This window comes from Lissotriton vulgaris, chromosome 8, assembly GCF_964263255.1.
Source record: "Lissotriton vulgaris chromosome 8, aLisVul1.2, whole genome shotgun sequence".
In the NCBI taxonomy this organism is placed as follows: domain Eukaryota; kingdom Metazoa; phylum Chordata; class Amphibia; order Caudata; family Salamandridae; genus Lissotriton; species Lissotriton vulgaris.
This window is the reverse complement of record NC_141696.1, coordinates 786,973,694-787,045,782: the sequence shown is the minus strand read 5'-3', so window position 1 is coordinate 787,045,782 and position 72,089 is coordinate 786,973,694.

Here is a 72,089-nt window from a genome sequence, read left to right as displayed (position 1 = left end):
CAGGATATCTGCGTTTATGTCCGCGTCATGCTGTGACGTTGAGGTGGGGGGAGAGCCTATTTGAAGAGCAGTGTTGCCGAAAAAGTCACTAATCCGAGGTTGCATCAGTGGGCCACCTGAGTGAGGCGTTTTGTCCTGGGGTGGGGGCAACTGCTGCTGCTGGGTGGCCCGGGAGAGACGGCACGTAGAACAGTGCCCTTTCTCCAAGGTAATTTCCTAAGCGGCTTGGAAGTCTCCATATGGCTCACAGAAGGTCACGATACGTGGCTCACCTGAGTTCCCACTGCTTCTGCTTCCTCTGCTTCAGCTGTCCCTCCGTCGCTCCTAATAGTAGTTTGTGGTTCCCTCCGTACCAGGTATCAGTTTGCGGCTCCTGTCGCCCAAAACGGAGTTTTCGACTCTTGCCATTCTAAAGCACTACCCAGCTTGCCACACCGCTGCCTTGGCAAAAAAAGAATTGCAGCTCCTGCTGCACCAGGTAGAGCCAGGCAGCGTCAGGTACCACTCCCAGGGCACTTGGGGGCTCCAGCCTGCACCCAATGACAGCAGGAGCTCCTGCCGCACCCGGGGCACCTGGAGGCTTTTAGGGGTGCTTAGGGGCTCTCACCCCTCTCACCACTGCACTAGCAATTTGTGGCTCCTGCCACCGAGGAAGAAACGTTGGCGGTTACCGCCGCACTAAGGTTCTGCTGCCGCAATAGTGATATAATTATGCGGATCCAAACACCACACTGCCGGGTGTCTCGCGGGTCTTCAAACTATACAAATGCTCCTCCGACGTGGCCTCGTTATGGAGGGTTGCCGCGATCCTGGATGCCGCGTGGGCGGTTCGTGGGACCGGCGGTCCGGGAGAGCAAGGGAAAGCTCCTTCCCCTGTCCGCACGAGCCGCTCAGCGGTTGGGTTCTGGCGTTTCTGATTCGTCGTAGTAGAGAGCGGACTGGATTCGGTAATCCCAGAGCAGAAACAAAGGCAAGATGCCAGACCAGGTGACCTGGGAGTTGTGCATGGCCCACTGCCTCTCAACATCTTCTCCGTGAACGACCCACCTTCCTCATGGGACCCTCATGTGCAGGCCTTGACAATGTCTTGACGATGCCTGGGACGCTCTGCTAGACAATTCCTCCTCCTCCTTCCTCCCTGTGCATGGTGTTGGTCTTTGCCTTGATGTTTCTGGCCTGGTGACACAGGGATGGTGCTGCATGTTGACAGCGATCTGATGGAGGGAATGGCTTATGTCCTTATGCACCGTCAGGAGCTTAGACAGTCTTGCCTCCATCTGTCCTTGGTGTCATTGTTGACTGGCATGTAGCTTGGCCTGCTGTTTTTTAATTTCATTGAGGGCCTCCACTACCTGGCTGAACTCCCCGGTGTCCCGCCGGTATGCCTCCATGATGTTTTTGAGTTCAGACATAACGGGCCCTGCAGCTGGCTGGTCAGGTTTGCTCCTCCGCCTTGCGCCACTCCCACCACCCCTGCCCACACAAGCCTGGCCTGCTGTTGTGGGCACTCGGATCGACAGGACCCATGAGTGATGGCAGTGGTGGTGTCGTATGCCACCTCCTGGGTGCCCAAAGAACCTTGTCCCTCATTGTCAGACTGGCTCAGTTGTGGAATATGGGCAGGGCTCCGAGCTGTCTGCTGGGATGTGGCAGGAATGGGTGTGGTGTTTGGCACAGATGTATCTGATCCAGCTGCTGCATGGGTTTGGGATCCAGAGGTGCCAGAATGGTTTGGGTCATCCATGGTGTGGTGAGAGGCGTCGCTGTTAGTGGGATCAGTGTCCTGCCGAGCTTGGGTCCGTGATCCATCTCCCCCTTGGTTGGGGGTAGTTTCCACATGTTGCCTTGTGGGTGTGAGAGACAGACAATGTTAATGCCCTATAATGCAACAACCAATTTTCATATCCATTGTCATTAGCACTGTTCCACCTGCTTTGGATTGTTCTCATAGTTCACTTGTGTATGGGTATGTTGTGGGATCAGATTGACATGTGCTCAGGGGTCATTGGCAGGGACTGTTTAGGATGACTGGCACAAGCATTGCTATGGCTTGTGTTGCCGGCACAACGCAGATCCAGCTGGGCTCTGTGTGGCCCTATCTGCACAATGCAACCTCAATCCTTATGCCTGGTTCAAGCATGCACAGGGTTTTAATGCAGCATGTTTATGAAAGTGACTGAGTGGATTATTTCTGATTTCACTCAGCAACTTTTTAGAGGTGTTGCTGAGTCGTGACGTCCACCCACTGCCGACCCCCCTGGACCAGTACACCTACTTCTGGCACAGGGCTTTGGAACGTGGCACTTCTCCCAGATGCATCACCTTGTCAATACCCAAGTCCATGGCGCTACGTAAGTGCATCTACCGCGTCACAAAGCTGTAGCAAGAGCATTGTGTGAGAGGCACAAGGGACTTGTGATTCAGCACTGTGCATTTTTTGCTTGTATGCGTCATCAGATCAGTATTTGTTTTGTTGTGTTACATGACGATTGTGACAGTGGTGCACTCCATTGCCTGTCCCCAGAGACTATGTTTCTGTAAGGGGTGTGTGTGACAGGCCATGCTGGTAGTTTGAGTCTGATTTGCAAGTGGGTGTCCCTCGTGGTGTGGCTGCCCCCTATGAAGCATGCTGCCATGATAGTGGTTGTGAGTTCCTGTGCAGGATATCTGACCTTGTCCTGGTGTTAGTGTTTGCACTGGTCACAGGAGGGCCTTGTGCTGCCTACACCAGGGCCCAGTGTGAGCTATCTTGTCAGTACTTTCACACTCCCTGTGCATTGAGCATGGTGCGTTGGTGTGTACCTGGGCCATATGGGATGAGTGCACCCCCCTACCCGACAACTTGCACCCTCTCATCCTCCACCTTGCAGCCTTATGGCACACCCCTTGCACCCACCCCCATACTGTCTGGCCACGGCTGCGGGTTCTCTGCACCCATGCCCATACTGTAGGCCTATGCTGGGAGTCCTCTTCACCCACCCCAATACTGTAGGCCTATGCTGGGAGTCCTCTGCACTCACCCCCATACTGTAGGCCTATTCTGGGAGTCCTCTGCACCCACCCCCATACTATCTGGGCACTGCTGGGACTCCTCTGCAACCACCCCTCTTATGTCTGGGCATTGCTGGGAGTCATATTCACCCACCACTCTTATGTCTGGGCACGTCAGGGAGTACCCCCAAGTGGCAAGAGTTGTTTGTATACTCATCAGGCTCTGCGGCTCCTTAAATTCCATGTACTCCCACCGGTGGTAGCAGGGCCATGACCTTCTCCTCCCAGGGATGGTACTGTACTGGTCTGTGGGGACCACCACCTCCTGTCTACTGGCTCTGGGCGTAGTGCTCGTCCATCTTGCGCTTGACCATCCTCTGCAGATCGTACCACCTGGCCTGGCAATCCCTCCTGGTGTGCCTGATGGGTGCAACAGCATTGACCCTATTGACGATCCTCTCCCACAGCCGGGTTTCGTCAGCTATGCTGGTCTGTCCGACCAATGCGCCAAACAGTTGTGGCTCAACTCAGATGACTTCATCTGTGAGGATCTCCATCCCCGGGTTAGTGAACTTTGGATTCTTTGGTGTGGTCATGGTGTGGGGTGTATGTGATTGGGGGGTGATGGTGTGCATGGATGAGGGTGTGTGGGTCTGATTGTGAAGGGGTGGTGTGGGTCTGAATGTGATAGGGTGTATGTGTGAAGGTGTGTGGGTGCAGCTTTGGTGTGCTGTCAGTGTCTTTGAGCAAATAGGTATGTTGCAAACGATGATGGGTTTTATGTGTGGGTCCTTTTATTGCTCCATTTGTGGGTGTGGCTTATTTTGAAATTTTGGTGGGTATGTTATAACGGGTGGGTGTGACTTGGGCCCTCTGTTTGCCTGTTTGGATGTGGCCAGGACATTGTTTTCCAATGGTGTGTACACAGGAGACATGTGTTGTGGTGTTGTGCGACTCGTCTGCACCCTCCTTGTGCTGGTTTCGGGGTTCACATGTGCTTTATTGGGGGGGGGTGCAGTTCGTATTTGTTGTTGCGGCTGGCTCATACGGGACATTTTCCAGGGGATCAAATATGCTTTAATTGGGGTGTGCGGTTCATATTTGTTGTTGCGGCTGGCTCATACGGGATGTTTTCAGGGGATTCGCGTACGCTTTAATTGGGGTATGCGGTTCATATTTGTTGTTGCAGCTGGCTCATACAGGACATTTTCCGGGGGTTCACGTACGCTTTAATTGGGGTGCGGGTTCATATTTGTTGTTGCGGCTGGCTCATACGGGACGTTTTCCAGGGGATCGCATATGCTTTAATTGGGGTGTGCGGTTCGTATTTGTTGTTGCGGCTGGCTCATACGGGATGTTTTCAGGGGGTTCACGTACGCTTTATTTGGGGTATGCGGTTCATATTTGTTGTCACGGCTGGCTCATACGGGACGTTTTCCGGGGGTTCACATACACTTTAATTGGGGTGTGCAGTTCGTATTTTTTGTTGCGGCTGGCTCATTCAGGACGTTTTCCGGGGGTTCACGTACGCTTTAATTGGGGTGTGCGGTTCGTATTTGTTGTTGCAGCTGGCTCATACGGAATGTTTTCCGGGGGATCGCGTACTCTTTATTTGGGGTGTGCGGTTTGTATTTGTTGTTGCGGCTGGCTCATACAGGACTTTTTATGTTGGTTCGCATACGCTTTAATTGGGGTGTGCGGTTCGTATTTGTTGGTGCGGCAGGCTCATACGGGCCGTTTTCAGGGTTCGCCTACGATTTATTAAGGGGTGTGCGGTTCGTATTTGTTGGTGCGACTCGCTCATACGTGAAGTGTTCCTTACGAATCATGCTTCATGTGCGACTACGTTTACCCGTACAAATTGCGTACTTGGTCCCCGGTCTGGATTGTACTTGTTGGGTCGTACAGCATGTTTACAAATCGTACGGTTTGAGTTCTTATGCCATTTCATACGGGTCTTCGCTTATGTTTCGTACGGTTTGCTATTAATTGGACATATTTTCGGTAAACGGATCGTTCTACGTAAATCGGACGGATTTCTAGGATTCGTACGGAAACGGCTACGAATACGAATCGTCGGAAGGTTTTCTTTCCCGAATCGGAATCGACCCCCAAGTATTTCCCGTTCTCAAATGAACCAACATTTATGTACACCATGAAGAAACGTTTGTCATTCATTAACGGCATAACTAATCATGCATATTATTAATCCCCAAATGAATAATATCACGGAGTGAGGATAAAAGAAAAGCAGTATTATCGGTGTGTGATAAAGAAAATGGCTATCACTCCTTGATAAGAAGCACTTACAAAGGCAACAGGTCTGGTGCTTTCAAAACGCCTTTTAGCTTTGCCAATAATTGTTTTATTTTGCCATGGTTTTCCATAAATTCTGGGGAAGCTGCCGGACCCACATCAATCTAAAAAAAATGACTAAAAGCAATTGTTTTCTCTCAGAAAGCGCACATTGCTTTGGCACTTAAGGGAACTTCTTTGTGTGTAGATGTGCTCTTGGTGAGAGGGTAGAATGCACTCGCCACAGTGAAGTTAGCCAATGGCTTATAAGGGTTGAATTACTGCCCAATGTTGTATACTGCAGTGACTGGAAGAAAATGTCACAATTACAGACAAGTAGATGAAGAGGACTGGCTAAAAGCCCCTATAAGCACACAAGACTTATAATTTAAGTAAAATCAAAAGGTCTTGGCCAATGCCAGACCTATTAAGAGTGGCAAGGCAGGAAATGAGGGGAGTAGTTTCAGCAGAATATACACAGACAGTCAGAAGTCAGGCAGGAGAAGTGTAGATTCAGAGAAAATACATACATTGTTTCGTCAGAGCCAGCTTAAGAAAGTTAAGTCTCTCCACCCATGGATAAGGTCAGACAGCACATTCGGACGACAAAGAGGAACTGCAAAGGATGCTGCACTTGCCTACAAAATAAGGACATCATAAAGTTAGATAGGCAAACATGACGTGGCGCATTTAAATATACAGACCGGACTCAGGGGCCACAGGAATTCATCATACCTCAATAAAACATGGCCATACTCAGACACATTCATTGAAATGTTAAATAGTAATCACTCTTGCAACTACAGAACGTTGGCTGTGGCAAACATTTCAAATATGGCATCATGAAATACTCATAGCATTATGTCAGAACAACTTGATTTCCTCAACCAAAACGCAGCACTTTAGTACTGCCTTAAAGCATAGCCAAGCAATGGTGAATGACAAGGGAAACTCATTATAGTAATTAAAGAATTGGACAAGAAATTGGGAACATGGGGTTGTGGTTAAATATAGTATAAACAACTGTAGTCCCCCATGAGTCCCTTACTAGTATGTTTAAATGGTTTTAGATTATGCACAACGAGATAAATTAGTGCGTTCAAGGAAATTAATGCATTTATATCTCCTAAATAGCTTTATAAACAAAACCCAAACCTTACTAGGAGCTCAAACAATATTAGTAGTGCACAAGACGTTATGCAATGCATTTAGCTGATTGCATTTTACTTGTTTTAGCTCAATAGTTTACAGCACAAATTCAAAACTTAACTGTTGCCATTTAGTGTACGGTTTACAGAAATCAAGTTGGCCAGAGTGCTGACAGATTAGTGCAAGTGGCATGTGATAATATGAGGTAAAAGGGTAGGTGAACTTGGTGTACGTACAATATACAGACGGGATTGAGAACCATAGCTCCCAAACCTGGTGATGAAAAGTGTTGGATAACTGGAATTCTTCTGTATAACAAAGACTGTAATTGTTCCCAAAACTGACATCCCCACCTCCACATGAAATAATAAAAACCTAATATAGAGTGGCAGTAGTAGTGAGCTATGTATGCTGTACTTAACTGGAGACCTTTGGTGGCCTACTTTGCTTATGATAATACTTTTATTGTTTCCTTTCTGGATATCTGAAACTGGAAAATCTAAAACATAATTTCTCTAGATGAGCCTATGACAGAAGAAGTTTCACCTCTAAATGCCCCTTCTGGATTTAGCACTTTCTTCAGTAACTTGATGTTTTTCCATGGGGAAAAAATCCTTCTTTATGCATGATCACCCCCATGTTTTGGTGATTGGCATTCCTGGATTTTTCACACTGCACACTGGGGCACTCCAGGCAAGTCAACAGTGTATATGGTATTATCCCGAAAACATGGTAACATTTGAAAATAATGAATTGGAATATTTAACTTTCCACTAAGGTCATAGTCCATGGCAAAAGGAAAATGGATCGCTGACAGAATATCGAGAGGCAGAATATCCAGCTGCCAGAATATCGATGAGAAAATATCAGGTGACAAAACATCGAATTCCTATCTACAAACAGTTAAGTACAAAAATATTGAATCCTAAATATCCTTGTCAATAATAAAGTTTGCTAAAATATCGACTTTTTAAAATGTCTTAAAAGGTATATAAAATAATTAAATAATAAATATGATTAGGTAAACCATAATTAAAAATAATAAAAAACTTTAACATTTATAAATAATAAATGTAATGCTTTTTTATTTTTTATTATATATATATTAACTTAACAATATTAAAAAATATGTAATAAGTTTAATTATAAAATGTAAAAAACATAATTTAACATATAAGTACATATATATATATATACTCACCGGAGTGGGAATAGTAAATTTTACCCACCCGCTATCAAACAATTTCCCTACTGTTGTACTCTCTGGAGTGGGATAAGTAGTTTTTACCCACCCGCTATCAAACACTTTCCCTACTGTTGCACTCGTTGGCTATGCAACATATTTAATATTGTTATATTAATGTAGTGTAAAATATAATTTAAAAAATATATATTTATAATGTTTAATCCTATTATATTTAATTTATATTACTGTTATATGTTTATATATATATATATATATACATATATATATGTATATATATATATATATATAAACATATAACAGTAATATAAATTAAATATAATAGGATTAAACATTATAAATATATATTTTTTAAATTATATTTTACACTACAATAAATATAACAATATTAAATATGTTGCATAGCCAACGAGTGCAACAGTAGGGAAAGTGTTTGATAGCGGGTGGGTAAAAACTACTTATCCCACTCCAGAGAGTACAACAGTAGGGAAATTGTTTGATAGCGGGTGGGTAAAATTTACTATTCCCACTCCGGTGAGTGCAACAGTAGGGAAAGTGTTGGATAGAAGGAGGGTAAAAATTACTATTCCCATTCCAGCGAATGAAACAGTAGGGACATTGTTGGATAGCTGGTGGAAATAATTTAATATTCCCTCTCCACCAAGTGTAACAGTAGGGAAAGTGTTGGATAGAGTAGGGGAATAATTGAGTATATCAGCAATATAATTAGCATTAATTAACAAGTATTTAAAAAAAAAATATTTACCTCCCACAATTTTCCCCTATAAAGGTCACCTACAATATTGTAAAATATTAATACATTAACATAATTAATTAACAATTAATTAATTAACTAAAACAATTACCAATACAAATAATAACCATCACATCTAAATTAATTCACACAATTAACACGTTTAAAATAACTTTTAATAAATCTAATATAAAAAGTAATAAAAATGGCATTAAAACGAAATTACTTCCTACCCTACTACCCTATCAATCATCAACTCGCTCATTAAAAAAGTACAAATTTAACAGATTTACAAATTAATTATTAATAATTAATATCAAAGTATTTACTAATAAATACAAAAATAACACAAATAACATAATTACCAATTAATTAGTAATTGCTGTCAATCAAGTTATAAATAATTAATCATAAATTACTTAACTTAATTACCAATATGAATTATGAAATACTACATTATTATTAATGAAATAATTAATTCATTAATTACAATTACATTACTTCCCATCCTATTCCCCTATAAACCTACAACCCACTATGGAATTAAATTACACAAAAAGTAATTAACATAAATTCATTACTTTAAAAAATTTTAAACATACATAACAAAAATAATGCATACTTTTAACACATATACTAACACTAAAAAAAATCAATATTTTTAACAACTACATAATGACTGTCGATATTACTAACTTCGATATTATGACAAACGATATTTCTTACCTGAAATTCGATATTCTGCATCACTATATTTTTGAAAGTCGAGAGTATGTCCGCTAAATATTTTGCCATATCGATATTTAAAATTCGATATTTTAACTATTCACCAGGAAAAATACATCAATGGTATGGGAAGGTAAATGTCACCTGTGAACTTCAGTACATGTTGTTCCATCTGCTAGGCTGACAACTAAACCATGTCTTCAGGCCTACCTGCAGCTTCTGTACCTGCAGGTGAACATGCCAAGTACCTGTTTTTGACAGGAAAGAGCCCTACTTTTAAATATTTAAGTTTACCTTTAAGTAGGCCTTGTAACCCACTAGGAAGGGTGTCTAACATTCAAAATTAGCACATGAATAGAATTGGTGTAGGCATGTATGTACTGTGGCTAGCACCCAAAAGCTACTTCACTGTTAAGGGCTGCGGTTGCATCTATAAGGAAAAGTCAAGTTTAGGTAAAATAATAATTCTGCTATGTTTGGTTTGGGATAAGCTACAGGGTTAATTCAACCAGTATTTTTAATGTTTATTCAAAATCCAATCTCCTGGTACAATCAGATTTTTAAACAATATTTAGGAAAAGTAACTTTTTAAAAATGTAGACTGTTTCTGTCTGAACCACAAGGAGGTTATGTGCATTAGCCTGACTGCAGCTTAGCCTTGTCAACGTTTCCTCATTAAAGGTGTGATAAATGCACTTTAATAGAAACAATGATGTCAGCCTTTTTAGCAGGAAGACCTGCATATGAGGTATATGACCTCTCAGCTAAGGAAGGGCAGCAGAGGAGGGTTCAGGGACTTCGTTATTTTAAAAGGGGCCAGGGTGGGGCGTATCTATTCAAGGGTAATTATAAAGGGAGACCCGGGGAAAACAAACCTTTATTCTCTGTCCCAGCATGGTAACAGGTTAGTGGGAATCGGAGCTGATTTCAGAACCAGTTTGGTGTCTTCGAGGAGGAGGGGACTTTTTATTTGTCTAAATACACCAAAGGCTGGCACACCAGAAACCTTCAAGGGGAAAAAGGTGATGATATATTGGATTTTACTCAGAGTATTCCATTGTTTGATATCTCACCCACAGCTCATCAGAACACATCTGGACCTGTGGAAAAACTGAACAGGGCTGGACCACCCATCTCTGACCTGTGTGGAGACTTGAAGGGCTAGACCTGTTCTCAGAATTGAGTTTGTGGACCTCCCGTGTGGCTCAGTGACACAACAAGCTGCAAGAGGCCTTTTCCTAAAGTGACCAGATCTAGTAGCAACTCGACATGCCTTGGACCTGCATGTGGGCTCTGCTGGAGTGAGAACTAGCCCCTATGTACTGCCCCATAGGTTCTGGAAGCCTTAGAACAGATCAAGTGGAACTGCTCCAGAAAGTCTGAAATGTTGGAACATAGAAAATGTTTAGACTTCTAAGTCCTCTGATGAATCAGTATGACCTCACGGCAAAGGAGTCTGATTTCGAGAGGACTTCATCAGACACAGCTTTACGTTTGTCCGACTGAAGGATTTCGAGCTCTATAAAATTTCCAAAGGCAGAATCTTGACCAGGCAAAAGCATGAAAAGTATTCAGCTGGCAAGAGGACTTCGGCAGGTGCCTAATTATAATCTTCCCACTCTAAGGTGCATATTTATAAGGCATTGCTTCACCGGAGTGTCACTTTTTGTGACGCTGTGCCCTGTTTCATATTCACAAGGCAGTGCTAAACCTCTTTGCTTGGCTTATTTCCGCCTTTTAAATATGGTCCTACTCAACGCGGTTTTCTGTAGCAAAGGGCATGCAATGGGTGATGCTGTGGAAATTCCCATGCAACACCCATTGCTTTTTGGCACTGTTCAAGATTTACAAGGATAAATCTGAGGCAGCACCAAAAACTTAAGCCTTCCCAGGGGAGGCATAAGAGTGGCACAACAAACGAGAAATACTTTATTTCTCCTCATTGTTTGCTCTTTCTATGTGTGCTGCATTCTGCAACACAAATAGAAGAAGCAAAACTCCATTGATGAATATTTTAGTGCAGGGCGGTGTCCCTTCCTGCATAAAAACAATTATCCCTGAAATGCAGACACCCTTACACTATGATGCAAGGGTGCCTGAGCTGGCAATGTGCTGTTTTTTTTCGTGCTGCTGCAGGGGTGAATAAAGGAATGCACATTATTGCGTAAATATGGTGCATTAAATGATGCTGCTCAGCTATGCAAAATTGCTTGTGGCATCACGCTGCACCATTTTCTTTTAAATAGCCCTCTAAGTTTTTCACATCAAAATCAAAGGCTTCAGTGGAACTTTGAGAGGATTTCACAGAATACATCCTATGGCCATGCCCCACTGGTGGATTTTGACTTTGAATTCAGAGACAAAGTCAAAAGGTAAAATCTTTGACCTCAATGACCCGTTTGGTATAACCAACTTCTGCTCTAGCAGGATTGGCCTGATAGTGTGCCTAGGTCCTGATTAACCATGGACAGTGACTTCTGATTTCCCCGAGGTCTCCCGATAAAAATGCTACCTCACTTTTGTGGGTGTGCCTAGTGCCTGTGACAGGAAAGGGCCCAAAACATATTGTGAAGACATCATAATTATGTATTTCAAAATTACCTGTGTTTGCAAGGGGCCTACCTGCGTTTTTTGTCCCAGGCTGTTTATATGTTATCAAATGAGTGGCTGTATACCTGGTGCACAATGAAAAACCACTACACGGTGTAGCTTAGCTACTGGCTCTGGGTACTTTGTGTTCTTGGTGAACCTACAAGATGCATATATCCCTGCAACCAGAAGGATCCAGCAGACATGATAGCATATTTCTTTAAAAAATCAGCCATATTTTAGAAGAAGTTATAGATAAAACCATAGACACAAATGGCTGTTTTCTTAACTCAATTTCAATATTTTGTTTTTTCAACTGTTACTTTGTATAGGAATACCATAAAGGATCTATACAAATGACCCCTTGTTAAATTCAGAATGTTGTCTACTTTTCATAAATGTATAGCGTCCTGGAGTCCACCATGAGTTTTGCACCCATTTCCACCACTAACTGGAAGGAGGTTGAAAGAAAACAAAAATAGGAAACATGATCTATCGCCCAGTGAAATGCCAAAACTGTGTTGATAAATGTGGTTTTCTGATTCAAGTCTTCAGGTTCCTGAAAGCTGGCAAGATGGTGATTTCATTACCACAAACCTTTTGTTGATGTCATTTGCGGGAAAAAAAACAGATGTTTTCTTCTGCAGCACTTTATTTCCATTTTCCCCCAAAAACCAAAATGTAGCTGTTTTTGGCTAATTTATCAGCTCCCTCCATGAGAATCCACAAACTCTGAGTACCTTTTGAATCCCAAGGTTTTTGGAAAAGAAATACTCAAATTTAGCATGGATACCTTATGTGGGCAAAGAAGTTATGAAGGACTATGCACGAACTACCCCTAAGCCAAAAAAAAGAAAGGCTTAACACGGGGGATGGGGGAGAGGCCTAGCAGCGGAGAGGTTAAAATACATGATAATATTTTAGACTTGAACAGGTAAATATTATATGAACTAGCTGGATTCAGGTTGAAATGTAATTTAGACATATGGCAAAGCTAACAAATAAAGAACTTTACAAGGTATACATCTAAAAGGCTGTATTTTCACACAATAAATATATCACGACTATTCCCTTGATTTAATATGCACTTGTCACGAAGACAATGTTTGAGATGAAAATAATGATTATATATTTTCAGGAATTACCTGGGTTTATTGCTACTGTAATTGAAAAAGCAATTCACAACTGAAATGCAGAATAGATGCACATATAAAATGTAACACAAGGCGTTTAATCACTCCAGGCAAAGAGAAATGTATTCAGTTAGATCACCCAAGTCCTATTAAGGGAAATGATATTTGTCACCACAGAAGAAAAATAAAAGAACTCTACTGTTTTGATGGAAGAAGGTCCCAGATAATAAAGAATATGCATTGCAGGATAAAACAGCCCTGTCACGGAGATTACAGCAGAAAAGCACAGCCATAAACACATCTCCACTAAATATTTAATCACCATATTCTTCAATGTAACCCAAGCTTTTTCTTCTAATGTTCCTGTGCAGTTTTCTGACAGAGCAAATTTGATGCTACCCCACGCCCTCCCTGTTTAGTAAGGAACAGAGGAATATGGCTAAAAGAACATCTGTTTTTTGGAGCAGCAATTTAAAGTTGATCTGAAAAGAATCAACTTGCAGCTCATGGTTCAGAGAAGGATTATCTTATTGCTCTAGATACTATGTCGCATTGAATTGATTGAGGTGATAGTGTTATAGCAATTATGGCAACATTGTTTATAAGTTGAAAAGTTACAATTTACATAAAATTAAACAGCACGTCTCTGTCACATTTAAAAGAAATCTGAAGACATTTATCTGGACTTTGAAGGCTATCAGTGGCACAGAGAATAAACTAAACTTCAGTGACCCAGAAAGAAAGAAAACTTACAGAAGAAGTGTGTGCAGAGAGCTATGGGTGCAGGCCATGCATTATTTATGCATGTCATACGTTGGCAGTATTTTGAACAGAATGAAGGAGTCAGCATTACAGAAATATAAGCACCCCACCGAGAAGTAAATCACTGTGTCGTGCAAGGCAATGGTGTCAAACACACAAAACTCTGTTGAATTGGCTAAACCAGAATCTAGTAGTGCTGGATGAGATGCATGATGCTGTGCCACTGCAACATTGTGGTCCTAAGGCACAAACGGGCCTTTTGAATGTACATATCCAGTGACTTAATGTGCAGAAGTATTTTAGTATGTTTTACCCTCCCGTGTTACTCCACCACAAAGGCACTAATGCACTTTCAGCAAAAAGGTTCCTTTGGGTCTGAGCTCGCCACACCTACCCACACAGTTGCTATTTCTTATAATGCAAGAACTCCTGTCTCAAGTTTACTTGGTCAAATTCTCAATGGGAGCTCAGAGGGAAAAAGGACTAGGTCGCCCTCCACTCAAACTTAGTCCTACAACAAAAGACCCAGTCCCCGGACGTCAAAGCATATCAGTAAATGAAAAAATAGGACAGTCTATATGTACTGTTACCTATTCTTGTCCTCTATAAATTATGAGGGGACAATTCACTGTATTCCGCCCAAATTAACATTAAGAAAGAGCCTATCCTCCTTGACAGAGACACAGAACAACAAGTACTATGACCTTTCTAGGTCAATGTCAGAGGTCCTCTGTGTCTCTGTCAAGGAGGATAGGCTCCTTCTTAATGTTAATTTGGGCGGAATACAGTGAATTGTCCCCTCATAAATTATAGAGGACAAGAATAGGTAACAGTACATATAGTCTGTCCTATTTTTTCAGTTACTGATATGCTTTGACGTCCGGGGACTGGGTCTTTTGTTGTAGGATCAAGTTTACTTGGCCCTGATCTTTTTTTAGATTAAGTATGTTTTATGAAAAGAGTAACCATAAGTAATAACAAAGTAAAAGGATGGTAATTAGAATGCACCAAATAGTGCATCAATGTCAAAGGATTTCTCAGTATTAATATTAAGAAATAAGTTAAAAGAAGTGTACATGTGATAAAGTTTCAATAAAATATTACGTGAAAATATAATAAAGAAAGGGAGAGAGAAGAGAGAGTCATGATAAGTTAATGTCACAAATGAATCAAAAGTTTATAAAATGATACAGTGTGATCGCTAAAGATAAGCATTACCAATATTAAAACAAAATGTAATTATGAGTACAATTGAGATACAAATCAGTGAGAGAATTGAAAACCTCTTCAGCCACAATATCGACTGATTGTATGTTATTATTCCAATTTGAAATTATCTGTTGAAAAGCTAAATCTATTAAGGAATCTAATAAACAAGGTGGATGCGTAAGTTGAGACCACATTGGGGAGAGGTTTCCTAAAAATATATCATTTAAAGTAAATGGAATGTTAACTTTAAAAATACTAGTAATTTGATTCCAAACTTGCAATCAAAAAGCATGGCTATGAGGACATAGGAATAATTCATGGAACAAATCACAATGAGGGGCACTGCAGGACCAGCAAGCAACTTTCATTCTATGTAATAACATAGGAGTAATATGTAATCTGTTGTATGTAAAAACATTGTTTGGGAAAGATTTGCTGCTTTAGAAGGTGCATGTAATTTCAACCCGATCCTATTCCAAAATTGCGCAGACCATCCATTTTTAAATCATTCTCCCATTGCAATTCTAAATTAGACACTTTTCTGATTGTGGAGAAAATGACAAGGTGTTTGTAAATGAAAGATGGTTTAAAATTACGTGTAAGCAACGTAAGTAAAATATTTTCATACTCAGGTAATATATTATCATTATGTAACAGTAACATAGCATCTTGAATGAGCTACGTTAATTGTGTGTATTCTGAAAAGGTGATTGTGGAGAAAGAATCTGGGCTAAAGGAAAAGGAAGAGGGCTGTCATGAAGAATGTATTGGCTAATGAAGTTAATGCCTTTAGCATTCCATTGTTTTCAAAAGAAGGTTCTATTATTTATTTTAAGATTTTTATTATGCCAAGGGGTAGAGTTTATGAAATGAGTGTAACATAGGTGTTTTGGTAAGAGCAAGAGTTACAGGAGTTTATATGAGTGCAAAATAGAGGGATGGGAGAAGAAATGTGTCTTGGAAGAAAAAGATAAAAATGCATTGAATGGAAAGGGAGCAATAAAAGAAGATTTAAAAAAAACATACTGGTTTAGGTAAGTCACTATTATTTTGGAGCAAGTGAGAGGATTGTCTAGGACAAAAAGCTTCATGAGTTTACACCACCATGATGCTTGGCAAACTTTAACCATTCCACAGAAAATGTGAACGTACGTAATGTATTTTTTAAGGAATTATAACGGAATATGAACAGGGATAATGGAGCTGAGATATATCACACAAGGGGAGAGCATAATTTTAGTAGAACTAAATCTACCCCACAGGGACAGAAATATAAGTTTCCAATAAGGTTGTAATAGTACAAAGAGATTCTAACTTTTGCACTACCTCATCAAGATTTGATGTAAGATTCGTTTTGATGGAATTGGTAATCCACAAACCTAAATATTTAATCTTTGTTTGGGTCCACATGAACCCTAGGTCTTTAAAATCATGTATAACCTACCATAAGTATTTTTTTTATAAAGTGCACTTTTACCCGGAGAGATCTTGGCACTGAATAACAGATGAAAGGCTGAGTGGACCCGCCAGGATTTAAACTTGTGAACATGAGGTCAAACACAGGCCCCTGCAATGGACGCAATAGTCCACTGAGCCACCAGACATGGCATAATAAGAAACAGCAGCACATTGGTGGACCTCAGTTTGAAAAGTCAGAATAGAATTAGTTGGGTTAGAGAGATAAAGAAGAATATCATCAGGATATACTGATAATTTTAAGAAAGAGACTTTATATTGAAACCAGATATGTGGCTGTTTGGTTTGATTCTTAAAATAATGGTTCTGATAATAGTATAAACAAAAGGGGTGAAAGGGGACATCCTTTACATACTCCTAAAGGTAGGGGATAATGATCAGAGGTCATATTATTGACAAAAATAGCTGCATTAGAAGAGCAATAGAGTAAAGAAATGAGGTTTAAAATTTCTGGACCAACACCGAAACAATTTAGCGATTCAAACATAAGTTGCCAACTAACTCAGTCCAAAGCTTTTCTGCCATCTATAGCAATGAAAGCTACCTCGTGAGGGAGTTTAGAGGCTTCACCAAGCACATTAAAAGGACATCTAGTATTAGCTGAAGGAAAATGGCCCTTTATAACGCCAACTTGTTCTGGTATGATCATATGGGGGAGTAGAGGATCCAATCGAAGTGCTAAAACATTGGTGAAAATAATACAATCAACATTAATTAGGGATATAGGGCGATACGTTTTGATAAATTGTGAATCTCTGCTTTCTTTGGGGATTGGACAAATAAGAGCCTCTTGACAAGTGCTGGATGCAGTTTGGGAGTGAGCAAAATATTGATACAGTTAAAGGAGCTGGTTGAAAAAAAGTGCTGAAAAGTGGGAGTAAAATTTAGATGTGAATCCATCTGGTGCTGGATATTTATGGGGTTTCAATTTGTTTTACAGCTACCGTACAATCTTGAAGGGCAATGTCAGATTCCAAGTGGGAAAAAATCAACATCATTAAAAGAAGGTTTAGGAATGAAGTTTAGGTAAGTAGTTACATGTAAACAGAGGGGTAGATTTTGGAGTATATAATGATTTATAGACGGTGAACAATTCTATCAGGATATCTTCTTCCTTAATAAGTAGTTAATTATTTGAGTTTACAATGGAATTAATCTTTTTATGTTCTTATTTGGTCTTTAAGTAATTAGCTAAGAAATTGTCTGTCTTGTTCTGTCCCCCAAAATGTCTAGCATTTTGTCTGAGAATGATTGGGGGAGCCTGTATGTTAGATAGTTTGTCAAATTGAAATTTGGCTTGTAAAGGGCATGGAGAGAATCAGGAGATTTAGATTGGTAAAATGCTAGTTCTAGTTTTATTGGTAACCGTTATTAAGGATTTGGAAGCATTGTCAGCTTGTTTCCTTTTACATTGCATAAAGTGAAGAATGAAACCTCTCGCAGAGGCATTAGGAGAATCCCATAATATGTGCAATGGGTGTGTAGACGGATGTTAAATGTTAAGAACTCATTAATGAAGTTTGTGAATTGTGTGGTAAATGAATGGCCTAAAAGGAAGGTGTTGTTAAATCTCCATCTTTTGAGATGAGATAGAATTGGTAATAGACAAAAAATCAGCGATAGAGGGAGCGTGGTCCGAAATCATGATGGAACCAATTTCGGCATCCATGAGATGTAGAGCTAGTGATTTGGAGGTGAAGATATAGTCAATTCTGGATTGAGTGCCATACACTGAGGATAAGAAGGTATATTCTCTTGTAGTAGGGTTAGCAATTCTCCATGAATCAGTCAGTGACTTTTGAGATATAATAGACCAAAAGGATGAATTAATTTTAGAAGGAATACATTTGACTTTAGATAAGCTATCCAAAAAAGGGTCAATATTCTGATTACAGTCACCTCCCATAACAAAATATTCACTGGTAGTATTCAAGATTTTTTTGGCAACATCAGACCAAAAGGAGTTATTTACTGTTTGGGTCCATACACATTGAAGATAGGAATTTTGTCAATTAATAGATCAACTGTAATCCACCTACCCTTTGTGTCAGTGGAATTGTGATATAACTGTAACATTCATTTTTTTGTGAATGAGAATTATAGTACCATTATTCTTCTGCACAGCCAGAGAGAAAAGTACATGACCAACCCAATTTTTCTTTCATTTTAAAACTTCTATAGCACTTAAATGTATTTCCTGAAGAAGAGCAATGTTGGTGTTTAGTTTGTATAGATGTGAGAGATCCCTCTGCCTTTTGATTTACCTATTCAGACCGTTAACATTCCAGGACACTGTTTTTATAAAAAAAAAAGATGGAACAAAACAGTGCTTACAATGATATAAACAATAAGTGGAGGAGTAAAATGTAGAACTTGGATAACAAAGAGACTTCTGTAAAATAGAAAGTGCAGAGAGAATAAAGAGACACAGTGCAAAGAATAGTCCAAGAGATGAAGCAAGAAAATGATAGAATACCCAAATAATAAACATGAATAAAAAGACAGTACTGGTCATAAAACTGATGACAGGAAAATATACCTAGGGGAGGGAAATCTATGAGAGCAAAGGGTGCAGGGAACATGATGAAAGACAAGATGGACACAGAGAGACTCCAAACAGTCAGAACATCAGGGTAAAACATCAAGGTATGGAGAGAAGCTGGAAAGTAAACATATTGTCAACCTCAATAAGTAGGAATAAGATCAAAATATAAACAAATACTGTATAAATCTAGAGAAAAAAACAATCAATTGATAATAATTCCATTAAGTCCTCTCTATGTTGATGAAGAAATTATTTTAAATTTGCAGGATCCTCATAATGTTGTTTTGTTATCTTAATAGGTTACTTTGAAATGGCAAGGGTGAATGAGACCGTATCTGGCATTGTTGTCTCTGAGCTGCAGGCTAAGATCCAGAAATTGTTTACATCTATCAGCTGTAACCTTTTCAACGTATTGAGAGAAATAAAGTTTATGTGAAGACAATGTTATCTGACTCATCGATGTTGCTGCAATCAGAGCTGTGATGAGGTCAGTATGCTCTAAACATAGGATGATGACAACTCTGGGTTTAAAAGTGGGTCTGTGACCCATCCTATGAGTACATTGGATGTTAAGAGAGGTGGACGGAGAAATAAATGTTATAAAAAAGTTGGAGGGGTATTGCCTTCAAAATTTTCAGGTAAACCATACATTCGCAGCCATGGTTTCTATTTTCAAGATGTTCAGTGTGTCTTTTTAGGACAGTTATTTGTGATTACATTTTGTGAATTGTGGTTGGAGAGTCTTAGATATCATTGGCCCACTGACGGCTAAGGTATCATATAATACAGACTCCCCGCTCATAACTGAAGTCCCAAATCAGAGTGTAACTAACAACACTGTACCAATAGGACCTACTAAACGCACCCTTAGATATACAGGCAATAAAAATATGAGAGGGATGGGGGATAGATCAAAATCAAGTGATGAAACTGAGAAAAGAATAGTTTCTGGATCTGGGATACTCATTCCAGCCATTAATAATCAACCCAGAGAGGCAAAAGAACATGTATCTGACTGCTTGGATTTTCTACCGGCCGCAACCGCATACGTGGCAGTTTTGACTAATGTTCCTCCTCTACACATTAATAGCACTGAGAGTGGATTTAATTGAGAAATAAACCCCTAAACTGGATGGGTGTTACATTGGGTCTAACCGACCATCTATTTAACGACTCCAAGATGGCACAGAGAGTTAAATGGGTAGGGAGAGGGAAATAAGTCCCTGAGTGGCAATTGTGTAGTTCTGTCCGCAATTGGTGGGGACAGTCCTGAATAGGACTGAGACCTCCAACACCCCTGTGAGTGATATTACCTCTTGCACTCTGGGCTATTTTTATCAACCCACACTCTCACTGAATATTTTAAGATCACAGCCCATCCTCGAGCGGAGACCGAGGTATCCAAATTATATAACTCCAACTTATAATAGGTTTCAATGTCTGTCTTTGCTGGATGGACTGGATTGACTTAAGGGGGGAATGTTAAGAGAAATTTACTTATTAAATGTTTTAATGATAGGAACATCCCATAGACAACACATGAGGAAAGCCCACTGATTCAAGAAAGCACCCTTCAATCAGCTAGTGGTAATATGTTAGTCCCCCTGATCGACAATAATGCACAAATCCAGCACAAGTTAATTTTTAACTTCTTGGGTGCTTGTTTTCAAATATGGCTAGTTTTTCAGAGTAAAAGACAAACTACAGAATGGCTAGACTTAACCGAATAAAGTTTATTGACTTGACTTGACTAGTCATTTTTCAAATCACCTGTCTACAAGAGACAAGGTCAGACAACAAAAGGGACAGACCCAGCAAGGGAATTTACAACAAAGCAACACAGTGCCGCGAGGAGTGGTAAAAGAAACCCAAATAGGTTTTGTAAAAAGAACCCTTACCCATCAACTTAGTTGGTGGCATGCTTCATCATCGGGTTAACAGCTGGGCTCCCGAGTTCAACCTAGCTGCGCTACGATGCCTGATTTACAGCGGATCAGGTAGTTTTAGTGGAGGGGTGAGTTTTAGGTGCAGTTTTTAAAATGCCTCTAGGTTCCTCAATCGAGATAGATATTATTTATTCCTGAGGTCCTAGGACACGGTCAAAAGAGTAGAGCGGCTTTTGTAAAGAATAAATTGGTCTTTTATATCCACAAGATATGGTCGACATGTTTCAGCCTGAACAGAGGATCAGAAGGGCTTTCTTCAGGACCAAGAAAATGAAGTGTGGCCAAATTTCAGTGGCCGCGTGAGTTATCAACAGACACACTCCTTTTTGTTTTCCTTTACAAGAGACATGACTCACAGAGCCTACTCATATAAATGGTTATAGGACATAGTTTACACCTGCTATTCCATCAAGGTACGGCAGGGCAAAGGGGGGACTAAGTACCAACATCTCCAACACTTCACAATTTACTAATTTACCTTGGTCACACATCACCCGTATTATCAATTAAGTGTATGCAACTCAACAGGCTTTGCCAGATTAGTAATAATCAATTTCTACAACAATGCTACCATGAGGGTCATTACTGAGATTTTGCAGAAACTAAATCATGACCTGTAGCACATTGCTATAGACAATAGAAAACATACAATGCTCTTATGTGGGAGTGATTTCAATATTCGTAACACACAGATGGGTAAAATGTGTGGAATAGCAAACACAGAGGATAAAGAACAGTCCCATTTTATACATAGTATATATGGTGCAAAGATTATTGAGTTGACAGTTAAATTATATCTGACATTTGCAAATGAAATTTCCACAGTCTATTCTATACTTAAGAAAACCTTGGGCGAAACAATAATAATATTATAGATCACGACCTATTCTCTAAATGTTGTGCTGGCCTTACTCTTTAACTTTTGTACACATTCGATTTCACTGAGCGATCATTTTGTTTTGAACCGGCAGCTACCAACTGTACCATTTTTTTAAACAAGGGTATGATAAAAATGATCCCACAGGTGGAAGGGATTGAATTAGTAAGGAGCAATGTCTACACCCTGCGATGGACACAGATTACCACGGAAGGGTTTCTGAAATAACTGATAAGCAACAGTAGAGAAGCCTTTGATTTGTGCCTAAATGACACAACTCCCACTAGCAAAATTATCTGATTATTACACAGGGCATAAAGGGGAGTCTTTTTGTTAGCAGAGAGAAAGTAAAAAATGAAGAAAAGGGGTGGTTTGACACATTATGTACTCAAGCCCACACACGTCTAAAGGAGGCATTACATAAAACATCTAGGAGCACTATTGAAATCTGCCAACGTGGAGTAGAATACAAGCAGGCTGTGAAGAGGAGGAAATTATATTTAAGGGTGACAGCATGGGAGTCCCTACAGGAGGCAAGTGCCAGTAACGATGATCGAACCTACTGGAGTATAATTAACTCCTCACCATGGATTACAGATGAGTTTCCTAGAATGAGCTTGCAATACTGCAGGAAGAATGGATAAGGCACTTTGCTAGCATCTATTCCTCACGTGTTACTGTAATAGCACGGCAGCAGGGACACAGTGAAAATGAGAATGTAATTCCTTCTCAAACTGCCTCCATTGTTCCTTTTTCCGTGGAGGAAGTTAACAAGGCAATTCAAGCAAGTAAAAGAAGCAAAGCACCGGGACCACATGCAATCCCAGTAGACTTATCCAAATTTAACATTGCCTTATGGGGGCCCCTGTTGACCCTAGTACTGAGGGCTAGCTGTACAGCATGATTTTTGTCATGGTGGGGAGAATCAATCATGGTACCCATCTACAAAAAGGGAGACCGCCTAAACCCAGCATGTTATAGGCTGATCTCCTTGCTTGATTCTCTAGAATAGATAGCGGACATATCTTAAATAGACTACAGGGCTGGGCTGAATCACACAGTTAAAGGTCAGACCTGAAATACGGCTTCCTCTCAGATATTGGGACAATAGAGTAGAGTCTCGATTTAAATATGTTAATAGGGAAATATGTAATTATCAAAAAGGGGAAGATCTACCTAGCATTCGTCGATCTTCCATCACCCTTTGATTGCATAATACATGCCAAACTATGGTCAAAATTGAAAAATATGGGGGTGGAGATGCCAATTATTAGCTTCTTGAGAGATTTCTATTCTGGGGGTAGAGCCAAGGTTAGATTCGGCGCTTGAGGAGAATGTACTGAAGTGTTCTGTGTGGAGAGAGGGGTGAGACAGGGGTGCGTCCTAGCACCTTTCCTGTTTTCATTATATATAAACAGCGCGGGTGAGAAACTAGTTGCATCCTCAAAAGATCTCCCACAAATAGGAACGCGCCCTGTCCTGCCCCTCCTCTACTCCGACAATACAGTTCTCATGACTTGAACCCCATTGGCCCTACAGTCACTGCTCACTAATTTTGTCGAATACATGAAGGACCTTGGTCTCCAAGTTTACAATTCAAAAACTTTCATTATGAAGTGCAGGAAGAACAGCATGAAATGTAGAGATATACAAATAAATGGCACTTAATCTTACCTTGGGATCTTATTTGACAAGGATGGTTTATGGAATAAGGCAATTGATATTCGAAAGTTACAACATAGCAAGGTCTGCATGGCCCTTATACGTTTTGCAAGATGACCGGATCCAACCTCCAGAGATGATGATGAAGATATATAAAGCCACATGTCTCAGTATAGCTTTTTAAGGGAGGGGCATATGGGATATTAGAGTTGTGCAGAGATGCAAATTATTGAAAATGAATGTTTTAATATTTTCTTGCAACCCCGAAAACAACATTGGTGCATGTATGCCATGCTGAACTTGGTGCTCCATTGCTTACAGAACTAATTAACATACAACCAACTTTACTGTGGTATAACATTTGATTCTCAGAATACACAGGCCTTAATCTAGCTATAATAGGAGATTGTCTTAAATCAAGATCATATTCATGCATTGCACGGTTGGCGTATGTCCAGCAGCTCTGTTGCGACATGGCCCATCCTGAATACTTTGAAAAGCCTGAAATGTTAGCCACTATCAATAGAAAACTTTGAAAAGGGAAGGAATGCCACTCCTGGAAAATCTTAAACCAGGGGTCTCCAAACCAGTCCTGGAGGGCCGGATCTATGCCAGATTTTTAAAATAACTACATATATCTCAATGGGGATATCCAAAAAATCTGGCATGGATCCGGCCCTCCAGGACCGGTTTGGAGACCCCTGTCTTAAACTGATTACTGAAGTACCTAAACCCAGTGTTTGTAGAGGATCAATTGATTTTAAACACTTTTATTATTCAGCCTTACCTTAAAACTGTACTAAATGCTCGGCACAGGTTTGTTCGAACGCGCCTAAGATTGGACATATTGGCTATGGTATAAATGTGAATTCCTGCATTGTAAGCCCTGAAATAAAGGCACTCACCACCCAAAATGGAGTTACATGAGGACCGTCGGCACAGATCTTCCCAGCTACAAGGCCATCTTGCTTGGTGTCCATGCTACGCACACTACCTGGTCCTGTTGACTGTCCAATCCTCACTCTAGACACAAATTGTGTAACATTGTTTAGTAACATGATTTTAGAAGCCAGAATAACTGTTCCCCTTCATTTCCATAAACAATCATGTGGATTGGTGCTCTTTATGTGCCAGTGACAAAGCACTGGCTATTACGAGGTGCAGGTGTTGTAGGATTTGGTGAACTGCCTTCTACCAAAATACTTGTAAAGGTAGTCCTGGGAGGGGTCATGCATGGTCATTTAAGAAAGAGAGACTTCTGTTCAAGGCTGTATCGTGGAGTGTGGAATCTCCTTGTGGAACTACTTATATGCAGCCAGGTCTGATATTATGTGCCATGACCCAGGAAAATAATTGCAGAATACAGTGAATGGTGAATGGGCATCACACACTAAGGGGATTTGGAAATTGAGGTATTCCTTGCAGCTCTCGTATTCAAAAGGACCTATATGATGCTTCTTGAAGGTGAGCTGAGCACATTCATTTTTGAGAAGTAAACAATCTATTTTATAAAAGTTCCTCCTAGCATGTGTGATCTCCCATGATTTGAAGGAAAAGATGACAACAATGTAGGTGTTATTGAATGTGTGCTTTACCACAATGCCTTTCAGTTGGGTGGTTGCAGATAGTGTAGTAACTAGCGACATTTTGAAGGGTTCTGTGGTAATGGGTGAGTATGCATTATCTTTTAGGTGTGATTTTTGTCTTACAATCTGTAGTGGTAGCTAATTGATGATGTTCTTTGTTAGGAGGAATTTCTGTGCACAAGCACAGGCATTCTCACAGAGTGTTTTCCTTTGTTGGAACTTATTTTACTGTATGCTGTTTTCATGGTCTGATGAATGATTTTCATATGAATGCATGCCAGCAGGAGGTGAATGGTTATGAGGTGAGTCTCTTTCACTATGGTGTTAAAATCATGATAGTCTGTGCTGTGAATTATTGAGCTGTGATTTTAATATTGAAAGTGTTTTGGTAGATGGCATCAGCTCACTGACTTATTTTCACTCAATAAACAAAATGATTTAATATGAATTATTATTTACCAGCTTTGTAAACCTTTGCTGATTTTTTTCACCTGGAGGTGTAGGTCCAGTAAACATGTTTGCAATACTGTTTAGATTTTGACATTTGTTGCACTCAGTTCTGCTCTAGAAGTAAGCATGATTTTTTTCTTTTCAGATCTCCCATTATTTTGACTTTTAACTATGGGTGAGCCTCACTACTGGTGTCTCACACACAGTAATTACATGGTAAATGGACTGGATTTTTTCGCTGCCAGTATCCGTCTTTTAAGATAAGGCAGATGCAACGCAGTAAAGGTGCGGGCTGCGCATGAGACTAATGTTGTGCGCAGCCTGGTAATAGTGAACAGGTAGCCTGGTACAATGGGGACTCTGCAGGGTTAGGTATTCATCTGGGATTGGCCTTGTGAGGGTAGTATACACTATTAGGGAAAGTCAGTGTCCTTTACTGTTTTAAATATAGTGACACTTCATTATACACATAGGTAGGGAATTGCCTTAGAATGTAGTTTCAGCCCAACCCCAAACAAAAGGAGCAATTAGCAGTAAATCTCCCAGCTCCTGAGGAGGAAAGGGATGAGGTGGAATAAACTTCATAATTCACTGAACTGTCACACTGTACTGGAAGGGGCATTCCCAAGACCACTGAACACATGAGCGTGCAAAGACCACTGGAGCCAACCCTGAGGTGGTCCTCTCTGATATTCTACTGTGCCAGTCTGTGTCAGTGATGTCAGTGAGGGGTGTAGCTGAGACCCAAGGAGCTGATGTGACCAGTGACTCCTGGATGATGCCATTTTGGATTGTCCAACATGATGTGCAGGATAGTTGGGGCAGGGGTTGAGGGTTGATGTGGCACCCTTGGATTGGTAGGGGCGCCTGTTTTCTGGAACATTCCTCTCCCCTCCATAAATTCTTGCACAAGGGGAAGAACTTCTCTTGCCTGCAGATTTTCTAACTACTGCTTCTGGATTCTGGAACTTCCATGGAGAACTGGAAAGTTGAATGCCCTGGCCCCCACTGTGGACCTAGGACTCTGTCCAGTTGACCCGAGGACCAGTGGGTCTCCCCAAGGGCCACTGATTCCCCCCAAGGGCCACTGAGACTGGCTCTCTTATACCCCCTGAGGATCAGTTGGGGAAAGTCCTGGACTTTTCTGGACTCATCAACAAAGCCACAAAGGAGGACTGATGCAGGTAGCCACGAAGTGCACCCTTTTGATGACTGCACTGCTTAAGAGGCAAGAGGGCTTGCTGCAACTGCCTATGGTGGATTGAGCGTGTCACCGGGAGTATAACAAGCCCAAGATCACCCAAATTGGCTCAACAAGGCCAAAGTTACATCATTGAATGATTTCCCCAGAGGTGCACCAGGGCCCACTGGATGACACATGGAAGCCTTGTTTGTCCATTGGCATGGAGATGTTTCATGGGGCCTCCTCCCCTACGTCTCAGCTCACCCAGGGGACTCATCCCTAGAGGAGATTCATATTGCAGGGGCCAGGACCTCAAACTGACCCCCATGTACTAGTAGTTATAGGGAAGCACTGTTGCGCTTTGCTGGGAGGATGCAGGAGTGACCCTATCCCTGGGCCCTGGAATGCAGCCAGAAGTGGCCACAACCACACATGTCATTCCGCTGGGGAGGCAGACTCCACAAAGTCTTCTGCTTGCTCCTGCCACCACACAAATAAGTTCTGGATGTACGGGGAGCCAGCAAGGGCAGCCAGTGGTGGGCACCCTGTGCTGCCCTCCAATGGTTGTCATCTCTGGGGTGACTGGGTAGGACTGCCCCCCCACTAAAAAGAAAAGCATGGCATGAGTTTGCATACTTTGAAAACCACAATGAAAACATCACAGCTGCTCTCCCTAGTCCAGCGGGAGAGCCAATACTATGATATTCCTGATTCTCTGACACTCGCCCAAAAATGCTTCACTGGGCCTTTTCTTTGAGAAACATTTCTGACTATATCTTCGCCTTTGGTGGTCCTAGGACAATGGAACTACCTCCAAATTGTTCAGCACAATGTGCTCTTGCGCCTCGGATCATCGTTTACTCTCTAGGGGCCTGGTGTAGGGTATCATCTAACAATACTTGGAAATCCTAAAGATGCAATTCATTGTTCACGTGGTTATGCTCTCTGTGGGCTAAATGTATCGTTACATTGAAATGTTTTTTCACTTTGTTATTTTATTGTAATGCCCTCTAGGGGTTGTTCTAGTAATTACTGTTCAGTGCTATGTATATAAAAAAAACTGCACAAACACAAAGTTTACTCCTGATAATTGTTTTGTTTGGTTTTCATGATTGCATATGTTTTATTGATACACCATTATCACGCAGATGACAATGATTCATGAATAAGTAATATAATTATTACACAATGACTATTGAAATTCACTTGATACATTTGGGTGACCCTTCCAGGGTGTCAGCAGTCATTAAGCAATGTAATTTATTTATTTATTTATTTATTTTATCAACTTATATGGCGCAACAGCTACCCAAAAAGGGTTTCCCAGCGCCTAACACACAGCTTGGTAGAAAGTGTAGACAACGTAAGTGATCAGATTACTGGTTGAACAACCAGGTTTTTATCTCCTTTCGAAATCTGAGAGGGTTTTGCTCTTTGCGTATTTGAATTGGGAGTGAATTCCAAATGACGGGACCCAGGTAGGAAAAGGATTTGCCTCCCATCCTGGCCAGCCTAAATCTGGGGACACAGAATTTTTCTGCAGCTTTAGATCGTAAATTTCTATTTGGGATGTAGGGGGAAGCTAGCGCCTGCAGATATTTAGGAGCGGTGCCTGCTTTGATGTTAAACATATAGTTTAGGGCTTTAAACTTAATGCGGTTCTCCACCCTCAACCAGTGCAGTTCACGCAGGTAAGGGGACACACTGCTGTTTTTTGGTATGCCACAAAGAAGACGAGCAGCCGCATTTTGTACTAGCTGCAGTCTTTTGGTGACAGATTTATTTGCACCTAAATACAGTATGTTCCCGTAGTCAAGCCGAGATGTAATTAAGGCATTGATCACCGTTTTCTGCATAGGGCTAGGCAGCATCCAAAGGATCTTCTTGAGCCATCTCAGGATGGTAAAGCAGAGGCTCACTACTTTATTGACTTGCTGTTTCATGGACAATGTGTTGTCCAGGATTACACCCAGATTTCTAGCCTGCGGCACCGGTGTCGGGAGATTTCCCATCTGGGCAGGCCAATGTAATGAGTTCCAAAGCTCTGGTTGCCTGCCCAGAAGGAGAATATCTGTCTTATCTCCATTTAATTTCAACTGGTTAGTTAACATCCAGTTAAAAATGGATAGCAGGCCAGTTTTAAGGAGAGATGTAGAAGAAGTTTGGGGTTCAGATAGTGAAAACACAATCTGAGAATCGTTGGCATACGACATGAAGGTTAGACCCGCCTTTTCCACTAGATCCGCTATGGGTCTAAGATATAAGTTGAAAAAGAGCGGGCTAAGGATGGAGCCCTGCGGTACTCCATGAGGGGAATTGAAAGTTCCCGAACATGCCGCTGCCGATGATATTTGAAAGGTCTGATTGCTCAGAAAAGATCTAATCCATTTCAGTGCATTTCCACCTATTCCATTTTTTTCCAGTAGAGCGATCAGTCTTTTATGCTATACGGTGTCAAAGGCTGCGCTTAAGTCAAGAAAAATAAGCGCAACCATTTGACCATCGTCGAGGAGTTTCCTCATGACTTCAGAAACGCCCAATTGGGCAGTTTCTGTAGAAAAACCTGCTCGAAAACCTGACTGGGTGGGGTGAAGTAAGGCATTTTCTTCAGAAAAAAGCGTCAGGGCTGAATGCACATGCCTTTCCAAGCATTTGGAAAAAGCAGGAAGGAGTGAAATAGGCCTGTAATTGGCCAATTTATCCGGATCAGCTGGAGGTTTTTTAACAATGGTGTCACTATAGCATGTTTCCATATCTTTGGCACTGTAGAAAGCTCTAAAGATGAATTTAGGGTGTCCGCAATGATTTTGAGGGCAGGCGTGTCAAGTGACTTTATCATCTTGATGGGAATGGGATCCTGTGGAGAGCCAGATTTTATCGTCTTCATAATTGAGATGAGAGCATCCGTTGTAATAGGAGGCCATTTATGGAGGGTCTGATTTCTGGATGGAATATATTCCCAGTCTTCCTTTGGGGCAGTAATCAAGGTGTTTTTATCTATTTCGATAATCAACTTGTCAACTTTATCAGAGAAAAATGTAGCTAAATCCTGGCATTGCTTCATGTTTAAAGGTCGCATAGGAGCAGTAGTTTTAGCCCCTGCGAGATCTTTAACTGTATTAAACAGCGTTTTTGATTTATTTGCAGCTTCCATTATAGTCGTAGCTACATATGTAGTGCGAGCTTTTCTACATGCAGTGTGGTAGAGATTTCTTGCTGTATGATACCTGTTTTTTTTATCAGGATCGAAATCTCTACGCCATTCTCTCTCAAGTGCCTTGCATCTAGTTTTTTCTTCCCTAAGAGAGTCATTATACCAGGGAGCCGGGGGACGATGTATGTTCCCCTTGGTCTTAGTTTGAGTTAAACAAGCTTCTGCCGCGTTGGAGAGCCATAGTTGGGTGGCCTTGGCAATGCTTTCCATATTGTAATTTTTATTTGGGGGATAGGAGTTTAGGTTCGCATTGAGATTGGAGATGTCTAGAGCTTTCCAGTTTTTCCTCAGAGAAGGCAGTGACCTGTTTTGGTTTGAAGAGGCACTGGGTATAGTAAGATAGGCTTTAACAAGCAAATGGTCTGACCAGCATACAGGGATATTTTCTATCCAGGTAAGTGAGGGAAGGTTTGACAGTTTCGGGTCAAGTAGGTGTCCAGCCCTGTGGGTAGGCCCTGAGTTGATAAGATGGATATTAGTGGCTAGAAGATCATCCAATAAGTTCATGCATGTAGTATTCGATTTATCTTCTAAATGGAGATTCAAATCTCCGAAGATAGAGAAGATTTTGGATGTTAGTACAAAAGGGGTAATATGATTTGCTAGTTCCATAGCCCATTTGGTGCCATTTCCGGGGGGTCGGTATATAAGAATTTCGGACAGCGTGAAGTTTGGATTTAGACATAATTTAAAAGATGCAGCCACACTGTCTGGTATAACTATTGATTCAAATGTGCACGGGAATTGTTTATTATAAACAATCGTGATTCCACCTCCAGTTTTCAGGGTTCTGTCCAATCTGGCGATCGCATAGTTGGGAGGAAGAGCCATGGCTATATCGGGCCCCGAGCCTTCATGTATCCAGGTCTCAGTGAGAAACAGTGCGCTAGGTTTGTCGTCCATTAACAGGTCGAAGATCTCAGTTTTGTGCATAGGTAGGGAGCGACAATTTAAACTTTAGAACAGATGGTTTTCGTTAGTAGGGTGTGCTGGCTTCACCGGCTTACTACGTCTAGTTCTACGCGGGGGGTAGGGCTGATAGGATGTAATTGTATAACTACAAAATGGGCAGGAAACAGTGCCCAGGTAGGGGATTTCAAGCAGAATACAGTTGTCATGTTGGGCGGGGCGCAAAGATTTTAATAGGTCAGATGACATTACCTTAGAGAGCCTGGGTATAGGAGTATAATCCCTAGCCCCGTGTCCCGTACTGGCACAGACGGGCACAGACGGGCTCGTCTTTGGCGTGTCTTCGGCGCGGATTTGGTGCGGGTGCTGCGCGTCCTCGCTGCGCGTGTTAGGCATCCTCAGTGTTTTGTAGGGGCCGCGCTATCAGTCAGCACCGCCTCCCACCGCTACAACCAATCACTGCTTGGCAATGTCAACAGCCCGGAAGTAAGCCTGCACCCTCCACAACAAACAAGCCTAGCGCTTGCGGTGGACCGGGGTGACAGGGGCGGCAAGATTCGCCACTAGAAAGGATGTAAGGGTTCCCAATGTAATCTATGGTATGTTCCATCTGCTGATGTATGTTTGTAAATTATTGTGTAGTATTTAGTACTGTGAGTAATAAATGTACTTCTCCATTTTCTAAAGAAAAAGTACTGACTGGACAATCATTTATTGAGTGTTACCATTGTGTGCCAGTGTTTAGTTCCCACTGAAGTCTTTTACTAGTGCTGGCCACCCAACTAATAACCCAATTTCCAACAACATTCATGCAATATATTAGTTTCAGCTTTTATTGCGGGTGGGTTAATCTGCTCATTTGCCACATTTTCAGAGAAAGCTGGGCATAGTCATAGTTTTGGTGAACACAAAACCTAACCTTTCATTCAGGGTGGGAAAGACTCCAACTATATGTGCATTATGTTATATGTATTTTCTGTTGATTATTTGGTATTTTATTTGCTCTACCTCCTAGCTCGGAAAACAATAATGTAATTATTTTGCTTTTATTTCTTTGCAGTCAGATTCATTGTGAGCACTGAAACCTTTTAAGAAGAATTGGAGTTGTGGTGTGGGAGCACACAATGATGGATGCATAGCTTGGGAGCTCTGCAGCAGTTCCCATTTCATTGTGATGTTTCTGCTTGTAGGAACACTGCACGTGACCAGATGCCAGCTTAGAAGCTCTAAAGAGTTGAAAGCTGTTTACTACACTCCTGTTCTTCATCTGAGAGTCACCTTTATTTTAACTAACCTCATCTCCACTGCTAGTTGTAGCCTTGGATGGCACAGTTTACACTCCAGCTGGTAGAAGATTTTATTACTGCCTCATAAAGGGTAAACAGCTATGGACTGCATGTAGCTCTTAAGGCTTTTAAACCATTCCATGCTGAGGATGGAACAGTTCTGTCTGCAGTCATGGTGGGCATGTGCTGGGGACTGAACTGTTTCGTCCTCCCAAACGTGACAGGATATTCCTCTGGTGCAGGCACCAGGGGATTTCTTTTGCTGAAATTAGCCTTGGGAGGTGGGTAAGGGCTTCCCCACCACCCAAGGCTATTTAATTTTTTTTCAGTGAAATGACGATCGGTAGGCATTGTGTGCTGATGTCATCCCAATGAAAGTGAAAGTGAAACAAGCCAGTTGGCTAATTTAACTTTCACTGCATCGGTGTTCAAAGGGCTATACCAGCCCCCAAGCACCAATGCAGGTGGGAGTGGTATCATTGGCAAGGGAGACTCGCCCCTTTCCAATGGTACCTTTCCCTAGGGGATCTCTGTTTGGGGATAGCTGCAGGAGGGTACTCCCCAAGCAGGAATCAACCATTAGACACCAGGGAGGGGGGAGCAACCACTTGGGCAAGGGATTTTGCTCCCCAAGGGGCACCTTTTTAAAGTAAGCTCCTCAAGTTTACCAAAACAAATCGCATTTTCCACACATTTCTGTGTGGGATCACTGCGTGGCACACATTACCTACATCCCAGCGTTCCCCCTCACTCTCCCGATACAAATTATACCTCACTTGTGTGGGTGGAGCATGTGCCTGTGTCCAGGAAAGGGACAAAAATGAATAGAGATTGAGGGGGAACCAAAGCGGGTCCAATAAGGCAGGTTTTCATATGTTTTTAAGCTGACTCTGCTTGGCCACCCACACAAGTGAGGTATGATTTTTATTGGGAGACCAAGATGAACGCTTGGTTGTAGGTAATGTGTGCCGGTGCAGTGATTCCACACAGAAATGTGAGGAAAAATTGATTTCTTTGCTAAATTTGAGGTTTGCTGGTAATTTGGGTAAGAAAACATTAGGGGATCCATGCAAGCCACACCCCATTGGACTCCTCCAGGAGTTTAGTTTTCAGAAATGTCCGAGTTTAGTAGGTTTCCCTAGATGACAGCCTAGCCCATAAGCAGAAACACAGGTGCCCTACTTGCAAAACCAGGCTCAATGCCGCCTCATACATATTGCTCCCTTTAACACAGTTTTCTACCTCAAAGTGGTGTGCAATGGGTGTTGCTGGGGTCCTTCCCAGCAACATCCATGTTTTTTTGACACTGCCCCAGATTTACGAGAAATCCTAAATATGAGGCAGCGCCAAAATTTACAGAGGCACAACGAGGAGAAATATCTCTATTTCTCCTAATTATTTCCCTTTTCCCTTCCTGCATAAAAACAATCATCCCTGCAATGCAGGGACCCTTGTACCATATATCCTCTCACCAGAGCCACTCACATAACCACACAACCATTTACATACATACCCATTCACGTATCCATAGAAGCACTTACACATCTACTCACTCTCCTATACAGCCACTCAACAGTATCTCTCCAATACAGCCACTCCCACACCAACTCAGTTAACTAAACACCTACTCAAACAGCTACTCACTCACCCATGCAGCCACTTACACAACTATCCATTCACCAACACAGTCACTCACAGAGCCTTTAAGTCATCATACAGCCACTCACATACCCACTCACCCACCTTTCCAGCAACTCACACAACTACTCAGTCACTCATACAGCCACTCACATACCCACTCACTCACCAATACAGCTACTCATACAGATATTCACTCACCCATACAGCTACTCACACACCTACTTATTTACCCAAACACCTACTCACACACATACATATTTACCACCTATACAGCCTCTCACACACCTACCATGCCACTTATATACCCACTCACTCACTGATACAGCTTCTCATGCAGCCACTCACTCACCCATATGGCTACTCACACACCTATTTACTCAAATACCTACTCATTCACATACCTATTCACCCAGACAGCTGCTCACCTTTCCACTCACATACCCACCATGACCCTTATACACCTACTCTCTCATTAAGCAGTTACTCACACAGCCACTCACTTGCCCATACAGCTACTCACTCACCCACTAATGTGCCCATATAGCTACTTACACACCTACTTATTCACCCACACAGCCACTCACACACACATTCGCACACACATACAGCCACACATACACACGCTCACTCACTCATGGATACATACACTCGCTCACATAATGTATGTTTGAAATAGTATCACTCATTAGTAATACACAAGGTATACTATTTTAACTTTTGTAGTACCTTAGTATATATTTGAACAGTCAAAAACATTTAGAAAACACTTACAATCATTAAATGATGTCATCAGTGATGTCATCAGTGATGTCATTTGAGATGTCATCAGTGATGTCATTTGAGATGTCATGAGTGATGTCACTGACCATGTCATGAGTGATGTAATATGTGAGCTCATAAGCAGTGCATTCGGGGTGTGAATTATAGCTCAGATAACTCTAACTGCTGAATTTCTATGGTTTTGTTTGAGTGAAATATGAGCCTAACTATAACGTTCCTGCTGTAACCTTTGATTTTTAGGTGAATGTTTTTTAAATCAATTTTCTAACTATAACGTACATGTGTAACATTTGTTTTTTAAGTGAAAAAAATACAAATAAAAAAATATATATATATGTATATATATATTCACTGACAAAAACCATAGGTTTCAGGCATGTTATAGTTAGAAATTAGCATTTAAAGAAACCTTAGAAATTCACCGGAAAAACCATACGTTTCAGGCATGTTATAGTTAGAAATTAGCAATTAAATTCAAGATCTAGTGGGAGGCCTTTGCAGGCATTGTAAGGCCTGCAGCAACAGTTCAGATTGTGTAAGCTTGAACATCAGCAGTAGTAAGAGAGATTTGGTGATCATAAAGGCGTTAACCTGTAACACGATGTATTGTGTTTATGCCCTGGAATGTCCTTGCAATAAGGCGTACATAGGAAGCACCATTTATCGTGCAAAAAAACGAATATTAGAGCACATCCAAGCTATTCGTCACAATAACAGACAATACCCAGTTGCCCGACATTTTTTTGACAACCACATGCAAAATGAAAAGTTATTAATAATGGTTGCAATTGACTCTGTAGAGGTGAATATTTGAGGAGGAAATAGATTATTGACCCTTCGCAAACTAGAGTCAAGGTACATATAGACTTGGAGACGATGGCTGAATTCGTAAACGCCTGTACCTAGCACGAACAAGGTATAAGCTGTAAAGCATTGCTGTGAGGCTAAATAAACTCTTGCTGCAACGAAACACACTTGTTGTCAGTAAAACTTCTAAGACTAAGAAGGTATTGTTTATAATATTACAGGGCCTACGGTACATTGCATATGGACCGCCCTTAAAGACAGTCTCCACTTTGACCATATATATATGTATATATATGTGTGTATATACGAGTGTAGGAATTATCATTTTAAAAAACCTTTGAAATTCACTGAAAACACCATAGGTTTCAGCCACATCGTAGTTAGGAATTAGCATTTAAAAAACCTTGCAAATTCACTGAAATAAAACATAGTTTTCACACGTTATAGTTAGCTGGACAGTTCACTCATACAAAACCATTGAAATTCCCCCGTTATAGTTAGTTCAGATAACTATATATATATATAGTGTGTGTTAGTCACTCTTCCTCTGTGAAGGAAAGAAATGGGCCGCACTCCAGAAGATTGGAGAAATCCTCTTTACTGTCAAAGTTTTAACAAAATAAAAGAAAGCAGTCCATGAAACAAAAGGACCAATGTGTTTCCGTCTCACTGAGACATTGATCACGGTAACGTCCCCTTGTGTTATCACACCATCTTTTTGGTCACTTGTGCTCCAAACCTTTGAAATTAATTTTGCCGAATAGCCCCTTTTTCTGAATATTTGTGCCTTGGAATTGCTATGCTTTTTCCCATTCTGAGTTTTCAGAACTTATTCTAAGTATCCCAAACAATTTGCTGTACGGAATGTTTTGGATTAATGATTGCTGGTAAAAGCTATCCGCATGCAATGTCGCATTTGTTGCTGTTTCCTTTCTGTGTAGGGTGGTATGAATTGGATTATCCTGAGAATACATTTCTGTATCTAAAAATGTTACCCATGTCTGGCTGATGTCATAGGTGAATTTAAAATGTGCTAGAGTGCAGTTCAATATTTAGAAATATTCAATGAAGTCCTCATTTGATCCATGCCAGATGATCAGCAGATCAATGAATCTTAGCCACAATGTTATTTTGTTGACGAATCGATTACGTGTAAAAGCCAATACGTGATATATGTGATCGAATGTCCGTGCTCATTAAAGTATGTGGGAAGTACGATTTGTGAACTTAAAAAATGTATTTGGAACATGTAAGGACTCCAATAAACAAAGATCAGACGAATGCAGTGGCCAAACACATGGAAACGCATCACGGAGGTGACTGGAAGAAACTGAGATTCGTTGCCATAGAAACCATGAGCTGATTAGAAAGAGGCAGAGATCATGAAAGATGATTACAGCAGAAAGAATTCTGTTACATCCTAGATTTAAGGTCTTTCACCCCACATGGGTTGAATCAAAGTGAAGAATTGTATGTACATGTCTGAACTAGCCATGGATTCAGATTGTTTCTCTGTGTAAATATTTTAAAGCAGTATCTATAAAATAATTGGACAGAGACATAACATTTTAAGTCAAGTTAGAGCATGACCTCATGCCCAAGAATACATTGGGCATGTTTATGTATTACAAATGTGAATAATCATTAGAAGGTTAAGGAAGACCGACCATCTATCTCCTATGACAATGTTGAATGTATAGTTATCATGGACTCTTGATCGGAATTAATGAATGAATGTGTGTCTTTCTGAAAAATAAATATTTGTTATATATGTATATCTAAAGGTCAATGGAAGAATAAATGGGTAAATAAGTGTCTAAATGGATGTTTTTTTTTGTAAAATTGATTGTATAACTGACTTATAAAGTGTAACTTGTAGAATACATGTATTAGCGAGTAATGTTTAAATATTTAAATATCTGGATCAGTGTCTCACTTTGTGTATAAGTGGCTGCATGGGTTGGTGAGTAGATGCATGAGTGTGTATATGGGTTATTAGTTGTTTTTTTGAGTATCATTATGAGAGACTGTATGGTTCGGTGGGGGATATTACTTAGCACATAGATGCATGAATGAATGACTCACTGTTTGTATGTGTTTTGAAGACTGCATGTGTGCAGGACTGTATGGGTGGATGATAGTGAGTGAATGACTGTCTCAATAGTGTCTTTATGAGTAAGTACATATGTTTTAAACAAGTATATGTTAGTATTGAAGTATATAAGTGAGTATATATGAGAGTGAGAGATTGGAAGAGTTCCTGTGTAATAAGTATGTGTTTCTATAAGTGATTGTTTAAGAGAGTAATTATGTGTACGTTTCTGTAGAAGTAAGTGTAGTGGTGTGGGTTTAGCTGGATATGCAAGTAAATGGATGTTTGATATTTGCATGTGTGAGTATGTGTGTGAGTAACTCTATGTATGAGTGTAGGCATGTAACAGGATGTATAGGTGAATGAGTACATATGATGAGCGAGTACATGTATGAGTGACTATGTAGAACTGCTGGTGAATGAGTGAATGTGTATGTAGATTTCGGAATGACTGAATAGGTTGTTCTAACTGGTATTGGTATCTCCATTGTTTTGAAAATGTTTGTTTCTATTTTTCAATGTGTGTATTAAAGGTTATATTAGGGTGAGAGGAGGTCTGCCACTCTTTCACAAGGTTGATGTCATCAGTGATGTCATTTGAGATGTCATTAGTGATGTCATGAGTGATGTCACTGGCCATGTCATGAGTGATGTAATATGTGACGTCATCAGCAGTTAATTGCGGGCACACGAGTTATAGTTAGCTGAACTAACTATAACAGGGGAAATTCTATGGTTTGTACGAGTGAAATGTCCAACTAACTATAATGTCCCTGAAATCTATGTTTTTTTTCAGTGAATTTCTAAGGTTTTTCAAATGCTAATTCCGAACTATAACGTGCCTGAAACCTATGTTTTTTCTGTGAATTTGCAAGATTTTTTAAATGCTAATTCCTAACTATAATGTGTCTAAAACCTATGTTTTTTCAGTGATTTTATAAGTTTTGTAAGTGCCAATTTTTAAATGTATTAATTGTTTTTTTATACTAATTTACTACATTTTTTATGATTATTATTTTTAGATATTTTATTTTTTCAAATCAAAATACATATTTTTAATGTAAAATAATAAAAAATGTTTTCACAATTTTATATATTTTTTAAATATATAAAAATTAATTTCTATATTTTTTAAACAATTTTTGTGGTAAACGCCTATTACGTGTACAGTCCTCTCACACTGCTGCGCAACTGTAATTGTACTGTACGCGTACCTGCGCATAAGTCATAGATACTTTAAAGCACTCCATTTCCTAAAGCCTGCCTAACTACATGAGTACATGCTTACTGAGTGAATGAATACATTAATGTAAGTAAAGACACTGAGTAAATTCTTAATTGGTTCACTTTTACTTTACTGAATGAATTACAAAAAAAAGGGAAATTACTACAAAAATAATTCGAAAAAAAAGGAGAATGAATGTTAATACTCATATTAAAAAAGTAACCTATAGAAATGCTTTAATAAGAAAAACAAGTTTAAATAAAGCATTTTAGAAATGAAACCAAAGTTAAAAAGTATGGAAAGAAGCATGTTTAAATAAACATGTAACGCACTAAAACAGTGGAAATGAGAACACCTGTTAACTGAAAAACGTGACTTTAAAGTATGAGGAGCAATACATTGATCCCATAGACTGTTAAGTAAGCAAAAAGAATATAAACCACACCCATGGGATAATTAGTTTTGTTTCAGTGAATCAATATGGGCGAAGAAACTACGAGCAATGTAATGATTCGGGACTGCAGAAGCATCTAGACAATATCTTTCATTTCCTCAGAGGAAACATATTGTTGATGTATATTTATACATACATAAAACATTATGGGCCCGATTCACAGAATGAACTTACTACTTTTGGCATTCACAGAATGCACTTACTACTTTTGGTATTCACAGAATGAACTTACTCATTTCGGTATTCACAGAAGTTAGGACTACTAACTTTAGGACTCCTAAATGCCTTCTGTGAATACCGAAAGTCTTAAAATTAGGATTTTTCTCAATTTAGTAGTAGTAAAGTTAGGACTACTAACTTTAGGACGCCTAAATGCCTTCTGTGAATACCGAAAGTCTTAAAATTAGGATTTTCTCAATTTAGTAGTAGTAAAGTTAGGACTACTAACTTTAGGACGCCTAAATGCCTTCTGTGAATACCGAAAGTCTTAAAATTAGGATTTTTCTCAATTTAGTAGTAGTAAAGTTAGGACTACTAACTTTAGGACGCCTAAATGCCTTCTGTGGATACCGAAAGTCTTTAAATTAGGATTTGTCTCAGTTTAGTAGTAGTAAAGTTAGGACTACTAACTTTACTACTACTAAATTGAGAAAAATCGTAATTTTAAGACTTTCGGTATTCACAGAAGGCATTTAGGTATACTAAAGTTAGTAGTCCTAACTTTAGTACTACTAAATTGAGAAAAATCCTAATTTTAAGACTTTCGGTATTCACAGAAGGCATTTAGGCGTCCTCAAGTTAGTAGTCCTAACTTTACTACTACTAAATTGAGAAAAATCCTAATTTTAAGACTTTTGGTATTCACAGAAGGCATTTAGGCGTCCTAAAGTTAGTTGTCCTAACTTTACTACTACTAAATTGAGAAAAATCCTAATTTTAAGACTTTCGGTATTCACAGAAGGCATTTAGGAGTCCTAAAGTTAGTAGTCCTAACTTCTGTGAATACCGAAATGAGTAAGTTCATTCTGTGAATACCAAAAGTAGTAAGTGCATTCTGTGAATGCCAAAAGTAGTACGTTTATTCTGTGAATCGGGCCCTATATCCCCTTCAGAAGAGTTGGATTGATTTCGATGGAGGAAGGGAAGAATATCAAAGAGAGGTAAATTATCTTAATGGGTATATGTTTTATATATTTAAGAAAGACAGCAAAAATATTTAAATGGTTATAGAATGTGATATGATTCCATTCAAACACAATGTAATAACGAGTTCAGTAAAACAAAAACATTATAAGAAATATAAGTTATTTAAGGAATTACTACATGCAAAGTAATGATTAGAATCAATGTCATAATCTTAAAAAAAATCAATGGATTTAGGCCCAGATCTCTGTACTGGGGTCAATGTATGACATTGTTCTGCATTCTGTCCATCACCTGTGGTTTTTGCAATAATCATCAATTTGTCTTTCATTTCCACAGAGGGATCATATTGTTAATGTATATTTTAATTCATATTAGAACATTGGAATGTTGGGAGCTCCATTGAAAACTTATAATGGCTGGTATAAGCCTGGAGCTCCAACATTCCATGTTTCTTTGTTCACAGCTCTGGCTGTGAACAAAGGCTTCAGGGAACCTGAGGGGATTCCAATCCACTCACTCTCCCAAAAGGCTTTGTTTTTTTTGTTAGAACATTCTGCCCTCTAGTGACAGAATGTTCTAATAGCCTTATACCTTCAAAAGAAGAGAGTGTCCCAGAAAACCAGAAAGGACTGGGTGTCAAACTATATCAAAAAGAGGTTCCTTTCTGTGTTATTTAACTTTTGCTTTGCGACCAACTGGTCTACACACAAGTCGAATGTTACTCGTGTTCAGATAGTGGCTTTAGGTAATTATTACTGCACAACACTGAAATTACTTCTTTCTCTCAACACTTTATTTTCATAGCATTAAAATCATTTATATAAAATTCATAACAAAACATTTACTTTCCAACATGTATTCAAGAGCATTCCTAGTTTATTACAAAAGCAAATCCTATTCTAGTTCAAATGCTCAAAAAGACAAATTAAAAAACAAATTAAAACAATTTTTTATACATTAAAATATTAATATTGAAACATCAAAATACGTAATTTGTAGAAAGTCCCTTGTCAACGCGTTTCGGTGCATTAAGATCTTTAAGCACCTTCTTCAGGACAGACTTATAGGTTAAAACAACTGATCTTCTTTCTAAAAATTAAATGCATACAATTAGTATATTATGTCTAGTTGAGAGTTAATAACAGTCGATACAGTGTTGGGCACCCTTTATACCAAGTCACTGTCTATGAGTGTATTGGAAGGACAATCTTACTTGGATTGCTATTACGTCAACCGTTTCACTATGGGGTGTCCTCTTTTTGTTAGATTTGTCCGATTTCAGTTTCTCTTTGTATCACTTACAATCATTTCTAGAACAAGGATGGTATATGCATTAGGGGTATTATCCCAAATATATCCCTTGTTTAAATTTAGTAGTTGAATCTTTCTAGGTGACACTTACTTAAAAACAGGAGAATATTTTTCCTCGTGTCTAAGGCGTTTTCTTACGTCTTTAAATTTGCGCAAGGTATCAAGTAAGTTGATTGCTTGATTATCAGCCTGTCAAAGAACATAACGTTAAAAGTGTCTCGCTCTGTTTAGTTATTGTTTCGCATCTGTTGCGAGCACTGGTAGCTTAATAACTACATACCTGAAAAATTATTTCTTTAGGTCCCTGTGTATAATACACGAACACGTTTTCACTGTTTCCTGGGGACTTCTTTACCGGGTATCTGTATACAATTATTACAGGAATATCTTCAATCCCAGTGTCTAATTGTGTGGAAAATATATACACTTAATTGTTGTGGTAAGTTATTCATCCTCAAACATACGGTTCTCCCAACTATGGTGGAGACTAAATAAGGTTGCCAATAGTCTTTAATGGCAACGGGTAGAATTACTCATATCAAACTTTTTCCCTGTTCTTTAGTAACTTTCTATCCTTTTTGATTGGCCATATTATGATAATTATATCACCTACTCTCATAATTCGAGTATAGAGACTACCCAGAAAAACAAACCTTTGGGTACTGTACATGCATGTATTACATTTGCCAAATAAGTTAGGACTACCACTGCTGCTATTTCGACTTTTTGACTACAAGTCAAACCCCTCTTTTCATACAGGTCAGACTTTTTATCATCGCAGTACTATCCGCAATAGTAAGTGCGCTCTATCTCAAATACGCTAGGTGGCTAATGTAAAGCGATCCTTCTTATTTTTTAGATTACCACGGCATTCTTGCTCTGCTAACAATCGGGACTGTGTTCCCTGAACGGGGATACACTTTACACGAAGGCAACATAGTAGCCGTGCAAACCCGAACAGATTGCTTACCTAATCAGTATCACGCCGAGCCGTCGACACGTCCTCTCTCTCGTAGGTTTGGATGAGGATAGACGCCGATTCACGATTTTTATACTCGTAACAGTCACCAATCAGTGTTTAATTGATGGCAATTAGGTCAATTATGCACGTACTGTTACGCTGGGCTGTCATATTTAAGAAGTGTTTTTTGCGCTAAAAGAAACATTTATTTGTCTATATAGAGATTATTATTTTTAACCTTTCCACATTTTTGCTGGAGACACCAAGGCCCACTGGAGTTTAATTTTGCGTGTAATTAAAACAGTTTCGGAAAAACGGGTCCTCCATTTTGGTAGTTTGCCGGCATACTACAGTTATCGTAGTTCATGGGTTAAGAACTACTGAGTCGCCATTTGTGTAGTTTATTTACTATCTGAAAACTACACGAAAACGACACGATCTTTGTTATGTTATTGCATTAAAAACCGCTATCTAGCCGTCGATATTGTATAGTTTTATACATATATATTGCTGCTTTAGACAGAGTTTTCGATATTACGAACACAGATTTCTTTTGGCATATTTTGCATATATTAAAATGTTCTCATACAATAGCAATGGAACTTTGCGGTTTCATGAATAATAAAAATAACATTCACATATTGAGTTGCTGGATTTCTTTTAGCATATGTTTTCGCATATTCAGATATTTTGCCACAATAACGATGGAACTTTGCAGTTTCATGAACAATAAAAGTGACATGTATTGTTCGCTAGTACATTTATAGATAATCAGATATAAGATAGATTAAATATATACCGTAATGTTGTCGCCATTTGTCTTCATAAGTGATTATACAATCCATACAATGATACATATGATTTCGATCTAATCATTTATTTTCTAAGTGATTATACATTCTATCCAATGTTACATATGATTTTGATCATGATTTTTATTTACATTTTATTTAAAAGCCTCACTACGCTTTTGCTATATTGTTCCTTTGTCTGTGTAACCGGAGCGCCCTGCCTCCAATTTTTATAAAGCTACCCACTATTGTATTTATTAACATGGTATTTTGGCACATTCCAGAAAAGGACCCTTTTGTTTATTCGTTTAGATGTTACCTATACAAATGGGGCACTGTTGAATCGCAAGTAAACTCAGTGGCTTTATTTGATTAGTCTTTCCCATTCTTCGCGGCAGTTTAATCCTGAGTAGTATGTCTTAAATTTTGACATGAAGAACTGTTCCCTAAGTTTCCGTTTTTTGTGCATGTCACCTCCTCTTAAAGATATTCTAATTTTCTCCAGAATGAACCACTTGGGATCATCGGCTCCGTGTTTACCAGAGATCCAATGATCTACAAGTGGTTTACCTTTTTTGAGATTCTTGAGTGTGGATCTATGTTCCTTGAGTCTCTGGCGCATCTCTCGTCCAGTTTCGCCCACATAGCATTTATTACAAGGGCAAATGAGTAGATACACTACATGGGATGTGCGACAGTTTACATGGTCGTTCATCCAATGAGTGGTTCCATTGACCTCAACCTTATCAGGTTTTATGATATTTTTACAATGTGAACATGTTCCACATGGTAGATTACCTCTGATAGGCGTGTTGTTTATTATATTTCTTAAACCAAAGGATTTTGGTTTGCGAAGTGTTTGTACCAGCTGGTTCCTGATTGTCCTATTCCTCCTAAAGGCATAGGTGGGTTTAGCTAAAGGTACTAGGCCTTGTTTGTTAAGTAGAGACCAATTTTTGTTGATTAGATTCTTGACTTTGTTACTGAAGCCGTTGAAATCAGACACCATTATTATTTCATTTCTCTTCTCTTTTGGCTTTTCTTTTATTTCAAAGAGACTATCACGGTTATAGTATTTTGCTTGCTTATAGTCCTCTCTTATTAAGCGTTTAGGATATCCTCTCTGTGTTAGCTTTAACTTTAGCGTCTCAGCATGTTTTTCAAAGGTTTGTCTATTGCTGCAATTGCGTCTAATGCGCAGGAATTGGCTGAATGGAATGCCATCTTTTTGACAATTTGGGTGGTAGCTAGTATGATGGAGGAGGGTGTTCCTGTCTGTAGGTTTAACATATAATTCTACATTGAGGAAACCCTCCTGTTCTTTAATCTTAATAGCTAAGAGGTCTACCGCATGTTGGCTTTTAGTAGAGGTAAATCTTAAGTTGGGGTCTCCGCAGTTAAGCCATTCTAAAAAGCTGACTAGGTCTTCTTCCATTCCCTCCCAAATAAAGAAAATGTCATCTATAAACCTAGACCAGTGTTTCACATTTTTATAAAAGGGACTCATCTCATTATATGTGTAGTTTTTCAAAGTTACCAACGTATAGGCATGCCAGACTGGGAGCACATGTGGCTCCCATGCTGGTACCTTTAGTTTGGCAAAAGTAGTCTTTCCTGAATAGAAAAATATTGTTTTTTAGAATAATCTCTATACAGTCAATAATGAACTTGTTTTCTGCTGACAGCTCTTCTTGATCATTTTTTAAAATTTCTTCCATCATATTCACAGTGTCTTGCTGCGGAATATTTGTATAGAGTGATTCAATATCGAGACACACTAACCATTGTGTGTTATTGTTAAACTCAATACCCTCTATTTTAGAGATCATGTGTGTCGTATCTTTTATATACGATTGTAAGAGAACAACAAGTGGCTGGATGAAGTGGTCAACATATTTTCTTAGTGGTTCAGTTAGAGATTCTATTCCTGACACAATAGGATGCATGGGTGGGTCATCCATGCTCTTGTGTACCTTCGGAAGCCTGTATAGGGCTGGTACTTTAGGGTGATCATTTATCAAGAACCGATGTTCCTCATCACTAATGATACCATCTTCCTTGGCATAAGTAACTATGTCTTTTACTTTCTTTTTAAAGTTATTCAAGTCCGTTATACTAGATGGTTTACAGTGTGTCCTATTATCCAATAATTTTAACATGCGTTGTTCATAGTCATCTGTTCTCATTATTACTATACTTCCTCCTTTATCCCCTGGTTTTATGGTTATGTCATCACAGGCTGACAAGTTTCTGAGGGCTTCTCTTTCCTTTTTTGATAAATAATTGGGAGTCCTTGGTTTGGTGTCTAATATCTTTTCCAAACCACTAATCACTACTTTTTCAAAAGTATCAACTTCTGGGCCTACCATCCCAATAGGTGGAGTCCAGGTGGATGGGGGTTTGAGGTCGGATTTGTTGTTTGTTTCTTTTTCCTCTTTATCTTCAAAGAATTTTTTTAGTCTAATTTTCCTAAACAGATCTCTAACATCTTTTTCTATTGTGTATCTGCATCCTTGTGTACTGGGTGCAAAGCCTAAACCTTTTTCTAAAACGCTCACTTCATCAGGTGTTAAAGTTCTGTCTGAGAGATTTATGATAGGGGCTTTCTTGTGGTTTGAAATATCTATTCCCAGTCTTTGTGACTGCGGGTCCGCATATATGGTCTCCTCATTGTATTCCCCGTCTGAGTGTTTCCTGGATGTCCCCTCCCCCGAGTACTGAACCCCCTGGGTTGGCTTCTCTGTTGTTGGCCTAAAAAAGCTGGCGAATATTCCCACAGGACGGGAGAGAGGACGTGTCGACGGCTCTGCGTGATACTGATTAGGTAAGCAATCTGTTCGGGTTTGCACGGCTACTATGTTGCCTTTGTGTAAAGTGTATCCCCGTTCGGGGAACCCAGTCCCTATTGTAAGCAGAGCAAGAATGCCGTGGTAATCTAAAAAATAAGAAGGAGCGCTTTACATTAGCCACCTAGAGTATTCGAGATAGAGCGCACTTACCATCCCGGATAGTACTGCCGTGATAAAAAGTCTGACCTGTATAAAAAGAGGGGTTTGACTTGTAGTCAAAAAGTCAAAATAGCAGCAGTGGTACTCCTAACTTATTTGGCAAATGTAATGCATGCATGTACAGTACCCAAAGGTTTGTTTCTCTGGGTAGTCTCCATACTCGAATTATGAGAGTAGGTGATATAATTATCATAATATGGCCAATCGAAAAGGATAGAAAGTTACTAAAGAACAGGGAAAAAGTTTGATATGAGTAATTCTACCCGTTGCCATTAAAGACTATTGGCAACCTTATTTAGTCTCCACCATAGTTGGGAGAACCGTATGTTTGAGGATGAATAACTTACCACAACTATTAAGTGTATATATTTTCCACAAAATTAGGCATTGGATTGAAGATATTCCGGTAATAATTGTATACAGATACCCGGTAAAGAAGTCCCCAGGAAAAAGTGAAGACCTGTTCATGTATTATACACAGGGACCTAAAGAAATTATTTTTCAGGTATGTAGTTACTAAGCTACCAGTGCTCGCAACAGATGCGAAACAATAACTATTGTGAAAGTAACAAGGACCCCCTGAACCACTTATAGGTTGATTCCTAGGACAGGGGAAATGTCATCAATGTATTAACATTCCTAGGCAATCTTCAATTTATAAAAGTGTATAGACAACCAGGCTATAAGTCAGACAGCATTAATACATATTATCTATAGCAAATAACAATTAATAAAAAATGAAAATAGAAAACTGTAAAATATTAGTGCAGTCCAGTAGTGTGACTAGACATTTTTCTGTACGTTTCAATAATTATTGTCATCATACTAACCTTGTCAATAGGGTTGATAACCAAGAAATTTGTTGATTATGAGAGTTCGCGTTTTTCTCCTCTCTAAATAACCGACGTTTTCTCTACCTTTTTGACAATCTGAGATCGTTTTTTTCTTATAGGAATATGGCTTACATTTTACTTGGTCCCTCCACCCTCCAAACATACCGTTTTTCAAAAACCCAACTTTATTGATAGTCCCTATATAACCTTTGATACTCTTCACACCACCTTCCCTGACTTTAAATAAAAAAAGGATCCATTTGTGATGAGGAAAACCGATACCTTCAGCCGTATGGCCACTACAATCAGGTGAGATTCTATGACAAATGTTTTTGGTTAACACTACACAGGTGAAACTCAATGACAGATGGTATTGGTTATCACAACACACGTGTTCAAATTTTGGTTGTGATTTAAACAGCCGTTGCGTCCGCGGTAATCACCAGAATAGACGCATAACGACATACGAGACGTCTGCACCTTTTAACCCCGGTACGTCCATTACCTTCGGACACGCCAAAACGACAAAGGCTCGGGGCGGGATAGAACTTTATCAGCTTTCATCAGATAATGATTTCTGCTGTGTCTTTAAAATCTAGCATGGATATTTAGATATCTAAATATCCTCTGTAGTAATAATAAATAATAGATATACTGAGCCTCTATAAAGAATCTGTACCATTTCTCTTTTCTGCAGATGCAGGTTCTATTTTCCGCCAACCCTTTTTTCCTTTAAGCATTCTCATTAATTTATAGTCCTCGTTTGGCCAATGCAGATAATGACTCTAAACTAGGCATTCTCCAAAGGGTCACCGACGACGATTTCTGCAGGTACATTTATACCCTCGTTACCTGTTATAATGGTAGCTCATTGTCTAGCTTTAATTAAAATATAACTGATAGATAGGCTTAATGGCGTAAGCCATCTCCACATCACCCGTTTTAAAAGTAGCTCCCTGTCTAGCTTTGATTAAAATATAACTGATAGATAAGCTTAACGGAGTAAGCCGTCTCTCCTGTGTTCGATCCTATGTGTTCTCTTTAATTAGAAGACGCTCTTACCATTGCAACATCTTTGCTTTTCTAGGACAATTCTATCCTCAAACGAAAATCTTTCCGTCCCAATCACATAGAGACTTTAACACCCTAATAAAAGGTAATAAGTATAAATTTAGACATCTATTGAAATATATATGTATAAGTACTCTCCTATCAAGAAGGGTTTTATATTAACATTAGGAACAGAGTGTAGCCATAGAAGAAGAATACACCATTGCTCAAAATAAAAAGGTAAAGACAATATGGCAGTTGCAAATCTTATTTACATTTTATCAAAAGGTTAAATGAAAAAAGAATACGACATAGCACTTATATTGTTCGTTTTATTGTTATCCGACTAAATTCAAACTAATCTTTTTGTCATCATTTCTGAATTTTGTCTCCTAATGTTTGAGATAACACTGTTTGAAAACATTTGGCTCTTAATATAAAGTCCTCCTGACTTAAATGTTATCGTTTTTCCAAAATAGTATTGTCTATATATAAAACTAGTTGAGATGAATGTTAATAAATAGATATATTATCCTTCTCTACCTGGAGCTATCTACCACAAAGTGAATACATTTGAACATTTTTGAGTGTCTTAACATGTAACTGTCCACTATTACGGATAGAGATCAGTTGCTTATGTATAGTTCAACTTAGATAGGTCAGACTATCATTATATTTTTGTATATTTAATTAGGTATAATAAGAATAGACAGTATTTACTGTTTTATATAATTATTGTTTTATTCATTTTTGTGCTTATGAAATCTATTATGTTTATTAACTTAATACGAAAAATGTTAATGTTGGTCTTTTTTATATAATTCTGTTTAAATAGATTTTAATTATGTGGCTTCCTGAAGAAGGCATCTCCACTACCCCGAAACGCGCGTCGAAAAGAATATTTTTTGCCACAATTTGATTTTATGACCCAAAGTATTATTTTGTTTATTATTAAAATGTCCTTCTGTGATATACATATTTAGTTAATGTACATCTTGTTTCTAATCCTTAAGTGAGGATTTTTTAATCAACTTTTTATAAAAATAAAACAATTCATTCTGATTTTCTATTTTCATTTTTTATTAATTGTTATTTGTTATAGATAATATGTATTAATGCTGTCTGACTTTTAGCCTGGTTGTCTATACACTTTTATAAATTGAAGATTGCCTAGGAATGTTAATACATTGGCGAAACAATAACTAAACAGAGCGAGACACTTTTAACGTTATGTTCTTTGACAGGCTGATAATCAAGCAATCAACTTACTTGATGCCTTGCGCAAATTTAAAGACGTAAGAAAACGCCTTAGACACGAGGAAAAATATTCTCCTGTTTTTAAGTAAGTGTCACCTAGAAAGATTCAACTACTAAATTTAAACAAGGGATATATTTGGGATAATACCCCTAATGCATATACCATCCTTGTTATAGAAATGATTTAAAGTGATACAAAGAGAAACTGAAATCGGACAAATCTAACAAAAAGAGGACACCCCATAGCAAAACGGTTGATTTAATAGCAATCCAAGTATGATTGTCCTTCCAATAGTCTCAAAGATAGTGACTTGGTATAAAGGGTGCCCAACACTGTATAGACTGTTATTAACTCTCAACTAGACATAATTTACTAATTGTATGCATTTAATTTTTAGAAAGAATATCAGTTGTTTTAACCTAGAAGTCTGTCCTGAAGAAGGTGCTTAAAGATCTTAATGCACCGAAACGCGTTGACAAGGGACTTTCTACAAATTACGTATTTTGATGTTTCAATATTAATATTTTAATTCATAAAAAATTGTTTTAATTTGCTTTTTAATTTGTCTTTTTGAGCATTTAAACTAGAATAGGATTTGCTTTTGTATTGGACTAGGAATGCTCTTGAATATATGTTGGAAAGTAAATGTTTTGGAATGAATTTTATATAAATGATTTTAATGCTATGAAAATAAAGTGTTGAGAGAAAGAAGTAATTTCAGTGTTGTGCAGTAATAATTACCTAAAGCCACTATCTGAACACGAGTAACATTCGACTTGTGTGTAGACTAATAGCCTTATAGCCCTTCGTGGATGGGCTATACCGCTAATAAAGTCCCTCTGCCTTGAGGGGGGGCCTTCGGCTCGGGGCCTTTAATGCTGGAGAGGGCCTTTAATAGCCGGTATAGCCCTCTACGGCGGGCTATAAGGCTATAATAAACTCTATGATCCTTCAACTGGAGTTGGATGACTTACAACCAAAATTTTGCAAGTATTTCTTAATGATTGAAAAATATAGTATAAATAAGGTTTCGAGAAAATGCTTAGCAAGAAAAGGAGAATACTCTTTAACTTCTGGAGTGAAAATCGGCTAAAAGTATTTATATTGAGTAGTGCTTTTAGTAATTTTCACTCGTGAAGAACAAGAGGATTCTCTTTGCAAGCACTTTATTCAACAACATAATATAATTGTGTTTTCAAATGTTAATGTGAATATTAATTCTTCAATTTTTTAAAATGATTGTAAAATGTAATAATGACATGAAATGTACATAACAAAAGATGAAGTAGTGAGGGAGTGTTTGTCGTTGCACTTCTATTCTGCTTTATCTCAAAGCAAAAAAAGCCCAAACATTGAAAAAAAGATGATGGGGCAACACTTATATAATGTAACCTTAAGAAATCAGTACTTATGATAAAATAAAAGAAATGTGGTCCAACGCGTGATACTAATGAATGGAAAAAAAATTAGCATTTCTCCAATATGATGAATATAAAGGAGTCAATAAAAATATTTTGAAAACTTGTGCATATATTTAAATACCTTTACAGTCAACAAACTCGTAAGCAGAGTACACAGTTTAAGTTAAAAACACCCTACCACAACTAGTTTTTGAAACGCATTGTAAAATATAGTGCGTCACAAAATGGGCTACATACATGGTGAGTGTATCGTAACCTCACATAGAAAAAAAAAGCCAATCAAAATTAGGATCAGGAAGGTAGACGTAACCACACAACAGCCAATCAAATGTTTTTCAAAATCTGCACAAGGAAAGGGATTGGTCGCTAATACGTCTTCTTACAATGCTTCACAACCAATCAAAAAGAGGTGTTGAAAGTTTCTATTTTTAACATATGAGCAAATCAGATAACCTTGCAAGTACACGCAGCGAGAGGCAATTATTAAAGATGACTTGCTTTTGCACGACCCTGAAAGACTACTTCCAGAATAAGTATGCACTTCACTGCCAGACCCCATTTAATGATTATCCAGGCTCGCAAGCCTAAACACGTCACAAATCATCTCTCATCACTTTCTCTTCTTTTTAAGTTTATTGTGTGAGGAACACTGATTGACCCTATGCCTACAGCCCTCGAATGCCCTGGAGACTGCCACGCCCCAGGGCCAGCTCCTGCAGTGTCCCAGAGCCGTGCTGCCCCATCCCAACATTTAAAAGCCCCGGGGGTGGTGGTAAATTAATCAAGGCTGAATACGTTGGTACAGCCCACTCCGCTTACGCCACCAGGAAAACACTACGGCCAAGATTTCCATTGTAGTGATTTCTTAGTTCCAGTCTAGTTGTCAGATCGGCATACACAGTCCCTCATGGCTGGTATACACCCACCCACACCCATCCAGCGCATCCGTCACTACACACGTGACCCCACCTATAAAAAAGACGGGGCGCACGTGCTATACGCCATTTTAGAGTTCTTCCGATCGCAAGCGCTGAGATGGCTCATCCTGGTGATTCGCACGCTTCATGTAGGCCCAAACTATCGAACAAGGGAGCCCTTTACAACATGCATGGCCTCTTTGGTCACTGAGTTAGTGGTACCTGAAGCACTGAGCGGGTGAAGAACCTGCGATGATGATGATGGGAGCACGAGTATGTCGTTAGCCATAGAGATATCAAGACTTGTCACCATGTTTGAGACTTCTTTGTGGCAGATCGAGACTACATGATGCAGAAGGTGTCCTGTTCAAGAAAAGGTGAGCAGTGAGGCCTGGGTATGCATCGGAGGGAGTCGAAGGGCTGTAGCAGACTGGATACAAAAAGCGACGCATCGATTTAGAAAAACGCAGTCCTATATAGTGTATCAAATCACATGTATATATTTTTTTTCCAATAGCAGAAACGTTTTCATAATCACTAAAACGTCTGGAATATACTAATACTAACTCTTTATACTATCTTTCAGATCACTAAACTGGAGGGAGCACTATGAACCAGCATGTGCTTGGACACACAATGGAGGCAAAAGGTGAGCAACGAGTATTTCCTCCAGTATTAACTACTCCATCTATAACTTTCTCTCTCCCACGTTTTAATGTTGTTTTTTTCTCTCTTTCTCTTTCTCACTTTGTCTCACATCGTTTCTTCATCTCTTTTAAAGTTATGGACGCTGCTGTCCACTCTGCCATGCACAACATTACCTAAGTACAAGTTGTGAACTCTGTCGGCCACAGTGAAGCATGCCTCAACACGTAGTGCACCCTCTTTGAATCACGCCAATGGCACTAGGTGAGCAAAGAAGCTTGTTTCTGAAAACAATAACAAGTTATCTTTGAAAGGAGAGAGTGGGTAGTGTCCAGCACATTCACTGCGTAGAAATATACAATTACCTCCAAGCAGTGTGAATAGATAGGTTACAACAGTCTGACGAACAGATTTACAAGCTTCTTGCGCCACTTTTGTGTCACTTTTAACATGGGAAAAGTAGCGCTAGGAGCTTGTAAATCTGTCTCTGACTTCTCAAGAAAAACACTCACCTCCAGACTCTCCGAGTCAATGAGGTGCAACAGTCTAGGTACACAGGGGCAGATCTACAAGTAAGTGCCGCAGCGTGGCATGGTAACCCTTTGGCTGCACCACGCTGCAGCACTTTCAGAGCGTAGGAATGAGACATATTTACAAGAATATGGTGCAAGGATACCTGTGACAAGGGAAGATTATTTTTGTGCAGGAAGGGGCACCTTCCTGAACAAAAACAATCACTAAAAGCTTTTTCCTCTTTCAATGCGTGCGTAGAATGCAGCACGCATTTAAAGAGGAAAAAAACTGAGTAGAAATGAAAACATTTCTCCTCATTGCGCCTTGCTACGCCACCTCTAGGGTGGCAAAGCATTCAGACGCATCTCCAGATTTACGATTTATCGTAAATCTGGAGATGTGTCTTGTTCCATGGGTGTTGCGTTGGAACACCCACAGCAATACCCATGAAACACCCCTTCACCGGAAAGTGCTGCATGTGAAGGGGCCATATTTATAAGGAGAGGAAAAGTCACGCAGGGAGGCTTCTCCTCTCCTTGTAAATATGGAGGAGTCCCCTGCGCAAAAAGGGGATGTACTGGTGGCGCAGGGGGCTTGTAAATCTGCCCTGCAATATTGAGAACCCACCGCTATGCAGTGGTAGTGTATGTGACATACTACTTTGGAAGAAAAACAGCGCACAGACACCTCTTTACAGTGGAAGTTGAAAAAATACATTTTCCTGAGTATACAAACAAATAATGCAAAAATATACGTGTGCAGTTGTAAGTACTATGCTATTACTAACTCTATATTAAGCACAGGTGAAATTTGCGCGATTCGCGTTCCGCGAAATTGCGGATTTCTCTGCGAAATCGCAAAAAAAATCTGCGAATTCGCGAATTTTCCCGCAAAATCACCGATTTTTGCAGATTTTTTTGCAATTTGCCCTGGAGTACGTTCTACTGGCTAATCCAGTAAGTGCTCCCTCATTAGGTAAATGTATAGTCCTTTGACTACACTGCAGCTGCGTAAAGGGCCAGAGGATGTGTCTCCAGTGACCATGTGTGCCTGTAACACAGGCACAGGCACACATGGTCACTGAAGACACGACTTCTGGCCCAGCTACAGTGTAGTAAAAGCACTATGGGGCAGATTTACAACCCGCTTGCGCCTCTTTTGCGCTGCAGTTGCGTCACTTTTGTGACGCAGCGGCAGCACAAAAGATGCGCCATGGTGCTGGGTATTAACAACGTGATGCATCAGGAGGCGTTTCGGCGCAGGGGAGGGCGTACCTGCCCTGGAACGCCTCCTAAAAGTAGCTGAGTGAAATCTACAAGATCACTTTTAGGCCAATGCTGCATCAAACCCCTGCGCCTGCTTCTGCTTGAAGCAGGCGCAAGGCTTGACGCAGCATTGGGGAGATAGGGCCTCCATCGCGCTTGCGACGCAGCTCCAGCAGTGCGCTGCTTTTATGGCACAGATGCGTGATGTATCTGTGCCGTTTTTGCCACATGGTGTGCCGCATTGTAAATGCGGCTCACCATGAGTGGCGGAGCTGCGGCGCACAATAACTGGCGCATCCCTGGGGATGCGGCAGTTATTGTAAATCTGCCCCTATACATTTAGCCAACGAGGGAGCACTTACTGATTAGACAGTAGAAAGTACTCCAGTTGAGTAGAGGTATTGCACAAAAAGGTGGCATCTTCGTGGACAAACACGCAGGGTGGGATTCATTCTGCCCCCTGTTAGACTCGTTTTTTGTGCCCTTCTGCCCTCTGTTAGACTCGTTTTTCCCTTGTTTTTCTGCCCTTCTGCCATCTGTTAGACTCGTTTTTCCCTTGTTTTTCTGTCCTTCTGCCCCCTGTTAGACTCGTTTTTTGTGCCCTTCTGCCCTCTGTTAGACTCATTTTTCCCTTGTTTTTCTGCCCTTCTGCCTTCTGTTAGACTCGTTTTTTTGTGCCCATCTGCCCTCTGTTATTCCCTTGTTTTTGTGCCCTTCTGCCCTCTGTTAGACTTGTATTTTGTTTCCTTCTGCCCTCTGTTAGACTCGTTTTTTGTGCTCTTCTGCCCTCTGTTAGACTCATTTTTACCTTGTTTTTCTGCCCTTCTGTCCTCTGTTAGACTCGTTTTTTGTGCCCTTCTGCCCTCTGTTAGACTCGTTTTTTCCCTTGTTTTTCTGCCCTTCGGCCCTTTGTTAGACTGCTTTTTGTGCCTTTCTGCCCTCTGCATCACCACATCATCACTCAGCACTACCCCAGCATCATTCAGCACCACCACAGCATCACTCAGCAACACCACGGCATCACTCAGCACCACCATAGCATCACTCAGCACCACTACAGCACCACTCAGCACTACCACAGCACCACTCAGTGCCACCACAGCATCACTCAGCACCACCACAGCATCACTCAGCACCACCACATTATCACTCAGCATCACCACAGCACCACTCAGCACCACCACAGCATCACTCAGCACCAACACAGCACCACTCAGCATCACCACAGCACCAGTCAGCACCACCACAGCACCACTCAGCGCCACCACAGCATCACTCAGCGACATCACAGCATCACTCAGCGCCACCGCATTATCACTCAGCACCACCACAGCATCACTCAGCACCAACACAGCACCACTCAGCATCACCACAGCACCAGTCAGCACCACCACAGCACCACTCAGCGCCACCACAGCATTACTCAGCACCACCGCAGCATCACTCAGCACCACCACAGCACCAATCAGCACCACTACAGCACCACTCAGCGCCACCACAGCATCACTCAGCACCACCACAGCATCACTCAGCACCATCACATTTTCACTCAGCACCACCACAGCACCACCACAGCATCACTCAGCACCACCACAGCATCACTCAGCACCACCACAGCACCACTGAGCACCACCCCAGCATCACTCAGCACCATCCCAGTATCACTCAGCACCACCACAGCACCACTCAGCACCACCACTGCGCCACTCAGCGCCACCCCAGCATCAATCTGCGCGACCATTCAACAACAACTGGTTCAAATATGTTCCCAATAAAATACACTGAACATAATCTTCACAAAAGTTATTTACAAAAGTTTAAGCTATTGCCATTATAAATTAAAATCACTTTTATTTAAGTATTAATTATTTAAAAAAATTAAAAGCTATTGTAATTTGTAATATCAATACTTTTAAGTCACGTAAATACAAAACATGTTGCATTATAAATGCTATAGGTGTCACATTTGCGAAAGTTATAACTATTGGCATTGTAAATGACAAAGCTATTAATTTAGCTATTTTCAAAACCAACACATAAATTAAAAAAATTGTCATTTACAAGACCAATAGCTCAAACTTTCCTAATGCGAGACCTATTGCATTGCAAATGCTTGTTTTTATATCTGTCAGTGCTTCCTGTTAGGTTTAATTTTCGTGACAGGCGCCTCATTGCCTACTTGCAACTATTCTCTGATCCTGCTTCAAGGGTCAGAGCAGGGTCAGAGAAAAGTTGCAAGTAGGCAACGAGGCGCCAGGAAGCACTTACGGGCTTACAGCAGCAGGTGCCCAAGTTGAAGTTAATTTCTTTGAAACCCTTTTGTAAAAGGTTACAAAAAATTACCTTCCACTTTTGCACCTGCTGCTGTAACCCTGTAAGTGCTTGGCTGAAAATTCGTCCCCGCTGATTCGTGGATTTTACCTCGATTTAGCGAGATTTCCGGATTGCAAATTCGCGGAAAATCCGCAAATTCCGCGAGTGGAACAAATTTGCAGCCCATGCTTACTCTATATACTATCTTTCAGATTACTAAACTGGAGGGTGCACTATGAACCAGCACGTGCTTAGACACACAACGGAGGCAAAAGGTGAACTACGAGTATTTTCTCCAGTATTAACTGCTCCATCTATAACTTTCTCTCTCCCACATTTTAATGTCGTTTTTTCTCTTTTTCTCTTTCTCACTCTCGCTCACATTATCTCTCTTTCTCTTTTAAAGTTATGGACGCTGCTGTCTACTCTGTCGTTTAGAACCAAAGCTAAGTTGAAGTTGTGAATTCTGATGGTCACAGTGTTTACACAAGGTAAGCAGAGCGGCCTAGATATACAATGCCTCCAATTAGAAATAAGAGCTTATTTACAAACCCCTTGCACCACTTTTGCGTCACTTTCAACATGGGAAATGTAACACAAAACTGTTGCAAGGGTCTTGTAAATAAGCACGAAAGAATATTGTCCTGCATAATGACTTAATCTCTCACATATTATCACTGAATCATTTTAAAGACCTGTTAATCTGTAAAGTAAAACTGATGCAGTAGGCACTTCCATACAGACACCGCTTTAACATGGGCCTATAAAACAAGTGAAATGTACCGGGCACACTGCACACGTAAAAAGAAGGAAATATCGTCAAGTGTTACCTTGACTTGTAATGTTTGACCTCATTTAGTCACATCGATCTAATTTTAAACACTAATTTTCTTTTTTGTTTTGCAGATTACCTACCGTACGTCTATTGGAGTCCACATCACATTTTGTTTAATATTTTGTTTTATTAAAGTTATGTTTCTAGTTCTTTATTGTATTATCTTTAAATTACGTTTCCAGTTATTTATTGTTGTTTTAATAAAAGTTATTTAAAAAAAAGAATATAATTTTTTTTTGGGGGGGGGTAATGATCCCCAATAGAAATGATATTTATAATTTTAAGTATAATTCTGAGTCTAACTCTTTACCAGATCTTTACCAGAGTCTGAAGCTACGAATAACGCTTCCAATTAGAAAAGTGTTAAAACTCCACAACAGTAACTTTTTTCAATTACCAACATAGTGTTGTGAACTTCTAACCTCTGTGCTCACGTAAGTGTTCCATAAACTGTTACTATGGTAACAGGCAAAAAGCCATTTGGGGGTAGAGTTGAAAGGTACTAGCTGTACAAACCGTTATGTTTACCCTGGATCCTCTACAAGGCAGAAAGTAAAGCAGAGTAAAACAAAACACTGTGTACCAGATATACAACCCCCTTGCGCCACTTACACGTCCAAGGCCCCCCCAACAAAATTAAAAGTCTGTGGGCCTCAATGACATCCCTCAAACCCCAGGAACAACAACCCCTGGAGATTTCTGTACTGTGTGACGGGGCTGCGTGGCCCTCCGCCTGGTGCCCTCGAGAGCGCTGGAGTCTGCCACAACCAGAGCCAGATCCTCCAATGTCCCGGGGTGCCTACCCCCAGGACACTGATGTTTGTTATGAGAAGGCGGAAGTCTTCTGGCTCCGGCCCTCCCATAGCAAACTTGGGGCCATATTACCAAGAAAGGGTGAAAAATTATCACCGCTTTTACCGGCAGGAAACTGCTGCTAAAGCGACAATAATGGGCTTGATAATATGCCCTTGTGAATTCCCATAGAAGCCCAGGTTCTGGTGTTAAACTGGCCTTCTACGGAAATTCACAAGGGTATATTATCAAGCCCATTATCGCCGCTTTAGCAGCAGTTTCTTGCCGATAAAAGCGGCGATAACGTATTGCCCTTTCTTGTTAATATGGCCCTTAGTGTGCATTTTGAAAGACAGAGCAGTGAAATCTGTTCTTACTTTCAAAATTCAAACAAGATTACATTTCTACATGCAAGTTAGCATCTCTCCATGTGTAAAAGCAATGCCGGCTCCCAAAGAGCATGGAAAGCCGGCTGGACCATGGGGGCATAGTGGCTCCACTCACGGTTCCCAACATTTTTCTATAAGACCCGGGGGATACGATGCCCAGGAATATTAGAAAGTTCTGATAGGGGCCATTTTTTAACAGAAAAACTAAAAGTTTTACACAGAGCTCAGTGCGGCCCCCTGTTGTGCATGCCCTGGGTGCACGACTTATAATCTGTAGGATGCACAACTGCAGCACCTTTGGTGCACAACTTCTATGCGTTTGGGAGCCGCCATTACTTTTCCACAGCAGGAACTACTAACATGCAGCTCCCCATCTGCAAAACCAATCTGATTTTAATTTTGAAAGAGGAAACATATGTCCTTGCTAGGGGACGGCGGGATGGGCACCCCGGGGACACTGCAGGAGCTGGCCCTTGGGGGTGGTGTTCCCCAGGGCCATCTTGGGCTCCAGGAGGGGGGCCACTGTGGCCTCCCTTCAACACTTTCAAGAAGCCCTGGGGGGTGGTGGTCCCCAGGACTGGAGGGGCCTCAGAGCCCCACTCAATTAATATTTTAAACCGCCGGGGGGTGGCGGTTGCCGGGGCTGGAGGGGCCTCAGAGCCCCCCTCAATTAATATTTTAAAGCCCCGGGGGTGGTGGTCCCCGGGGCTCGGGGAGCCTAAGACCCCATATATATACTTTTACATTTACTGCGGGGGCCGTGAGCCCCCGCACATATATTTTAAAAAAAAGCCCCCGGACACTTATTAACACTAAAGGGGGCTTCGTTTTTTTTTTACGATACGCGTATCCCACGCCCATCCCGCGATTTAAAAAAAATTAAATGAATAAATTCACCTTGAGGGTCCTTGTGGGACCCCCTGAGCAGGCCTAGGGGGTCAGAGTGTACCTCCCCTTCCCCTTTGCGTCTTTTGCACACTTGTTTTTCAGTTTTTTTGTGCCTCGGTTCTACCGAGACACAAGATGGTTGCCAACACTTCCTGGTTTGGAGTGTTGATAGACAGTTGACAGGCAATTAGCATTCAGCTCGTGCTCGTAAGGGTATGCGTATAATCCTCGGACGGTACTTCGTCCATAGATATTTCTATGATATTACTTTTGATTTTCTCAGGAACTACTGCACACATTTACACCATTTAACAAAAAGCATCATCTGCGAACCAAACTACCTTTTTGCTAAATTTTTTTTTTTTTTTGGTGTAAAACTTTTATTGACGGTCATCATCCAAGTAACAGCAGTACAGTTATACAATAAGCATGACGTGAGGTAAAAGAACATTATGTACGTTTACACAGCTATTCAGCCGACAACCCTCCGGTCCGGCAGCGCATGGTGAGGATGACACGGCAAATCTTTTAGGATGCATTTTTCGGAGCCATGAAGTCTTACTTTTTAAGTCCATTTTTTTTTTTAATTTGTTTGTTCCTTTTTATGAAAATAGAAACCAAACCAAACGTAGTGGCTCATTTGCAACGAATAGACATAAAGCAATATGGAAAAAAGGGTTACTAGTAGAACACGCCGACCCCCAACCCCCAGGCCATACCCCTTCACCCCCAAGCACAGTGTCTATTGAATTCTTAACAACAAGGTTACATTTCCAATCCCATCCCACGGCACTCTACAGGTTAATCAATCATTTCCTCCTCATCATCCGAGTCTTCGTCTTCGTCCTCCTGCAGCGGGTCGCACAGGTCCCCTCTGTACCTATTCCACGCCTCCCATACCTTATTCCATTTCTTTGGGTTCGCTCTAAGTTTATAGACAGTTCTTTCAGTTAGCATCAATTTGTCCATGGTCTTGCATCATAACGCCAGAGTAGGTATCTCCGCCTCCCCCCATCTCTGCGCCACATCGCGCTTAGCCACCATTGTAACAATCGTGACCCACTGTTGTTGTCTGAGGTTAAGATCAGTGCCCTCCCATATATTCAAGAGACATAGGCGTGGCTCCGGTGTGAGGGAGGTATCAAGGGCCTGTGAGATTGTGCGCATGACCTGTTGCCAATACCTAGCGATGAGAGGGCAATCCCACAGCGTATGTAACAATGTGCCGTCCTCCCCACATCCCCTGAGACAGTGAGGGGAATCAGCCCTGTGTATTTTATGTAGGGTGGTCCTTGTATAATACACTCTGTGCAGCACTTTTAACTGTATCAGCCTGAACCTAGCCGACACCCCAGCCTCCCTTGGAGACGCCATAGCAGCATTCCAGTCCGTCTCATCCATAGCTCCCAACTCATCCTCCCACTTTTCTCGCAGTTTCTGCAGGGGGTCTGGAAGATTATTCAGCAGTTTGCGGTATGTGACTGAGGTGGCCCGTGACTGTAAAAAGTCCGTAAGAAGCCGGTCTTCCAGGGGTGAGGACTCCGGGACCGTAGTCCCTGGTTCCAACACCGCCAGGAGAGAGTGCCTGATTTGGATGTATCTGTATGTTTCAGTGGGGCCTAAGGCATATTGTTGTTGTAGTTGTTCGAAGGGAATCACCCCTGCGGACGACCAGAGATCCCCCACCGTAGAAATGCCTATATTATCCCACTGGGTGAACCCCTTACTGGTCCTGAGGCAGCCCAGTTTCTTGGTATCCCAAAGCGGGGTAAGCTTCGTGATGACCCCCTTCCATTGTAGCCTAGTGAGCGCTTTGTACCATAAGGTGATTGTATGTTTGGTAGGGCCAATCAGGTCTTTGAGGAGACTTGGGTTGTATAAAGGGGCCAACAGACTTTGCGTTCCCAGTTGGGCCCTGTCAGCCATATATGCCGGGTCATTGTGCGATGCATGGAGCCACTGGTTGAGTACCTTGAGTTGAGATGCCCAGTAGTAGAGCTGCACATTTGGTAGCGCTATCCCCCCATCGTACCAACCGCGGTTAAGTTTGAGGTGAGCTATTCTCGGAGGAAGCTCATCCCATAGCAAGGTGGTGATATCTGCGGTGATTCTATGAAAGTAGGAGGGCGGGATTACATCTGGGGTATTTTCCAAAACGTACAGGAGGCGCGGAAGCGCTATCATTTTAAACAGGGCAGCGCGGCCCAGGAGCGTGAGCGGCAGGGATGACCAATGTCGTACGTCTGCCTTTAGACGGAGGAGGGGGGGTGCCAAGTTCCAGTCGTAGAATACGGCCGTATCGTTGGTGACATGGATGCCCAAGTACTTGAAGGAGACATCGGTCAGCACTAAAGGACAGTGTTCAGGGAGGACTGGCCAAGGGCCCTTCAGAACATAAAGGACCGATTTCGTCCAGTTAATAGTATAGCCGGAGGCCGAGCCATGTTTATCGCAAAGTGCCAATAGTATCGGAACACTCGATTCGGGGGTAGATAAGTAGACTAGCATATCATCGGCATACAATGATATTCTGTCTTCCCAGGCCTCCGTCCATCTAATACCCTTCAGTAGTGGTGTCTTTCTAATAACAATCGCGAGAGGTTCAATGACCAGTGCGAACAGTAATGGGGATAGGGGGCAGCCCTGGCGAGTCCCACGCGCTAGAGGAATCGCTCGTGAGATGTGGCCATTGGCCACCACGTGGGCTACTGGGTCTGTGTAGAGTAGTCGGACCCATGATAGAAACTTCGGTCCGAAGCCCATCCGGGTCAGAACTGCGAACAGGTATTGCCACTCTTCCATGTCAAAAGCCATTCTGGCGTCTAGTGACAAAATGGCCGCCGGTTCTTTCAGGGAATGTGCTCGTGCCAGTGCACCGTGCACTCTACGGAGATTTAACGCTGTACTCCTGTGCGGCATAAAGCCGGATTGGTCAGGGTGGATCAACTGGGAGAGATATGGAGTCAGCCTATTAGCAATCAATTTCGCCAGGATCTTCGCCTCTGCGTTAATGAGTGAGATCGGGCGATAAGACGTACAGTCCTCTGGAGGTCTGCCAGGTTTTGGGATAGCTACTATCGCCGCCACGCGTTGGTCTAAAGGCAGTGTTCCAGTCTCACGGCAGTTCTCAAACATGGCCAGCATTGGCGGGCCCAGTGTGTCTGACATCAGTTGAAACCATTCGATTGGTATCCCATTGGGGCCCAACGCTCTGCCTGTATGCAGCGCACCTGTCGCCATACGGAGCTCCTCTACCGTAAGGTCCGCTTCCAGCTCGGTCATCGCCTCCGGTGATAATGTCTCTACCTCTACATCTTGGAGTGCGAACGCTGCCGCCTCTGCTGTGACCACCACCTCTGGAGTGTATACCCCTTGGAAGTGGTCTGCCAAGAGGTCGACGATTTTAGGAGGGTGCGTGTGACACGCCCCTTCTCGGTCCCGCAACTGCAGAATGTGCCTGCCTCCGTCCCATTTCTTGTCCAACCAGGCCAGTAATTTGTTGGCTTTGTCGCCCACATCATAAACTCTGCAAGCAGTCGACTCTATATGTTCTAACACCCGTCGACGGAGAAAGTCGTCATGTCTTTGTTGACAAAGGGACAGCCCGTGTCGAGTGTCTTCTGACGGTGCGGTCATATGAGTTACGTTAGCCTGTTCTAACTGCAGTTCCAGCTCTACCAGTTCCTGTTTTTGTTTACGTTTATGATCGGTTATGGTCGCGATTGCCTGGCCCCTCAATACCGTCTTGTACGCCTCCCATAGTATCGTCGGTGAGGACACCGAGCCGGAGTTCTCCTGGAAGTAATGCTTGGTGGCGGTTTTGAGGGATTTTCGGACCGGAGGGATTTTAAGATAACCGGGGTAAATGGGATAGAGCCGTTTACGAGCCATGGTTGTGCAAGACAGTGTAGCGATCAAGGGGGAGTGGTCTGATATTCCCCGTGGCGCAATCTGTACATCGGCAAATGTGAGTCTGCCACCCCCCAATGTGAGAAAATAGTCAATGCGAGACAGGCAGTCATGAGTGGATGAGTAGTAGGAGTAGTGGCGATCAGTAGGGTGGAGCTGTCTCCAGATGTCAACCAGACCCTGTGCCTCCAAGAAGTCCCTGAATTTCGTTGGGCCAGTGGGGAGGGAGCGAACCGGGAACCTGTCCATGTCAGTATTGGCCAGAGCATTGAAGTCTCCACCCACCAGCAGGTCCCCTTCCGGGAGTTCCAAAAGAAATTTGCCCAGGTCCGGAAGTGCCGATGAGTGTAGCGCTGGTGGGATGTACGCAGCCACCACATTAATGGGCACGCCCTCCCATTGCCCACACACTGCCGCGAAGCGGCCATGTTTGTCTGTTTTCGTGGAGTGATGTATGAAGCGCGATGTTCTTTTCACCCAGACACCCGTCCCCCGGGACCCTGAAGTGAAGTCCGAATGTACTACCATGCGATATCCTCTCCTATCCAGAGCTTTGGTGGCTGCCCCCACTAAGTGTGATTCCTGCAGAAGGGCAATGTCACAATTCAGTCTCTTAATACATTGTAGGACCAGTCCCCTCTTCACTTTATCTCCTAACCCCCGAACATTCCACGACATTACCTGTAACGGTGGCACAGACCCCACCCCAGTGTCAGGTGTTACGGTAGTAGGTCGTGAGAGATCCGCCATTTTGTAGTCATGCGTGCAAGTTGGTGTCCCATGGGGTAGAACGGAGCCATAGTGATCAAAGAATTTCCCAACCCTGTGCATTTATTCACACGTTTGTGCCATAGTAGCGTTAGAGGATCAGAGGCGACACACCCGGTGCCAGGAATACGGTCATATGTGACTACTAGCAATTTCAAAATGAGGAATAGAGCCAAACAATTCAAACAAGCTAACCAACAGAACCCCCCCATACCCAATACCCCCACCCTCCCTGCTTCCCTGCTACACAGACTCCAAACTGCCCGCCACCCCAACTTAGCGGAGTGCTTAAACCCATCCCAAAGAAAACACACAGTTACTTGCTCGTTGGGGGTGAGGAGCACTCCGGAATTAGCGACCTCTCGTACCCTCCACGGAGGCCCTCGGCCCAGTGTCCTTGGCGGTTCCAGCCGCAGTCCCAAACATCAATGTCTCGTTTACATGTTCATGGGTCCACCTCCTGATTTAGGTCAGCATCGTCCCTTACCGGCGAGCTTCTGCCACTGTTCGTACCAGCGTCCCCAACATCGTTTCGGTCAGGTTGATGTGAGCCGTTCTTAGTCCGTCCAGGGCGGCGAGAGTGGGAGGCAGGGCGCCAGCCATCCAGCCAGTCTCGTGCAGTTCCAGGGTCGTCAAAAAAACAGGTTCTGTTCTCCGCCACCACCCGGAGCCTGGCCGGGAAGATCATAGAGTAGGGGAGTTCACGTTTTCTAAGTTGCTTTTTGACATCCAAGAAGGTTTTTCGTCGCCTGGCCACCTCTGCCGTATAATCCGGGAAAAACGCCACCGTTGAGTTGAGGATTTTTACCGGTGGTGATACTCGTGCCGCCTGGAGGATGACGTCCCGGTCGCGGTAGTTGAACAGTCTTGCTAGGATAGGCCTAGGCGAGGCCCCTGGTTTAGGTTGACCCCCCGGGACTCTGTGTGCCCGCTCCACTGAAAAGAAGGCCGACAGACCTTTAGGTTGAAGATGAGTTTTAATGAGGTCCTCCACATATAAATCCATCGCTCTCACACCCTCAGTCTCCGGAACGCCAAGAATGCGTACATTGTTCCGCCTGGAACGGCCCTCGTGATCGTCGAGTTTATCTTTAAGGAGCTTGTTTTCCGCCATGACCGCTTCCATGGCCGTCTGCAATTCCGAGACATCCTCCACCAGCGATTTCGTGACGAGCTCTAGCGAGCCTACTTTTTCGGCCATCTTGTGGAAGTCCGCTCGGATAAGGGTGATTTCGGCCGAGATAGAGCCCACCGTCGTTTGGACCTGCGAGAGTGCCTTCATAACGTCATCCAACGTCGCCTTCTTCGTCCCCGCAGGCTCGCCTGGTTTCACAGGGGGATTATTCCCATCCGCCGGAGGGGAGGCGGTTCTATCATTTGTGAATCGGTCAATACGAGTCTGGGTTGTACCGCCTTTCACACCTTTCCCGGCCATTGTTCGGTCGCGGAGAGAATACAGTTCGTCGGTTCGATGGGATATCAAGAGAAATCACCGTCACGGTGCGTTCCTCAGTTTAATGTGAAGAGGGCTTTCGTTGCAATGAGGGAGACGCCCCGATGGTCCTCGCAGGGCAGACTGCAGGACAAAGTTCAGATGGTTGCCTTGACCATCTGCGGGCACCCTTCCTATGAACCTCCGCTGGGTGTATTAAGCAGTTTGTTTCTGGGCAGGGAGTCCACCCACCGATCATCACTCAATGTGGTCCTCCAGCACCGACCACTTCCTGTCTGCGGTCGCCGAGCAGGCTGCACCTCCAGTCGGCCTCAGTCGCCACTAGAGTGCCCGGAGGTGGGCCTGTGTTCCGGTCGGACCAGCACTCGACGATAACTTCGTCGTCCAATTCACGATTTCCGTCTGGGAACCTGCTACCAGTTCCGCCCGGTCTCGGGCGTTCGGTGCCGCCGTTGGAGGTAAGAAGTAGTCACGGATTATCGTGCGGATAGATGGAGAGGCCGCTTCCCTGCCGGAGCTAGTCCTCTATGCTGCCGCCATGTTCGGCCGCCAGCCACGCCCCCCCTTTTTGCTAAATTTGTTGTAATTCCGTTCAGCAGTTCGGGCTGTAGCCCGTCTTAAAGGTCCCTATGGAAAATTGCATGGGGAAAACATCTTTTTGGACACCCCTTTTTCTCAGCCCCCGCTTCTCGAATCACCCCCAAACTGTCAGGAAAGGACCGGAGTGGAGCAGGCCATCTTCTTGGAGAATTTCATGAATATTCGCCGACTGGTGCCAAAGTTATTCCAAATAGAATGTTGCGGATTTCCGATGGAAACTAGGTCCTAACTATAACTACCTACTGGCGACCGACAGTAGGTAATATTTGTATATATAAATAAAGTTTTGTTCCCCTCATGCCCAAGGACAGTATTGATGTATTCCATGACATGGTAAATTAAATTATACTGTTCACAAAAATAGAAAGGAGAGAAATCTATTTTTTAAGAAAAGGGCATATAACGATTTGGTAATGAAACTTGAGAAAAACCAGGATGTGGTAATTAAAAAATCTGACAAGGGCGGTAATTTTGTATTGTGGCCTAGAAAGGATTATATAACAGAGGCGCTATATAAAATCCAGTGCTAAGGAGTATGACAAAGCCAAAAACACATTGCAGAAACAAATGGCATCTTGGAAGAGACAGGGCCTTACCTCTGTGGAAGAACACAAACTTATGTTTAATGAGTTTCCGGTACTGCTGATTCTATATCTTATACCAAAAATACACAAAAATGTTTTCCCAATACCTGGGAGACCGATTATTTCTGCCATAAAGTAGTAGTAGTGGTAGCATTTAAAAACCTATTAAATTCAATGAAAAAACCATAGGTTTCACACCAGTTATAGTTACCTGGAAATTTTACTGACATAAAACCATTGAAATTCCCACGTTATAATTAATTGGACTCACTATAACTTGCGCGCCTGCAATGCACTGCTGATGACGTCACATATTACATCACTCATGATATGGTCAGTGACATCACTCATGACATCACTGATGACACCATCCTTGTGACAGACTGACAGACCTCCTTTCGGTGTAATGTAACTCTTGAAACACATATTCAAAAATAGAAACTAACATTTTCAAAAAAATTTAGATACCCATACCACTTACAACAACCAATTCAGTAATTCCACCATCTATATATACATCCTCTCATTCAGCAACAGTTCTATATAGTCACTCATACATATACTCACTCATCATATGTAGTGATACACATATACATCCTGTTACACACCGACAGTCATCCAAAAGTTACTCACACACATACTCACACATGCAAATAAACTATTGAACATCCATTTATTTGCATATACAGCTATACACACACTAGTACATTACTTCTAAGGAAACTTACACATACTTACTCTCTTAAACAATAACTTATAGAAACACATACTTATTTAAACAGGAACTCTTTCAATCTCTCACTATCACATATACTCACCTATATACATCAATACTCCCATATACTAGGTTAAAACATATGTAGTTACTCATAAAGACACTAGTGAGGCAAGCATTCACTCACTAACACACACATATACAAACTCATCCACCCATACAGTCCTGCACAAATGCTGTCTTAAAAACACACACAAACAGTGAGTTAGTCACCAACCCATGCAGCCACTTATGGAAAGGGGCGACCACTCGGTCCCCCCGAACGTATGGCTGAGTGCCTCGATCCCCCCGGGAAGCCATTTTTGGGCGGGAGGCGCGTCTCGGCTGGTATGCCCGAAGCGGCGTAGCCGGGGCGCGCCTTTTCCCGCCCTAGAGTGGGCTGGCCTAGACACCGACGCAGCCAGCCACGCCCTCGGGGCGGGCAGGGGCGGGTTTTCGCCCGCCCTGAAGACGGATAAAAGAAGGCGCAAGACCAGAAGACGTCCTCTTGTTCTTGTGCTCCGAAGCTGCACCTCCTCGCTACACGTGAGCTCGGGACGGAACGAAGAGCCATTTTTGAGCGTTTTGATCTTTTTTCTTGGTCTTCTAGATACTTCGTAGGAGAGATGCCCAAGAAAGGCGAAAAAAGAATGACGACTGAGCAGATGGTGCGGGCACTATTCAAGGATATGTCCGACATAAAGAAACGGTTGGCGGAGCGAGATGGGGAGGAGGGTTCGGGCCCTTCGCCGGCTGGAGGGAGACCTAAGAGGCCGAGAAAGGTTCCAGCTGGTGGGGACGTCCCGGTTCCCTCTGCCCCTCTCGAGGCGCCGACCCCAGTACCGATGGAGGGGAATCCAATCCCCGTTGTCGTCACCCCGACATCGAAGGAAGACATGCCCCCCGAGCTGGCAGCACAGCTAGCGGCATGGTTGGGGGATAGTGGTGATGGCGCCACGGCTGCCGAGGCACAGGCGCTGATAAAAGGGCTTCGTGAGAAGAAAGAGGCAGCTAGAGTGGCGGGGATAGACAAGCCGCAAGCGGCAGATGCTGCGTCCGGTTCAGGTAAGCGGCCATTGCCGATTGCAAGGGACGAGTCAGCACCCTCTCGTAGAGAGAGATTGGGACAGCATGTGCCTTTAGCTATAAAGGAAAAGATCTGGGCGGGGGAGTACGTGAATATTTTTTCCCTGCTTGTTGATCATTATGATGTGGAGCATGTGAAAAGTCAGAAGGACTTAATGCATCCGAGTGTTTGGCGCGCTAAAATGGCCGCCTTTAAGGTAAATGAGAACATTGGCAACTGGGGCAATGCGTGGGGTATTTTCACATCAATTTTGGGGGAACGTAGGCCCGAGTTGCTCCCTGAGTTTCCCGTTTACCAATCACGAATTATGGGTTACTCGACAACGTATCAAGGTAACCATTGGTTTTGTTATGACAATCTGTTCAGGAAAGAAAAAGAGCATAACAAGAGTTTGACTTGGGATTGTTACGATTCGTTAACATGGGACAAAATGAAAGAATCAGGAATGTTAAGAATGCCATTGGTCGGGAGCAATGTTGTTGATTACTCCCGCCAAAATGTGGGGACGCCCTTTCGACCGAGTACGAGCAGCGACGACCAGTCGAGGCCCGCAGGCAATACAGGGAGAAAGGGTTTCTGTTTTAATTTCAACAAGGGGAAATGTACCAGGCCTCCGGGATCGTGTAAGTTCAAACATGAGTGTAGTACGTGTGGGTCGTCCCATCCTGAGTCATCGTGCAGAGCCAAAACGGGTGAGAATGGGGGTAAGGGAGGCGCCAAACAGGTCTAAGCTAGGCCGAGGGGCGCCTTTACCAACCCCGATTGATACCTTGGCAATGATTCCCTGGCTCAGCGAATACCCGGATCGTGCTTCTGCCGGGGTGCTACGGAACGGTTTCACACATGGTTTCCGCATCCCGGTAGGGGACTTTCGGGGTGTAGGGATTTGCAAGAACCAACTTTCCGTTTTACAACATACATCTGTGGTGCAAGAGAAAATTCACAAAGAGGTTAGCCGAGGACGGGTCGCCGGCCCATTTAGTGTACCCCCGGTACCGGATTTTGTTTGTTCTCCGTTAGGGGTGGTTCCCAAGAAGGACCCGGGTGAGTTTCGTTTGATCCATAATCTGTCTGCCCCACACGGCCTTTCAGTAAATGACGCAATTGATCCAGAAGTTTGTTCGGTGCGATACGCATCGTTTGACGAGGCAGTAGCCATCTTGAATCGCCTGGGGCCCGGAACGTTGATGGCGAAATCAGATATCGAGTCAGCGTTCCGGTTGCTCCCGGTACACCCAGACGATCAGCGTCTTTTGGGGTTCGGGTTCCAGGGGTCATTTTACATGGATAGGTGTATGCCAATGGGATGCTCTATATCATGTGCTTATTTTGAACAATTCAGTACTTTCCTGCAATGGGTGTTCACTAAGAAATCGGGTTTTCGAAATGTAATGCACTATCTTGACGACTTTTTGTTCCTTGGTCCCGCCGCAAGTCCTGAATGTGCTCAGGCCTTAGCTGAATTCTGTGTGTTGATGGGTCATTTTGGCGTGCCATTGGCACCGGGTAAAACTATGGGTCCCACGACTTGCCTCGAGTTTTTGGGGATCGAGTTGGACTCAATGGAGGGGTGTTTCCGTTTACCAGCTAGCAAAGTGTTGAAATTCAGGACAGCCCTCCTAGTATGTTTGAATACACCTAAGGTTACACTGCATCAGTTGCAACAATTAGTGGGGAAGTTGAACTTTGCCTTGAGGGTGATCCCAATGGCTCGCCCCTTTTCCCGCTCAATTGCCCAAGCGATGGTTGGCCTGAAAGAGGGTCATCATCGCACGAGGTTATCGGCTGAGGTCCGCCAGGACATGCGGATATGGTTAGCATTCTTGGCGGACTTCAATGGCCGAGTCGTTTGGAACAAGCCAGCCGTGTCCTCGGAAGAGCTTGGGCTATGGACAGATTCAGCAGGGAGCATAGGTTTTGGCGCCATCTTCGGCACGAACTGGTCTGCTCAAAGATGGCCCCTATGGTGGCACGAGAAGGGGATAACGAGTAATATTGCTTTCCTTGAATTATTTCCCATTCTCGTGGCCCTGAGAACCTGGCCAGAAGGTTTCAGAGATCATTCTGTCGTTTTTTGGTCCGACAATATGACCGTGGTAGAATGCATCAATAGTCAGTCAGCCCATTGTAAAATGATTTTGAGGCTGCTCAAAGAAATTGTCCTACTATGTATGCAACTGAACGTGGTATTCAGAGCAAAACATGTCCCAGGGGTGTTGAATCAGGCTGCTGACGCACTGTCTCGTTTTCACATGCAGGCTTTCTCGGGTTTCCTTCCCTCAGCGGACCCGGAGCCGGCACCCTTCCCCGAAGCTCTCTGGTCTCTCGGTGCCCCGAACTTCGTCACCTCGTGGGAGAGAGTCTAGCACCCAGGACAAGGAAGGCATATGAAGGGGCGTTCCAGGCCTATTTAGCCTTTTTGGGGGCAGAGAGAGGGGGTCTTTGGGGTCAGGAAGAGTGTGTAGTACTTTTTCTGATGTCTTTACGTAGGGCTGGGAAATCGGTGGCTACGGCCCAAAGGCATCGTGCCGCCATTTCCTTTGTTGCCAGGGCCCATGGCATCCTGGACCCAACAGCGTCTTTCACAGTACAGAAAGCGCTGCGTGGGTGGCAACGCCTAGAGGGTCGCAGAGTAGACGTAAGACGACCGATAGGTCTAGACAGGTTGTCCCAGTTACTGGCCACACTCCCTAACACATGCTCGTCCCCTTTTGAGTCCTGTTTGTTCCGGACTGCATTTACGCTGGCGTTTCACGGGGCTATGAGAGTTAGTGAGCTGGTTGCAAGGAACAAACAGGATGTGACGGGGGGCTTGTGCAGGGAACATGTTCAGATCAGGGGGGATGCGATGATTGTCTCCTTTCTCAGGTCTAAGACCGACCAAGATGGGAGAGGGGACTGCACGATCATTCGCAGGAACCCCGAGTCATCCATGTGTCCGGTACAGTGCTTAGAAGATTACCTAGCACGGAGAGCGGCATCATGGGGGGGGACATTGTTGAGGCATGCAGACGCCACCCCGCTGACGAGGTTTCAGTTTCAACGGGTGCTTGCAATGGCCATTGCCGCAGCGGGCTTGGACCCGGGCGAATTCGGGACCCACTCCTTTCGGATAGGGGCTGCCACTGAAGCTACAGCCAGGGGTCTTAATGTAGAGCAAGTGAAACGTGTGGGGCGCTGGTCCTCCAATTGTTATAAGAGGTACGTGCGATTGCATATGTTGTGAAGCTGTAACCGTGTACTCACGCCTCTTGTCTTTTGTTTGTTTGCAGTTGCACAAGCCTACGCGGCAGGGCAGACTGTGCAGTCAACCCAACACCAGGCCAGCGGTCGCACGTCACCGGCTGTGAGGAAGGAGGTGTGGGTCGTGGGCCACTCATACGTGAGACGGGCCGCAGACGTATTCAAAGCAGGTGACATGATTCACGTACCTGGGGAATACGGGTACAGAGTGTCTTTCTACGGAAGGGGCGGTCTCTGTATTGACCAGTTTCAGGAATTTTTTGAGGGTTTGTTAGAGCGGATGAGGTCACCGCCGTCCATAGTCATAGTGCATTTGGGGGGCAATGATTTGGTCACCACCGGTAGACGACTTCTCCTGGAGGCTATGCTTTCCACGGTAAGTTGGTTAGCGAGGAGAGTTCCGGGGTGCC